Here is a 72,089-nt window from a genome sequence, read left to right as displayed (position 1 = left end):
GTGTGACACGGGTGCGGTGCCCTATTAGAAGAGTCCGTGTGACATAGTTTAAAAATCAAGCAATAAGACATACACAAAAAAATAATTTCAACAATGTAAATAACCAAGTCAAATAATCCATGACATGGAAGTACAATAATGGAGACACAACCAGTATACACAGGAAAATACACCAAAATTAAAATATAAAATATAAGAAAGAAATATTATACAATATCTCTATTTTAACAGTCAGTGGTAGCAACAGGAAGAGTGCAATCAAGAGAGAGAGAAAGAGAGAACACAAACAGGCCAAAAAAATCAGCAGAGCTGGAGAGCATCAGAGGACAGCTATGGGAAGGAACAAAAAGTCATGAAAGGCAAAAAACCTATGTCACCTGGGTACGGGTGTGGGTAGGGAGGGTATGACACGGCAATTCCAAAAAATGTGGGTACAGGAACACGGCTAAATATACTGAAAAATATATATTGTATATCTAGTACTTAGTTGTCAAAAGTTGTATGTAGGCTCCGCCTAGGCCACCAAGGCAAGCTAGGCACAGGGCCACCACCTAGGCTTATGAGTTTAGGCGGTAGGCCCTTTTTCGACCTAGGTTGTCCCTCCCTAGGCCGCAAAGACATGGTAATCATTTTTTCTACATCACCGTTAAGACCCTCCAAATATCAAAGTTTTAGGTGTTTAATGCTCAATTCGAAGTCCTAGGCCTCGACTAGTCCCTTTAAGGGTCTTCCACCTAGGCTCCAACTAGTGCTTTTGACAACTAAGATCTAATATATATATATATATATATTATATATTGAAAATATAATATAATATAAGACACAGCAAATGTCATGTCTAGGTACCAGTACCTGTGTCAACACAGGTACAGCACCCTAAGTGCCGTGTCCCAGTAACATAGCAGAAAACTATACATACAAACATAAAAGCAAAATACCCATTCTTCAAAGGGGCTGAAAGACAGTTTGTGAAATGGCCCTTGATGACAAGTTGGAGACCAGTTAGAAAACTGAACAAGGCAGATTGCAATCCCTAAGAAAATGCCCAAAAGCAACACAAAAACTTCTTGGCTAAGGGTAGCTGTGGGCTCCTATTAGAACCAGATAGGCCAGAAGTTGTAGTTGGAGCAAAATGCAAAATAGCCAACTTGATTGGTGGTGCTCAGAGCGCCTATTGGCAGCAACAAGAAACAAAGGAGTAGTCCTAGCACTGAGGGGAGTTCCCTTGTCTTTTTTCTGGAGAGAAATGAAAGAAGGAAATTTGTAGAAGGTGGGAATGCTATTTCCGATGTTAATTTCCCGTTCTTACAATTCTATATCAATAGAAAAAAATAGAAAAGCATGTTGTATTAGAGTGAATGTCCCCATTTAGTTTATCATCCAACATGATTATATATAGACATAACTTACCAGAGCAAAAAGAATGGCAGGAAAACTGTGATTGACAGGTTATCAAACACCCTGATTTCTTTGCAAGAAAGCCCTCAAACAAAAGGTATTGAGTATAATTCCTTCTAGGTAAGTTTGGCTGCCAAATTTGATAACCCTATGATAGTTGCCAACTATTCAATCCTATTTTATCTGAAAAAACTCTTTGCACATTACAAGATGTTGCGGAAGGCTTTGAGAGTTAGCCATCATTCCATCTATGCTATATTAGCAGCCTATAAGTAATAATTATCCACCACCTGAACACACTGTATGATCCAACATCCTACCGTGGTTTCAGTTTCCTTTGGATAGAAAGGGGTATAACCATTTAAGTCTTGGGCGCAAGCCTGATTGGTTAAGGAAGAGTAGATTATGAGATACAGATTGTGAACTAGTTGTGTCAAGAAAATGATATGTTTATGTGCTTCGTTGTGCCTGTTGTTTCTTGATGCTGTCAATATTGGTCTGACACACACCACTCGCTGAGTTGGGCTTCCAGCAGACTGGGAATAGAAAGATTAGATTGCAAGAAAAGTGTGCAGATTGTGAACAAGTAGTCACAAGCAAATGATGCAAATTTTGTCTGTTGAAAAACAACAAGACGCGCATCAAAGCATCAATTAGAATTAATGAAATTCAATAGCCAATAAATTAAGCAATCAAGACTGGAAATTGTGAGGAAGCCATAACCGGATGAATTACAAAGATGGGTGTAAAAAATCACAAAACAATAAATGAGCAAATACTACATCAGCAAACAAAATAGATTTCACAGGTGAAATAAGATAATGCCAACAACCTAGTGTGCAATTCCTACAACTAAATCAATGACAACATCACTAAGACTACAGCTACGAGCATTCACGAGATCCGACTAATCCAAAGAAAATGTACAGCCAATCAATCAAATCCCATGTGAAAATTAAACAAAGAAAGTTCTAAAGCGGATCTGAACCATCACAGAAGGTTTTCCATTACTCGTGCACTTAACAGAGACCAACATCCTCTTTGGTTATTTCAATGCGAGTAATAATGATGATGAATGACACAGACGTCGGCTACGATTCAAAGAGGGTTTTTTTCCTTCATTCCGTCTTACGGTTGGGACTTTCCCATGAACTCGAGGATTTTTTCCCGGTTTCGATTCTTCTATAATCCACATCATTGCTGATTCTACTCTAACAAAAGATTCATTTTTATATGGAAAACATAAGCCTCGATGATTATGAGCTTACACATGGACAACTCCTTCAAACAATAACGATAATATTAATTCCAACAAATGAGTAGGAAAAGAAACCCCCCAACTCCATTATAAGTTGAGAACCGAAAGGGGATTCCTCGCACACCGATTGAAGAAACACAATGGGAAAACGGAGCCCCTCATTCAGGTACCCATTTTAATCAATGAACATATCGAAAAATAAACGAAGGAAAAAGAGGAGACAAACCATCGCTCCAAACGAAAATCTAAATGAAAAAAATGCTTTGAAAACAAAGAAACTACCCATCTCATCTCAAATGAACAAACAAGGACGAAGCAAACGACACGCAGAAAAGAAGAAAAACGAGAGAAACACCAATCCCATATGATAATAAAAAATGAAAAGGAAGAAAATCCCTTCCCCTGTACCAATAGTCATAAGAAAAGGATTCTGTTCTTTAATTTCGCGGGGGAAGGAATCCAAGCGATTCCGCCGGAGAAACCGAATTCCCTACGCTACCATGCAATTCTGAAAGGAAAAAGGGGTCTGTACCTCGTCGGAAAATCCCTCGCTCCGCCACCCGCCGTGCAATGACTGCGGAGAGCTCGAGTAAGTGGTGGGGGGGGGACACCTCTCGCTGCCTCTCCCGCTTGAAGAAGGGAGCGACCTAGGGTTTTTCCCCCATTTTTATTTTACCATTTTGCCCTTGAGTTCGCACAGTATTTGCTACGGAAATCAAATTCGGCCTGACCGCCGCCCAAGGTAAGGGTGCAAACGGGTCGGTTTCGGGTTGGATCATATCAGATCCGAATCTGAAACAGAAATTCAAACGGAAGATCCGGTTCCAGACTCGAATCAGGTACGAGGAGGTTGGATTCAATCTGAATCCAAAATACATGTAGTAATACTGGATCTGAAAAAAAAACAGAACCAAACAAGCTATTTACATGTAAAAAATGCATACATGTGGGAATTTGATTTTGATTAACTATAGATCCAACTTAAAATGTTGATCCCAATTAGACCCACATCTAAAAGTGATCCAATTTAATATATTTGAATCCAACCTGAATCTACATTCGGATTTTACTTAAAAGATCTATATCTGAAAACATGTCGAACTTGGATGAGATATACAACCATATCTGATATCTTTGCAAACCTAGCCCAAGGTAGGGCTGGTATACGACCCAAACGAACCGAGCTTACTTGTTCAATCTTGGCTTGTTAAGGGGGTACCTTTGTTCGAGCCTGGCTTGTGACCTTGTCATGAGCCGAGCTTGCGCTCCTTAAGAGTAGATCATGAGCTGGTTCACTTTTAAAAAAACTTGCAATGTAAGTGTTATTTAAAGTTGGATAATATATATAATATATAATATGTTTATATAATATGTATATATATAATATGGGAAAATATTTGCTACTAAAGAAAAGAAACCAATGAGATAGAAATCATATGTGCAAGTTGTATCGACTCAATCTAACCACATAGATGTGTTCAGCATCGTTTGATTGCTAAGGAACAAGCCTTGGACAATGCATTTTTTTATTTAAAACTCGCATCTGTAATGCCCCAAAATCCAGGACTTGTGACTTTTTAAAAAAAGTTTGAAGACCATGTAATCATTCCTTTATCAGAGTTTTAAATAATAATTCAGCGAAAAATGATGCTTTTGAAATAACAAGTCAACGGACCTTGAGCGCATTACAGCGCAAACCTTTTTCACACAACAGTTTTGAAACTTCGTACATTCATTAAAACCAAAAGGATTCTGAAACATAGTTTTAATAATTTAAAGTTTATACAAAAGAGAAATTTTAAAGAAAACTTTTATGAAAAATTATAGAGATGTCCTCAGGAGCAAAACGTCAAGGAAAGAGTCACATCTTAATACCATCACGTCATAGTGTTATCGCTTGTCTCATAAACCTAAACATTACCTCTACTTATAAAATGAGTTAGCTTCATGAAAAATTGATAGGTGCACAAGCAAGACAATAAATAACAAAATTAAACAATGTATATTATTCTAACATGTTAAGTGATTTTAACAAGTAATAAGTTATAACTAGCATAAACAATTGATTATATAAGCAAATAAGCAGTTTATAATCATAAGATATAAGCAGTTGATTAATACAGATACACAGTTAACTAATACAAAAGGCTCAATCACAAGTATTGTGAATAAAGCAAACATATGCATTCATGATACGCAATTCAACAAGTTAACGTGAATAAATCTAGATTCGGCAAGTAACATAAACTAATCTAGATTCAACAGTAATGTGAGCATGATAACTTTTGTTTCGATATTAGCTGGCCTTGCAGGTACGCACAAGGCACGACATGTAGAAACAACTAAGACTAGTTTGGGGGTCTATTAGGCCATGTATTTTCTTTACCTCGAATAGTTAGTTGAGTTCGCTCCTAAAGAAACAACCACTAACTGAGAGAGAATTCCTCAAAGGCATTCGTAGACAACGGATGCATCAAACTTCTACAGAAATCTATAGAATCTACTACCTAGGATAATTTTTTATAGTCCCATCTTGTAACTCCGATGACTGGGGGACACCGAGTTATTTGCCCATGGGGTGGTTGTTAACAACCTATCCATCGAAGTTTTGTACCAATCCATTCTCTCCCTTAATGAAAACAATGGGTCAAATGAGTGTGTGAGGTGTTATTTAACTGAAGACTCATTCTATATGCTCCGATCTTTCAACCCACTCAAACATCTTGCCTTTGAAGGCGAACATTGTCATTTATGTGATTTTCATTTCATCATTTTGTCTTTACACATTGTGAGGTTACCATAAATATCTTATCCAATCATTATAGTGTTAACACGCCGTGTCTGTCTAAAAGTACGACTACGATGATAGGGGTATAGGTTTCTTAGAAAGAAACTCCAACTTTAATGTGTTTGTTAAAGAAATGATGTAATTATTTTATTTGACATGCTTTGGTCCTTTAAACCAACACGGGCACCTTGCCTATGAAGGCGAAACATCACTATGTAGCTGATTTCTACAAAGTGTTATTCGCATGCTTCGAGGTTACACGAACCTCTCACCCAATCACCATAGTATAAACATGTGCCTATCTAAAAGCACAACTACAATGAGAGGGGTGTTGGTTTCTCAGAAAAAAAACCCAATCTCAATGTTTTGTAAAAGAAACGATGCAACAAATATTTAGTTTGACAAGATCGAGTCTTTTATACCACTTGAACAACATTATGCAAATTGCACAATATGAGATCACCACAGATCTCTCATCCAGTATATCGCAGCATCAGCATGCTTCATGTCTTGCAATACTACTAATGATATAGGTTTCTCCACAAAAACCTTGCCCAAACTCATGCCCATGTGCCTAATCGGGGTTATCCGAGTTGTATCAGAATCTCAAACCGCAATTGTAAAACACTTCTCTCAAATGTGTCGACTTAAGAAAACTTAGTTTTTATTTAGCAACCTATAGGCTCTCAAACTTTACTTTGCAAAACTATATATTTGAAAAGCTGGATTCACGAAAAGAAATCATTTTCTTAAGAATTTTAACGCCCATGCGTAAACCTGCATCTTTTAAAAAAGAGCATAAATAGAATACGATGTAACCAAATATCCTATTTTGACGTGATTTATCCTTCAAACTGTGAGTATAACATTATGCAACTCACAAAAAAATGAGATCACCATAGATCTCTCATCCGTCTGTCACAATATTTGTATGATGCACATATCTCGCAATACTGGTTTCGATAAATGGGGTAAGGGTTTCTTAACAGAACTACACCCAAACACATGCTCGTGCCCTTAATCATGGTTTTTCGAGTTGTATCAGATACACGAACCGAAGTAATAAAAACACTTCTCCCAAATACATCGATTTGGGAGACTTGGTTGTGATCTCGCAACTGGAAGGACTGAAGTGTGAGCTAAAGTGCATAAGTGAGATTCACATCTTCTTTTAAAATAAAATGAGTGAAACGGGATACACTTAAGGCTGCACTTATATAAGTGAAAGTCATCAAAATACGAGCCCATGCACATTATAGTGCGATGACAAGGTGTAAGCAATACTCATTGTGCAAATCCGCACATTAAGCGCAAAAATACGTAAGGAGTGCATGATATGTGAAATTGTACCATGGCCAAATACATACACAAGCAAATAAATGCATTAGCAATGCATAAGGTACAAAACCGTGCCTCGGCTAAATAAATGTGTAAAGAAAATAGTTGATAGACTAAAGTGTCGTGGCAAAAGTAAATGAAATAAAGCAATGCTTGATACGCTAAAATGCATATCAAACTAAACAAATGCACAAGCAAATAAATGTGTAAAGTAAATATCCTGTGCACTAAAGCGCGGCGGCAAAGTCAAGTCAGGAAATAGTAAAGATAGAAAGTAAATGTGAAAGCAAGCCTGTGCACAAAAAGCACAATGGCAACAGAAAGCAATAAAAACAGTAAAGTAAATGCGAAAATAAAAGCCTGTGCACATCACGCACGACGGCAACAGAAAGCAGTAAAGACAAAAAACTAAATAGGACAAGGATCGCGAAACTGCATCCTTGAGTTAAAGGCAAAGTATATATATTGCTTTTTGTCCTTTGTTTTCTCTTTTAATTTTAATTTATTTATTTTAGTTCGTTCATTGTCTTTTTTGCACAACTTTCTTCTACCTTGGAGAGTCACAACATTATGAATGCCTTCGAGCGTAAGTGATGAACGTCTACGGCCGCGAGGCGCGAGCGGGATTCATTGTGCAAGCTAGAAAAAATTAAAAAGTGAGAATCATGTAAGCTTTTTAAAAAAAAAAAGGGGTTTAGACCCCAAAAGAGTGCAGGGTTGCATCCCTGCCTGTTGATCAACAGAGAAAAGGGGCAGGGGCATAGCCCCTGCCCACAGGTCTAACAAGAGAGGAAGAGGTAGGGGCGCAACCTCTGCTCGCAGCACTGTCCAAAAGAGAGAGAGGGGCAGGGACGCAGCCCCTACCCGTGTGTCAGCAAAGAGGGGGCGACAGTCGGGTCTTGCCAACAAGGTGGGTCTCTAGGTCGAGTAGGGGTATCAGGCAGAGTGGTGAGAGAGAGAGAGAGACCTGGGATCGTGCAGCTTCGGTGGAGGGCTGGAGGTCCCTACGAATGCATAGTGAGAGGGAGGTCGCAGGGGCTCCGACGAGTTGAGGAGGGGGGCTCTGCATAGAGGAGAGCGAGAGGAGGTAGCTGGGAGGGTGGTGTCGGGGAGAGGGAGGGCATCAGGGGAAAGAGCAAGAGCATGAGGGAGAGAGAGTCGAGGAGGGTAGAAGCGGGAGACGCTGGGGGGTCAGCGTTTTCCCCTTTAAAGAACCCCCCTGCGGAGGTGTTTATAAAGGCACAGAGGAGGGGGGAGTTACCCAGGTTTGGATCCAGGTCGGATTTCGATCCGACCTGGTCCATTTTTTTTGGAAAAAACATGGGTCTTAGAGCATCTGTAACATTTGATCTACCAAAAATTGGAAATTTATGAAGAAAAGAGTGATTTCTACTAATTAGTATATTGACTTCATTAATATCCAATATTTTTTATATATAATCTGCATATTATGTATATATATATATATATAACATGTATAATATATAATGGATTTATATTTGCTATAAACTTTTGTACCTACAAACGAGTTGAAATCTCATGAGGGAAGTTGTTTTGACATAATCTAACCTCATGGTTGCGTTCAACATGCTTGATTTAGTAGGAATCAGCTCTTCAGTCATGCTTTTTCGATGAAAAACATTTTTTTATGTGTTGAAAAAATCAATACATTCATAGTTGTTGAATTTTGAATTGTCAAAAAAATATGTATACATGCCAGATTCCAACGATAACCAACTTTCTCACTAAATAAAACATATAGATCACATTTTTAGTGTTAGATGTTTGAAAAAGAGAACAAAAAAGAGGTTTTAACAATTTGCTAAGTTGATTGTTAATGCAGGAGAAATAAAAAATGAGGCATTACTAGGGTCATAGGGTCCATTTGGATCCATCGTAATTATTTATGTTTTTCTTTAATAATTTTAGCCAGGTTTTTGGATCTTATTATATTTAATCAAGTTTCTTATCTATCTCATATCCATAATAGGATTGCGATTTTAAGGGCCCGTTTCCAACCAAGAGAAGCACAATATGATCCTTATTTTGTCTATAGGATTGCAAGAGCACAACTCAAAAGGCGATGCCCACGTGACACCAATTCCCTCTTGGGCTTATAGCGTAATACTAGTAATTTTTACTATAAATTTTTTAGAATTACTATGTAAGATGTGCATAAGTTTGGATCAAATTGTAATCCAATATGAAAGATCCGCTTTAAATTAAGAGATGGAGCTTTATAAGCTCCAGATTATCGATCCAAACTGGGTTTGGATCATCAAAGAATCCAGAAATCTTGTTTAACAAAGCAAGTCATATTCGTTGTGGGTCGGAGAAATATCTACGAGCCCCGAGGCCTAAAAAGACAAAATATGAACAGTAATAAATGCAGAGTCGCCAAGTGGTGGTTCTCACTCTGTATTTTCTTTTTTTTTTTCTTTCTACTCTCTCTCTCTCTCTTTGTTTTTCTCTCCTCTCTCTACTTTTACTCTCTACTCTATCTTTCTCTAACTTATTCTCTATCTCTACCCTATCATCTTCTTTTGTTTCTTTCTCTCTCCTCTTTCCTTCCACCGTCATTCTTTCTCTCTCTCATCTTTAAAATAATAAACTTACACTAGAGACAACAGTGGATCAGAGGAAAGTAGGGCCTTGCCTTTCCTCACCCTGTTTGGACTAAAGATGGAGGACATGAATCAGGGATAGAGGCGGGGATGAAGGTTAAAATGAAAACCCATGCAAAGATGGACTTATGCTTTCTCTTTCACCGCCCGGCCCCATCTTCGATCCCCGTTAGTAAAATAGCTAAAATACCTTTAGGGATGGGAGTGGGTCGGGGAGAAATGGGGCCTCACCCCATTTGGACTAGGGATGAAGGACATGAAATGAGGATGGAGGTTAAAATCAAAACTCGTGCGGGGATGAAGGCAGGGATGGAGGGCAAAATTTTGGGACGAGATGGGGGTGGCAACCTTATCCCCCGCCTCTACCCTGATCCACGATCCCTAATTGACACCCCTCTCTTAAAATATCTCTCCCTCTATCTTTATACTTAATCTTTATTCTCCCTAATCTCATTTTTATTTTTAAGTATATCACCTCTCTTCCTTAACTCATTGTCTTTCTCTTTCTTGTTTCACGGGACACACCCCATCAACACCCTCTCACCGAGCACCATCACATGACCTACTACCACCTCATTGCTACCCATCACTATCGGCCACCACCCTTAGATCGGCAACCACATGCCATCATGCGCAAAACCCCTGAGATCTTAATCCCAGCTGCCACACCCCCTACTATTGCCATCTCTTTCTATCACTAGACATCAACGTTGGAGCCAACTGCTCTTGCCAGAGCCTCTCCCGACCACCCACTTCCCTCCCTTCGACCTTCTCTCCACTCTCACTGTGTAATCCCTCTTCTTTTGTTCGACAATGAAAAAGAAAAAGAAGGGGGAGGGGAAGAAGAAAGGAAAAAAGAGAAGACAAAGAAGGAAAAAGTAGAGGAAAACGAGGGAAGAAAAAAAAAGAGAAAGAAGGAGAGGGAAGAAAAAAGAGAGAAAAAAATAGACTTTCTGAGCATGCTGACATCACTGCACACCTTCATCCTGCTGCCATAGTCACCTTAACATCTGTTCACAACCATCTTGGGATTCATGCTCAGTTACCTCAAGAACTATGCATCATCTTGAGATTCATGCACATTATCTCAAAAAGCTTGTCACTATTGTCTATATATGAGATTGTCTCATAATCTGCACCATGCTTCTCCATCGATCGATCGCGTGGTTGAAATGCCCCTGGAGTTTGTGTTGAGTTTGGGAAAACCCTCGAAGCAAAGGACATGACTAGAGGCATAATTCTTTAGTTCTTTGCCTCGTTTGTAGGATAATCACACGAAAAATTAGGCAATCCTTGTCCTGACCTTCGATGAGATATGTAAATCATGAAGGATGTTTTTTGGGATTTGTAATATATATAAAACTGAACTAACCAAAGTTGGAAAATTGGTGGACGGGAATTTATAATTGTAGAATCAGAGTAATCTGCAACTTTATAAAGTAATTTGTTTTGTCGGATGAATGTTAAAGTTAAAAGATACAATAGAATATAAAACTTCATGTTTTGCAGGAAAGAATATTAAAAGTGTATGTTGATGTGTATGTGCAAGTGTATTAAGACAAAGTACATACAAACATGTTGTTAATGTCGATATGCAACATATATGTATGAAATTGAGCATATGTATAAATACTTGTGTAACAATGCGTATGCATGTGTACTTGCAAACATTGTGTTTAATTGTGTGCATGTATAGGAACAACACGTGAATGATTGTTTGTTTGGGTGCATTTGCAATTGAATCATATGCCTAGATTTTGTAATACGATGCTTGCATACATAATTGATATATGTAAATATGAATATAATGTGTTTGGGATGATGGATTTAATGAGATAAAATATATTACATGCATTAGAATTTAACTGTATAGAATGTATTTTTTGCATTAGAATGAAATTGCAATAATTGTTATTTATGAATTGCATAGAAATGGGTTGATGTATATTTACAAATGCATTGTGATGTATGTTGTGAATTCAGAGGTATTGACCTCATGGGATCCTTGCGAAGCAAAGTTTCGTCATTCATGATTGACAATTGCGAATGTGACAAATGGTAAATCATGAATGTAATATGTGTGTATCAACAAATTGGGCTGCTAGAGCAACCTCCACCTTGGTCAATTAATGACTAAGTGGTCATCCATCAAATTTTTAAGATCATTATTTAATGACTCTAGTTTCTGATTTTTTTTATTCTCAAGCTTTTCTCACTTTTCATTCTTTTGACTCTCATTTGGCTTATAAGTTCATGCATGTGAGGTGTCACTTGGTCTTGCAAATCAGTGACTCACTTAAGATTAAAGCCTAGTTTTATCCTGAGGACTCGGTTGCACTAATTTCTAATTTGGATCTTTGAATATCTTGAAGTAAAGCAATTGAAGTTTTAAAGATAAGAGATCTTAAGAATGTGTTATGTTTTAGAATTTCAAATTACAAAATCCTATTTTTGACCATAGTGTTTCAACAAATTGGATGGCTGGAGCATCCTCCACTTTGGTTAGTTCAAGGTTGGGTGTTGGTCCATCTTTCATTGTTCGGTGGTGGTCCATCAAATGTCTGAGGTCTCCATTTTTTTAATGGATAAATAAAGTCCTTTTTCGGTGGTGGGCGAGATTTTTATTCAAATACTTATAGTAAAAGTCTGACTCAGGCTCACGCTAAAGCCCAAGTCTAACATGATAATATATCAGGTCGGGCTCAGATCCGTTGGATCCCCTACCTTTCATGGTTTGGTGGTGCTTCATCAAATTTCTAAAATCATTTGTGCGTCACTAGTGAATCATCTATAATTTTAGTCGATAAATCACACAAGATCGCATTTGGCATGTGTTGTCTTCTACATCCAAAACCCACTTTAAATGGGATTGTCAACATATAAATGAGAAGTTTTTGTTTTTGTTCCAAGGGGCTTTCTAGTGGTGTAGGGAAGCCTAATGCTCTTTCAATTTTTACAAATTATTTTCTTTTCATCAATTCTTTTCTTTTTTTTTCATCAACTAAAAATGTATTTTGATGGTAGAGAAAATGCCGGTGTTTTTTTTATGGTATTTTGTAACTTCCATTGCAAATTCAAGTTTGAGGAAGTTAAAGTCTCATCATTTTTGTGTACCCATTTCAATTTTGTGCATATTCTTTTGTTGTTAGGGTCTTATTTTGTTTTCTTCATAATCTTAAAACCCAATGACTCGACCATGATTGACTCGTGACTCCTCCAGGTCAACCCAATGAGTCAACCGATGTTAACTTTATATTTTATATAAATTATATAAATATATATATTATGTATATTTTATATTATATTACTAATATATTGTATATAATATGCATTATATGATATTTTTATAATATATTTAATGTATAATTTTATTAATATATGTATAATCATCTTTCTATGTACAACATACATAAATTTTATATTATATTTCACATAATATATATAATTATATATGTATGACTCAGTTGAGTAGTGAGCTGACTTGGCTGAGTCATGCTAAAACTCAGTTGACTCAACACATGACTTAGCCCGAGTTTTGTACATATTTGGGTCATTCACTGGTTTGACCAGTAAATGATCGAGTCATTGGATTGACCCATTTTTTCTATGGCTCTCTCCATTTTGTTCCTGCTTGTGAAACTTTTTTGGCTTTCCTTCTTGTAGGTATCACTTTGGTGGTTGGGTCTTGAATTTTTTTCCCTTTTTCTGGTCTTTAGAAGTAGGATTTAGGATAGGAGATAGAATTAATGATTGATATTTCAAATAAATGGATTCTCTTTGCTTAAATGGTAATATAGTTGATATAAACATGATTTATCATGGTTCGGCCGTATGGGCGAACCGTTAAATTTCTAGGGTACGTTCATGTCCTTCAACTCGATGGCAGGATTTATGACTCTTGACCTGTTCAATATCCAGTCATCATTGTAAGTGTGATCCAACTTAATTGTGATTTCTTTTGGTGTTATCATTGCTTAAAAAATCGTAGTGTGATGTATGAACTTAGAAATATGCTAGGGACACTATATGGGGAGTTTAATATAAATTCATTTATTTTTTTTTTTGCTATTTTTGGCATTAATGGCTTGGCATTCAAGATGCAATGACATAATAGACACGTTGAACAACCTTGTTAGGGTTGTGCAGCAGCATACCACTACGATGCACATTATGGGCAACAACCTGATGCAAGTTGCCCAAGATAGACAGTGTCTACTGGTAGTAGGTGGTGGTACCACCTACAAGAAGTTTATGAACATGGATCCACCTGCTTTCACAGAAAAGAGGGGTCCAGATTTGGTTGAGAATTGGGTGCATGAGATCGAGCATATCTTTATATTTAATTGAAATGACTCTAAATGAAACTCAAATTAGGTTCAAATGTAGATGAATGTCTCTACTAAAATTTTGGCTATATTAATTATTTATTATATTTTTTTCTAAACAAATCTAGAATTCTTGAAAATAAATTTTTAAAAGGGAATTTCTACTAAGGTCAATAGAAACCCTTAATATAAAATATGTGATTTGACTAAAGTATTTGTGAAGTTATGATCATAAAAAGATTCACAAAACTTGTTTTTGTGCGCTTTGTGAAAACCATAAAAAAATAGGCGTGAATATACATTTAAGTGACAATTAAAGAAAATAGAAAAAATGTTTGCATAGTTTTTCACAATTTTGATATAAAATATGCGATTTCTATTAAGGTATTTATGATTTTACGATTAACAAAGAAGACACATAAATAACATAATTTTTATGCACATCTTGATGATCGCAAAAATATACGTATGAATATACATTTAAGTTAGGTTTTACCTTAGCCGATCGGCAAAATAATATATCATGTGAACTTTATGAGGTTCTTTTATGCAAAAGGTAAAAAGGTCTTAAAAAGTTACTTATTTGAGGTTTTGGAAAATGGGTGGATTTCAAAAAATTTAAGGCATTTAAAAAAACATGTCATATTTGTTGTATAGGACAATCATTTTTTAATAATTAAAAGGCAACCATCACCCAATGAAATAAAGAGAGATCATTATCACTATTCTGATTCCAAATCCCAAGGCAACTTGTGGGAATGATTGAAAATCACAGGCTGCCTGAAATCTTATATTCAGTTGAATATGAGATTTTGGTATCTTTTAGAATCACTTTCTCAGGTTCAGTGGGAGCGAATCCAACGTCCCCCTTAGTCTTGTATAAATCAGTAAAGAAACTAAGCTCTTTACTGAGGAAAAAATAGGGTCAAATTTTGATTTGGATCCTAATTAGATCCCACCTAAAATACTGATCAAAATATGAAAAAGACCAATATGAATCTGATGCAAATCCACAATAAAAACTTATAGTAAAGATTCTAATTCAAAATTAATGTGTCATACACCAATCAAAATTTGTCTGTATATCCAATCCATGTATTGTATAGAAAGAGGTGGACATGGGGCCTGCTTAGCCTGGCCCGACCTGCTAATGGACCGAGCCAGGGACTCGGGTTTGAAGAGAAGCCCATAGCCAATGTGAAGTTGGTCGGGTCCGGCCTGACCCAATCTTAAAATGCATAAATGATTGACAGTAATTATGGGTTAATGAGAGAATAACAAGTTTTCATGCAATAATTAACAAATAGCAAGTTTTCATACAACTAATTAGGTAAATAATAATAGTTATCCAAGTTACTGTGTAATAGTTAATTTTACAAATTTTATATTATTAAAAAATTAATAAATAACCCAGGCTCATGATCAGGTTGGCCCGGTTGCCTAAGAGCTGACCCACATATATAACGAGCCAGGTTTCAACCCAGTACCTAACAGGCCTGGACTTAAAATCATGGACCAAACCCGGACCATGGATGGCCGGGTTGGCCCATCAGGCTGCCAGGCCGTTTGCTCCTCTCACCCTTCTTTAAAGGAGGGCCCCATGGCTAGTGGTTTCAAAGGTTCGGATTTACCCTGACCAAACCCTATAGGGTCCGGATATTGGGACAAATAAGAAGACTCGATTAAGATATGGGTCGGGACCTGAAGGTCCAATTAATACATAGTTTCGGGTACACTTTGTGAAATTTTATACCAGACTCGGGTTCAACCCGAGTTTCAATTAAGATCCCCAATTTTTTAATGTAAAAATCATAAAAAATATTATTTTATTGGGTTTGATCCTGATATGGTTCATGCAGTTCTTATCAGGTCTGAGTATGGTTTCTCTTATAGTAGACCCAATTAGACCCTGGTCTGGACCTAATACCATACCCAAAAATCTGGTTCAAGTCTAATTCCACATCGGTTCGAACCATCCGAACCAAACTTGACTCTTTGACACCCTTACCCATGACCATGACTCTCCCTCACTTTAAAAGGGTTTGGCTAGTAATTTTCTTATCTGTTTTGTGTGACCTGTGATTTGTAAAGTATTTGGACCCAATCATTGGATCTGCTCTGAGAAGAGCAGGGGGTAGTGGATATGCGCGGCATCCACTCACTTTGCAAAAGCGCTGTGGACAGAGTATTGAATTTGCTCATTTCAGAGAGAGAGAGATGCTTTCTATGATAGAGATTTCTATGATAGAGATATACTTTATCTTTTCGTAAAAGGCACGTATAATCTTCTGCTTTTTGCTTTCAGCAAGTGACGACTGTGATGATAAAAGAGAAAGACATGCATTCAATGATAGAGATGAGCACTACTTTTTAGCAGTTTTCAATATTTATGGCATCTATTGTCTCATGCCTACTTTTTTCTTATATGATGGTCATGATTGTATATGATCTCTTTAGTTTGATTATAGCAACCATCATCCAACTAGCTTAATGGATTCTTAACGCAGTAGGTTCACACTCTTCACATGGGAGGGCTAACTAGGACACCATTGATCCAATGTTAGAATAGAACGAAATTTGCAGTGAGTTCTCCTTGGAGACTGTTGTTGAAAACAGTCTTAGTGACACTAAACTACAGCTAAATTTACCGATAAAACTTGGCTAACATTAATTAGCCCATAAGTTGGGTCCTTAGTCCATGGACAAACACCATCTCATCCCTGCTCATTCTTTGGATCAACTAGACCAGGATCCAACAGGGTCCAGGAACAGATAGTTTGAGCGCTGATCCAAATTAATCCAAACTTCACTGGATCAAGTCAAACTCAAAAAACCAGGCTCTAAGAGTTGGTCCAACTTGGATCCAAACTTGCATACACTTCACCTGTATTTGACCCAAGTCGTTTCAACTCAGTCCTAAAATATGTTGTCTGGATCAGGTTACCTATGGTTGTAGTACCCTAATAGCACATGCCCCCAAGTCCGTCCAAGTGGGTCCGAGAGGCTTATCTGCAGTGGATCAGGACCCTAGCGCCAGAGATACCCAGCCTGGTTTTTGCATTCTTTATCATACAGGAATTATCCCAGCATCCAACAAAAGGTCCAACTATTGTGAAGGGACTGGTTGTGCTTGGGTCTACCATGATAGATTATGGCCTCCTTCAGGTCCTGGAGGAGTGATCCAATTGGGTGTAGTCAGATTGTCATTGGAGCAGGACCCAGAACCTCGGCTTTATGTGCAACAGTAAGCCAGGGTAGTTATTGGCCCTACATTAGTAAGTTTTTTGCCAAATTTAACCATATATAGTAAAAGACTAGATCATCGCATACATTTATCAAGACTAAAGGTAAAAAAAAGAAAGTATACGTCACATACATTTATCAAGAATAAGGGTAAAAAAAAAAGAGCGAAACATATACATATTGATAATTTTAAAAAATTTAAAAATAATTTTATTTTATGATTATTAAAAAAGAGGAGAAAGACGTTAGAGAGAAAGAAATTCTTTATTTTATGGCCATTAGAGGCATTGGAGAGAGAGGGGCAGGGGTTATAAATAGTGCAACTCATTAATGTTTGAAACATTAAAATGTGTACACTTCTTTTTTTTTTGAACCAAACTTGCATGTATTGTTTGTATTTTGGATGAATGCCACGTGGTTTTGTTGATTTTTGAGCTTTTTAAAATGCAAATCGGATGGCCACGATGTCGGCATAAGCAAAAACGCTCATGTTCAGCATGACCTGATCTGCTTCCGGATGAGAGCGGGGCCGGGGGACAAGGTTTCCACCCTCGCTCCGTCTCAAAATTCGGACCTCCATCCCCGTTTCATATCCTCCATCTCCAGTCCAAATGAGAAACCGTTTCCCCAATCCACTGCCATCCCTTAATGGTATGCCTATCCTACACCCACAGCTTGCCTGTCTCTCTTTTTAGATAAAAAGGTGACCCGTGATTTTTTTAATGCCCTAATAAGCAATTGAATGGCAGGTAAATGTATCCATCATCGATAGTTGGGAGTTTTCTTTTCTTTTTTCTTCTTCATTTTGAACTTTGTCATTAAACTATTTTCTATATCGCTTTGAATTATTGGTGCTTGTCACAATCTGATCATTGTTTATGTTTGTAAGGGGTGTGCCCCGGTTTTACACATCCTGATAACACTTGGGGGGCATAGTGACAATAATTCTAGCGATAATATTGCAAGAAATTGAAATTGCCTGACTGTTTAAAATGGTAATTTCTCGCGAGATTTATGAAAAAAATATAAATACTGCAATTTAAATGCTATATTTACGATTTAAATGACTATTTATCATGAAAAAACCTTGTATTTTTTAAAATAATTTTTATTAATATTTTCTTATAAAAAATATTTTTTTTATTGTAGAGATTTTGCTAAAAAAAATGAGAGATTTATGAAAAATTTTCAAATTCTTGCGAGTTTTTGGAAAACGAGATTTTTCCGTTTTTAACGTTTATCTGATTTCAAAAGCTTATTGAACCGGGCGCAGATCAGGTGATGCTGAACATGAGCGTTTTTGCTCATGCGGACATCGCGGCCGTCTGTTTTCATTTTGGATGAATGCCACGTAGTTTTGTTGACTTTTGAACTTTTTAAAATGCAAATCGGACGGCCATGATGTCAGCATGAGCAAAAACGCTCATGTTCAGGTCATCTTCCTATTCAACCCATTATTTTGGCGTCATGAAAGCTCCCGTTAAACTTCCTCATTTAGTATTTGAGAGGTGGGCCCAGCTAAGTAGTGGACATCCCAAGAGCTATTGCACCCCACCCTTACCTTTTTTTCTTGTCTTAATAAATTGTGCCCACTGCCGGTTCTAAGGTACTACCTCCACATAGACCTCACAACATGGCCGGAGAAACCATGCCGGAAGAGCCAGGCCTAACCTCTCCGGGTCCGGGAGGCCCTCCAACCATGGCCGGAGAAACCATGCCGGAAGAGCCAGGCCTAACCTCTCCGGGTCCGGGAGGCCCTCCAACCATGGCCGGAGGGGATCCGAGAGGCCCTCTAACCATGGCTGGAGAAACCATGCCGGAGGAGCCAGGCCTAACCTCTGCTGGGTCTGGACGCGGAGATGTCGAGCAGCTGGGTATCGATTCCATGTTGCAGAGATTCTCAGGTGAGTTCGGCGTTTGGCAACTCCGGCACTTTGTGCTTACTAGCCTAGCTTGGTCTCTTGAAGCGTTTCACACCATGGTCATGATCTTCGCCGATAAAGAACCGGATTGGCGATGCACGGCACCTTCAGGCTGTGGACCGACTATTTGCAGCTCCAAACCAGGTTCATGGGAGTGGATCCATGGTGCACGTCAATCAACCATGTCCGAGTGGGGGCTGGTATGTTCCCAGAGATATAAGGTTGGCTTGGTTCAGTCTGTTTTTTTTGCCGGAGCTTTAGTTGGTAAGTTTTTTTTTTTTTGAGACAACAGATAGTTGGTAATTAAGTTTGGTCAGGTGATATTGAAAATCACCACCATCGGTGATCTTTTCAATATCCACCGCACATCGTGCCAACAGTTTTTTTTTGCCGGAGCTTCATAATTACGTCAATCAACCAGGTGTCTGTGCTAGAATATTTGGAACTGCACAGACACATGGCAAAAATATTTTTTTATACAGTTAGGCACTGCATAGTCGTCAGTGAGGCATTTTTCATTACAAAAAGAACACGATGGTGCTCTTCACAAGAAAACAAGGTTTTAAATGGGTTGGTACGCAAAGTGATGCAAAAGTTGGACAAGAAGGAAAAAATCCAACTCCAACCGCAATTGGCAATAGTTAATTTATGGTCTACAATAATTATCGCCCACAATAATATCAACAACGATAAATATATTGTCGCACCAGGCATCAGCATTTTAAGATCGTTTATATTACTATTGCGGATGACAATTATATATCATCATCTTTAATCTCAACAATAATTATTGTCGCTACAAAATGATAGGCTCTAGGAGATCATCGGGAATATCATCCTTAAAGTGACAATAAATATCATCACTAATATTAATTAAATACGATGATAAATATAGTCAACAATATTAATTAAAACTGGTAATAAATATCATCGATAATATTAATTAAATATGACAACAAATATTATCAACAATATTAATTAAAACCAACGATAAATATCGTCAATGATAGATTAAAAACAACAATAATTATCATCGTATTAATTTTAGAAAATCATATATGTCAAATATTAGATTATTGGCAATGATTACTTATTGTCATAATTATAAAAGATATTTAACGATGATTAATTATCATCATAATTATAAAATTGATGATAATATTGTCGGCAATACATCTTTTCAATTATCTTTCATATTTTCTTATTTATATTACCGACCAGATAAGAGAGATAAGAGTGACGATAAAATATCATTCATTAGCAATAGATATTTTTACTAAGACATTATATATCATCCCGATTAAATTATTATTGACAATGATAATTTATCATCGTTATTTTTTTGGTCATGACCTCTTTTCTTCTTGTAGTCAACTTAAAATCATATGAGAAAATTGTTATGTGACAAGGATAAGAGTACTTGCGCATGACACGCAAAATCTTGAACATGACATGTATATATATTTATATATCAAAGGTATTTTATATTAATATAAAATATTGTATAATATTTATTTAAAATTCAAAAACAGTTTGTGTTTTGTAATAAATATATATATTTGTATATATAGATAGTTAAAATAAAGTGTTTTTATTAATATAAAATATTGTGTATTGTTTATTGAAAATTTAAAATGTTTTCTGTGTTTTATAATAAATATTAATAAAATCATTATATAGCAATATAATATATTTAATATAATATAAAGTATTTTATACTCATTACTTTTTAGAAAATATTGCCCACCTACAAGGGTATTTTTGTGATATGAAAGTCTCTCTCTCTAAACCGGTAAGACCCATCACACAAAAACAAACAAGAAACCTTTTCAAAGGCTGTTTCAAATATGTCACCCCATGTGTGGCCCGTCAAAATGTGTCAGAATTTTTGTGTCAATACCTGTCATTCGTGACAATGACCTGTTTAAACGAACGTGTTCCTGTGACTTAGGTAAATAGGAGAGAAAAGTGGATCCGAATCAGCTGTTGGATTTCTCACTATCAATTAAGAAACAATCAAGCAAAAAGCAGGAGAGTCTACGTGTCTCAACGGATCGGGTTTGTTAGGTGGTACCAGATTTGGACATGGTTTTTGGGTATGGTATTGGGTCTGGACTCGGATCTAATCGAGTCTTTTATAAAAAAAAACATACCTGAACCCGATAAAAACAACATGAACCAGACCTGGCAAAACCATATTTTTTATCATTTTACGTTGAAAATTTGTGGGTCTTAATCGGAACTCGGGTCGGGTTCAGGTATGGTATACAATTTCACAAACTATACCCGGTCCATGTATTAATCGGAACTTCCGGTCTTAATTATTTATCATATTATACCTGGGCCCTATAGGGTTTGGTTTGGGGTCTGGGTAAACCAAGCCCATTGACACCCTTACAAGAGACGTGCTCATGTAAGCAAAAAAAGCTAAAAAAACAGTAATGGTAGGGCCAGTCCAAGACGGAACTACAAAGGAATTATTCTTTTCATATTATCTTCCAACATTATCTTAGATTATTCACTTTTTGGTGCCAAATATTCAAAGTATATTTGGCCGATAAACTTAAATTGAGAGTTAGCTCATGATTAATCATGAGGCCATGGATGGAAAATATTAGTACAAGATTACCACTTTTTCATCTTGTGCAACTGGTATGGATTTTTTTTTTTTGTGATAATCAAAGGAAAAACCCCATCACCTACCACACATTGGCCGGCCTCCAGTTGGTAAAACCCCTAAGACGGGCCTTGCCCATCGGAGAGTACACCCAGATTTGAGCTTACGGTACAGGATGCTATCCATGGGTTTCGAACTTGTGATGGCCCTGTCAACTTGGTGACATTTACAAGTCCCATCTACCAGATAACTTAAATGAACTGGTATGAATGGGTGGTGCCATAAACCTTTTTATTCTACCACTGAGGTGGTATCCCATGTGGTAAGCGGGGTCCTGTGCCAAGCTGAAGGCTCAGGTTCGAATCCATCTGCCACAGATATCTGGTAGGGGTCTGCTTAACCCCAGCTTGCCTTTCAAAAAAAATGTATAACTTTTTCTTCTGTTTTTTTGTTTTATAATGGGAAAAACCTGCTCGTTTATTATCCTGTCAACTTAGTCATGTTCACAAGTTGACCCTACCTGATGAGCGGAGCCCTCTCGGCAATGCTATAAAACTTAGTTAGTTGGTTTATAAGGTTATATCTAAATGGGCCATTCAAGAAGGGTCTTACCCTAATGAATAAGTCATTGGTCCTCTTTGAGAGTGACATGGGTTCAAATTCCACCGTTTTCCTTTTTCAAAAAAAAAAAAGATTAGTCCTTTTCTATTCTGTAATTTGTCGTTTTTTCTTTCACATGACTACATCAGTAATCACTGGATTGTTCGATTATGTGGATGACAAAGTACACTAAAAGTAAAATCAACCGATATCTGACTTAGCAGAAACAAGATGTTGAAAAAGATGATGTAGAGAGCTAAAGCTCTTAACATATTCAGAAACTACGATAACACCAACAAATCCAATAGATTTTTCTTGGAGGGAATTAATTAAAGGAGGGCTTATATGAACTATTCAGATAGGTGTGACTGTTTCAGCCTGTTTTTGAAGATGATTGAACTAAGGTTGCATAAGGTCTGTAATTGAAATTTTATCCTTTATCTATCCGAACAAAGCCTAGAAGAGGAGTACAACAGTACTTTTTGACAGACATTAATTATGAAACTTAAAATTCTAGTCGAGGCAAAGAATATTTGTTGTATTAGATCCTATGGTGATCAGCATCTGTCGAAATTTCACAAAATGTGATGGCTTAGCACAACAAAATCAAAGATTCAACTTGTAATTTCTGCAAAAAAAATATGCAATAAAAGATATTAGAGGAATGAGTTCAGATATAACGATAAATAGAGAATGCTAACTCAAAAATAGAAGGTAGAGTGATTCTTCAAGATTATCTCCATAGATAAGGGAAACCATGTCAACAATTGTTTCAAGAAACATGGTGAGGATACAAATCGTTTTTGCTGGGTTGTGGTATAATCACATCCATAAACTCCAATTAAACTGACCTCTAAAGAAAACAACTGAGAGTAGTCACTGGACATAAAGCAGTGTTAGCCTGCAATAAGACTCAACCATTGAAACAACAGCAGCATTTATGTGGCACCCTGAGGTGCACCAGAGTGTGAATTATGGAAAATGACTTGATCTCTAACAATTTTCTTCTAAAACCAATTCTTTGAGATTATGGCCTTCAGTCTACGTTGCAGTTACAGGATTCTTTTACACACAATATCTTGGTGGACATGATTCTGTAATAGTTCAAATGATCCTCTCGTAGCATAGTGGGGTCTTTGAAACACCTGGAAAACACATCACTCTAATGACCATGCTTCACAATAAAGCAATTTCACTTTAAATATATCTTATTGCTGTTTCATAATACTGAACAAGTGCTCACTGTTATCTGATACAGCTCTTCTTTTTCTGTTTCAGGTGCTGGAATATTTGGCCATCTCGCAGATTCGTTCTTAGGGAGGAAAGGAACACTAACCACTGTCTGCATACTAAATGGCATCATGGGACTCGCAACAGCTGCCTCACCAACCTACTGGGTGTACTTCATACTTCGCTTCCTAACTGGAATTAGCTCAGGTGGTGTAGGACTGTCTGCATTTGTATTAGCAACTGAGCCTGTAGGCCCTGGCAAGCGTGGAACTGCTGGTATGTCAACCTTCTACTTCTTCTCTGGAGGCATTGCTATACTGTCTGGCATAGCCTACATCTTCCGTTCATGGCGCATGCTCTACATCATAACCTCCATCCCTTCCCTCCTCTACGTCGTCACAGTCATCCCCTTCCTCCATGAATCCCCACGTTGGTACCTTGTCAGAGGTCGGACTTCCGATGCCATGAAAATCATGCAAAAAATCACTGATTGCAACCGAAAGAAAATCCCTCCTGGAATCTCTCTCTCCCTTGATAATAGCAGCAACAATGACCAGAATAACACAGAAGCCTGTTCAAATCATGCTGCTTCTGGCTCCTTAATTGATGTCCTTAGATCACCAATCACAAGGTTAAGGTTGGTCTTAATGGTGATCATCAACTTTGCTTGTGCCCTAGTTTACTACGGGCTCAGTCTAAACGTCGTTAATCTACAGACCAATGTCTATTTGAATGTCTTCCTCAATGCTGCTGCTGAAATGCCTGCATTTGCAATAACAGCAATACTATTGGGGACTATAGGGAGGAGATACATGACCTTAATGACAATGTGCTTTAGTGGAATATTTTGCATTGTGGGGAGCTTGGTCCTAAAGGAAGGATACTATTATAGGATAGCAAGAATGATTTTTGGGGTGATGGGAATTTTTGGCATGGCAGGAACATACAATCTGTTATTCATATACACAGCAGAGTTGTTCCCAACTGTGGTAAGGAATGCTGCACTAGGATGTACTACGCAAGCTGTACAGGTTGGGGCAATCCTGGCACCGTTAGTGGTTGTGTCAGGCAGGACTGTTGCATTTGCGGTGTTTGGGGCATGCGCAACAGCAGGAGGGCTACTGGCATTTTTCTTGCCAGAAACTATGAACCAGCCACTATATGATACAATGGCTGGAATTGAACTCAGTGTGGCAGGGCAAATATGACTTCATGGGCAAAATTGTTGGTGGTGAGGGAGGAAACCAGCAATGGAACAGACACACCATTCACCTTCTTTCCCTAGACAAGGAAATGAAAGTGACAAAGGAAAAGCTGAAAATAGCTCTCCTCCAGTTCATGTTTGTACCTTTAAAATGTTTTCATGCAAAGCAGCCTCTTGCTAGACTATGAACTGTTTATTCTAGGACCATTGGCTGGAGATTATGACAGCCAGGGGTTAATAAACATAACAAAGAAAGTAAGTGGCAATAAGATCTCTCTCTCTCTCTCTCTCTCTCTCTCTCTCTCTCTCTTAGTTTCCCTCTCGTTCATGCTTTATAGAATGTGGTCACACACACACACACACACACACACACACACACACACACACACACACACACACACACACACACACACACACACACACACAGTCCCCTGAGTACATCACGAGATATAAGATACATCCATATCCATTCATTGGCGTTAGATGCAGGTAGCTAGCATTTGTGGGCACTGGTTTTGATGAAGCACTTTGTCTAAATTATTTGATGTAGGACTACCCTTGTATTCACATCAATCTCACACTCAATTTCTAATTTTGTTATCCTTGCAAGAAATGCATGAAAAAGGAGCAAGGGAGTCGACAAAAACCTGAGCTAAATTCTTATCATATGCATTTTCTTTTGATCATAATGAGAACAAACCGATGGCCACCATAATACATAGTGAAAAAAAGTGAAAATAGACAAGTTCAACTTAATAATATGTATCTGTAGTCTTACTTGCCTAAGCACAACAGGCCAACATTCCCTACTTGGTGTGGTAATAACCAGACGGGCATCCGATTGGTGCATCCAAAATACCACTTTCATATCTGCAACTAAAAGATTTATTACTGTATATGGTTTCTTGAACATGATCAAAATGTAATCCCTTATCACCACAATAGAGAATAAATAAACCTTACCAAAATATTCAATTATAATTGTATGTGCATGACAATTACTATCTTAAACGTCAGAGTTAGTGGTTCATTTAGATAACTGGAGGACAGTTTACAGCACCATAGTAAGATGACAAGAAAGCGACTGAACCCCTTTGCTCAAGCTGATTTTCTTTTCGATTTCTGTATCACATACCCAATAAACATCGATAGGAAGCTGAGAAGTGATGTACCAACAAAAATGTGTATGATCAGTGCATATTCTTTTGTCAGGAAGTATTTGTGGACGAAGTGATCAGTATCAACAAATGGCTGCAGGAAATAAGAAGAAAATGAGACATAAGGGAATAAAAAGTACAAGAAGAAATAGATGACTTAGTGAGGAATATGAACTAAGACTCAAAATCAACAACTAGGGTAGCAACCAACCAGAATGATAACCGAAAATGTGTAGTAAGTGAAGATGGATAAATCGATGAGGGACAAAATAAACTCTATTGCCTTGTCAGTTCCATCTGTTCTAATACCTCATTCCTCTTGAGATAACAATGCCCCTGATTCCTGATGAGAAAACCAGGTATTTTAATTCAGAAGATAATTGAAAGATCTCTATATTCAACAGATGACACATGCAACTGATAACACAGATGGAAAGCCATTTGTCCATCCACTAGCATTAATATGTCATCCAGCATATCTCTCTCTCTCTCTCTCTCTCTCTCTCTCTCTCTCTCTCTCTCTCTCTCTCTCTCTCTCTCCCTCTCTCTCTGTGTAACTCACTATGTGATATTTGGACATCAAGTAGTGTTACTGGATTACACTAGAAGATGTAGATTCAACCAAAAAACTCAGGATCATAGTTTGCAGCAGCAAATATATTCAAGCTTCAATGGGATTCTTGGACCATGAATAGATCCACATTTCCACATGGGAACTTTGAAAAACACCCACAACGGGGCATCAAAACACACGAAACCAGAGTAACAAAAACACCCGGATTGCCAATAAATCCCATCCTTTTCCTTCCCTCGACGAATTATTTCGGTTTTAGCCCAAATGAAGGGCAAAAGAACCCAGGAAATTGAAAACACAATCATGATTCATTGCAAATGTCTAAAAAAATCAACCATCCTAAAACAAAATGTCGACTCCCCACAAGAATCAAACTATATTGGTCAACAAAATCATCACCAGTTTACGATTTGGAGCCTGAAAAAAGTTCATCAAAATTCTAAAAAAGCAAGAATTAATAGATGTCACAAACAGAGTATGACGAAAGATAAGAGGGGATGAAATTACCGGTAACAAATCAACGCGAGGTCGACGTTGATCTTGCCAGCCTTGCCAATTAATTACTATTTCCAGCAACGGAAAATGACGCAATCTGTACGCCTCTCATTTTCCTGAAGGGTGTTTTCCACCTGCATGCTTAAACATGTGAGTTATTGACAAATCCACTGCCTATTTATGTCACAAAGACACGATTACATATACATACGTGTAGGGGTGTCAACGGGTCGGGTTTGGTTCGGATCCTAATAAAACCAGACTTGGACCAGATTTTCAGGTATGGTATCGCATCCGGACCCTGTGTAGTTATACACTGCCGGTCCCAAGCCCGGATAAAGGAGGAGGGTTGCGGTAGGCCTGTGACAGCCGGCATAAAAACTTTGTCATATCCTATGAAAATGAACCAATATGAGAATTTCGTTGGGGCGTTCCCTACTGAGCGACGCGCTGTACTCTCTAGGCCCGGAGGCAGTGATAAATGTGCAAGGGTTGCTAGGTCGTCGCCCAGAAGCGACGCGTCACACCGGCGCCCGGGTGTGGTGTCAAATAGGCAAGGGTTCCCTCACTTTGTTGGACGGGTGGGGGTAAAGAAGTTAGTCCAAGACTATAAAATTAGGTTAGCCACTTGGAACATAGGGTCTTTAACTGGTAAGTTGGTAGAGTTAGTAGATGTTATGTGTAGGAGAAAGATTGATATTTTATGTCTTCAAGAGACCAAATGGGTAGGTGAGAAAGCTAAAGTGATAGAACCTTGGGGATATAAGATTTGGTATACAGGAATAAATAGGAATAGGAATGGAGTAGGGATTGTTATGAGTCGTCAGTTTATAGATAATGTAGTTGAGGTCCGTAGGAAGGGTGATAGAATTTTACTTATTAAATTAGTATTAGGTACGGATATTATTAATATTATTAGTGTTTATGCACCTCAAGTAGGTTTAGATGATTCCATTAAGCATCAATTTTGGGAAGATTTAGATGAAGTAGTACAAGAGACATCTTATGGAGAAAAGCTTTTCATCGGCGGTGACCTTAATAGACATGTAGGCATTAGTAGGGATGGATTTGAGAATATCCATGGAGGCTATGGTATAGGAGAAAGAAATGAAAGTGGAGAAAGGATTTTAGATTTTTGTTTGTCCTATGATATGATCTTAGCAAACACTTGGTTTAGGAAGAGGGAGTCTCACCTAGTAACATTTAAAAGTGGGGTTAATACGAGTCAGATAGATTTTTTCCTACTTAGAAAGAGAGATAGGGGTTGTTGCATCGATTGTAAGGTTATACCAGGAGAAAGTGTAGCTACACAACATAGAGTCTTAATTTTAGATCTTAGAATTAGACAATGCTGCAAAAGGGATAGACATAGGATAGATCCTAGAATTAAGTGGTGGGCACTTAAAGGAGCTAAACAAGGAATGTTTGTAGAGCAGGTAGTTAAGGAAGTTGATTGGTGTCTCGAGGAGGATTCAGAATCAATGTGGAATAAGATAGCGGGTGGTATGAGAAAAGTAGCTAAGGAGGTATTGGGTGAGTCTAAAGGCGGTGCACCACTAGGTAAGGATACATCATGGTGGAACGAGGATGTCAAATTAGCTATTAAGGTTAAAAGAGAGTGTTATAGAAATCTAAGTAAGAGTCGTGATAATGAGAATTTGGAGAAGTATATGATAGCAAAGAAGGAAGCTAAAAAAGTTGTTCGAAACGCGAGGGCTAAGGTATATAAGGAGGTTTATGACAAGTTGGATACCAAAGAAGGCGAGAAGGATATTTATAGGCTTGCAAAGATGAGAGATAGGAAATCGAAGGATTTGGGTATGGTTAGATGTATCAAAGATGAAACGCAAAGGGTTTTAGTCAAAGATGAGGAGATTAAGGAGAGATGGAAAGATTATTTTGATAAGCTATTTAATGATAGTCATGCTCAAGATCTTGGAGACTTCTCCATTCCTTTTCATGAGATAAATCGTGACTTCATGCGCAAGATTCAAAAGAAAGAAATTGCAGAGACTTTGAAGAAAATAAAATCAAGAAGGGCAGTTGGCCAAGATGGTATACCTATCGAGGCTTGGAAATGCTTGGGAGAGAAAGGTTTAGAATGGTTGACAAATCTTTTTAACAAGATTTGGCGAACAAATAAGATGCCTAATGAGTGGAGGAAGAATACTTTGGTGCCTTTATATAAGAATAAGGGTGATATACAAGATTGCACAAACTATCGTGGTATAAAACTCATGAGTCATACTATGAAACTTTGGGAGAGGGTGATTGAGTCTAGGTTGAGGAAGGTTGTCATGATATCGGAGAATCAATTTGGTTTTATGCCTGGAAGATCAACTATGGAAGCTATACATCTTCTTAGACAACTTATTGAAAGATATAGAGAGAGGAACAAAGATTTGCATATGGTTTTTATTGATTTAGAGAAGGCATACGATAGAGTACCTAGGGACGTTTTCTGGTGGACAATGATGAAGAAAGGTGTTTCTCTCAAGTACATTAGTATAATTAAAGATATGTATGAAGGAGTAGTAACCAATGTCCGCACTTGTGGAGGGGTGACAACCAATTTTTCGATAACGGTTGGGTTACATCAAGGATCTGCTTTAAGCCCTTCCCTATTTGCGATAGTGATGGATGAGCTTACGAGATCAATTCAAGAAAATGTACCGTGGTGTATGTTGTTTGCTGATGATATTGTTTTGATTGATGAGTCTAGAGCTGGGGTTAATGCTAAGTTAGAATTATGGAGACAGACATTGGAAGCTAGAGGTTTTAAGTTGAGTAAGAGTAAGACTGAATATATGGAATGTCGGTTTAGTAAGCAACGAAGTAGTGATGGGAGTGTAGTGAAGCTTGGTGAGCAAGATATACCGGTGAATGATTATTTCAAATATTTGGGATCCATCATTCAAAAGTATGGAGAAATTGATGGAGATGTAAATCATAGGATAAAGGTTGGGTGGATGAAATGGAAAAGTGCTACTGGAGTGCTGTGCGATCGTAGAATGCCATTGCGGTTGAAGGGAAAGTTTTATAGGACGACTATTAGACCCGCTTTACTATATGGTACGGAATGTTGGGCTGCCAAGAGACATCATATTCAAAAAATGAGTGTAGCTGAGATGCGGATGCTTAGATGGATGTGTGGAAATACAATAAAAGATAAGATTCGGAACGAAGAGATACGTAAGAAGGTAGATGTTGCACCCATTGAAAATAAGATGCGAGAGAATCGTTTACGGTGGTTTGGACATATTCGGCGAAGGCCTAATGATGTTCCAGTTAGAAGGTTGGAGAAATGGGAAAATATATTAGTTAAAAGAGGTCGGGGTAGGCCTAGGAAGACTTGGATGGAGATGATAGGAAAGGATATGAATGCTTTGAACCTCATCGAGGACATGGCGTTGGATAGAAATGATTGGAGGAAAAGGATTCATGTGGAAGACCTAAAATGAATTTCTTTTTTGGTTCATATCGTTGACCCCAATTGTTTTCGGATGAAGGCGTAGTTGTTGTTGTTGTTGTATCGCATCCGGACCCGGGTTTAATCTGGTCCTCTATAAGAAAAACCAAACCCGGACTATACCCGGTAAAACCATATTTTTTATCATTTTTGCATTGAAAAATTGCGGGCCTTAATCGAAACTCGAGTCAGGTCCACGTCTGGTATAAAATTTCACAAACTATACTAGGGTCCATGTATTTGAACCTTAGAGTTCGGACCCGGGTCTTAATAAGGTCTTCTTATTTATCACCATACCCAGACCCTGTGGGGTTTGGTTCGGGTCAGGTCCTGGTAAACCATGCCCATTGACACCCCTACATACATGGTTCTTAAACATGACACTGATTTTGTAAAATTAAAAAAAAAAAGAGGCATGATCTCTCTCTCACATAAGTATATATATTATTTATTTATTTATATAATTTGAGACAGTATAATTAAAAAAAGGTGAAAAATCCACAACCAATGATAATTAGATGACTCGCATTTTTCAATGTTTAAGTGTTTCATGGATCAAACCTTGCATATGTGTCCTTATAATTTATGTGAGAAATATGCTTTACACTAAGACTTTATGACATCTAGACATATGCAGTTAGAAAAATCATCGGCTCACAATGCAGTATTGTGTCTCATTCATTTTTAATGCTTTAAAAAAAACACATCTAAATATCGAAAACTTATAATTTAAAACATGTCACTTACTAAATAAATGATGAATAATCCAATAATCGATAAAAAAAACTCTATCTGTAGAGAATGAACATTGATAATTATCGGTTGTAGATTTCAGAGCTTCCTTTGGTTGGACAGTCGACTCTCTCTCTCTCTCTCTCTCTCTCTCTCTATATATATATATATATATATATATATATATATATATATATATATATATATATATACAAGAAAAACAAAAACAAAAAACAAAAATACAGTGGCAATTAAGAGGGAGAGATGCTCTCTCTCTCTCTCTCTCTCTCTCTCTCTCTATATATATATATATATATATATATATATATATATATATATATATATATATAAGAAAAACAAAAATATGTTTTTTCTCAATTTACATGCTTTTGGCTCTAGTTTAGCTTGCAAGTTTGTCGGTGGAAGAAAATGTCTGGTCTTGCTCTCATGGGGATTCAGTAGCACATTTCCGCTTAGCATCTTTGAAAATCCCAAAGTGGAGTGATTGAAATTCTAAAAATAACAATTCTAAGAATGTGTGTCTAGCTTTTGGGATCTCGAATTACAAAATCCTGTTTTTGATCATAGTGTTCCGAATCTCAATCTTATCTGTGCGATGTATATCTGAATCTGAGATCTGAATAAGATCTGATATGGAACTGTTGAATCTTGATCCGAAACAAGTGGTAATAGTATCAGATCTTGTATAACTAAGCCATTTACTGAACAAAAAATGGGCTCATATTTTTAACTGGATCCTAATTAGATCCAACCCAAAATATTGATTGAAATATGAAAAACCAATTTGAATCTGATCCAAATCCACAATAAAAACTTATTTGTAAAGATCTGAATTCAAAATTAATCTATACATGGGTCCAGAATCCAGATGGGGTTATGCTTTGGTAGTCTTTAAAAACAAATTCCTCCCAACAATAGGCGGTTTCTATGTATGTATATATCGACTTGTGACCTAGGGATGTAGGGTTGGGATTCTGGTAGGATGCATTCAATATCGAATCCAACTAATCGGTCTTTGGCTAATCAAACTTGGATTTGGATGGAAAAAAATTAAACCAATACTGAATCCCCAAAACTACATGAAATCAGATTTGGATCTCCATCGAATTAGGATACCTGTCAGATCCGCTCATGAAATCGTAAATGGAATCCGAATCCAAATCCAATTACTAATCGGATTCAATTTTCTTAACCTATCCCACTAATTGGATTCAAAATCGAGCATCAGATTTATACGATCCGTTGACATCACAAATTTTTGCAAACCTTTGAAAGATTAAAATTTAACTACAGGGATTTGCAAGATATTTTGTATCTTGACATTCACACAAAATGCATTAATTTATTATGAACCTCATCCGAAAGATTAAAATTTATCTGAGGAGATTCATATGATATTTTATGTAGACCTCTTGACTTTCACACAAATTCAGAAATATCTTGCTGAGCTTCAAAATTTTAAAATCCAAGGCATGATATTTTGTGTGGATCAACCTCCTACCTCCTGACATTTGCATAAATTCACAAATTTCTTATAAAACTCTCTAAAAAATTAAAATTTAATTAAGAAGATTTGCATGATATATTCAAGTTTCTGATATTCATATAAATTCACAATTTTTTTGTGAACTTTCTAAAGATTAAAATCCAATTAAAAAGATTTAGGTACCATAACAACGGTTTCTTCCCATTGTCCAAAAAAAAAATGGCTAACATTAATAAAGGCCGATTTACCCTAGATTAACCCTATTGCATATGTATGAGTTTATTATGTGATTGAGCCAACGACAAGGAGGTAGGTGCTAAAAGACTTTCACTCAATGCTTGATTAATTAACATTATCACCCTTCTTATGAAAGATTTAATTACGAAGGTTTATTTGTTACTTAGTTGTGGACACACTTGGATATGATGATTCATTACATAGTTGGCATCCTTCTTGCTGCCTGCATTTAGAATAATGGGGCTGGTAAATGAACCAAGTAGCTTGTGACTCAACTCGGTCTGTCTCGTCATGAACTCGTTCATGATTGGATCATATAGCAAGTGAGTTGAGCCACGAGCAGCTGGTTTAGCTTAAACAAGTTGAACCCAAACACAAGGTGTTGAGTTTGACTCGGAGTGAGCTTGTATAGATAAAATGTATACATATATTTTATGCGAAATATATATAATTAAAGAGAAAAAATACGTAAAATGTATATACAAATAGAAAGATGCTTAGAAAATATATACACAAAATATGAACTATTGACTGCAACATATAAAATACATATATTTTTTAGTATAATATATAAAAATTTATATCTTTTATTTATAAATAACATTTAATGATTTTACACGAGTCAGCTCGTGTTCAGCACCTCTCGTTTAAGGATGAGCCGAACCCGAGCTCGGCTATGCTAAGCAGGAGCACAATCCATTGGTATATAAACCAAGCCTTAACATGCCATGTTTGGATCGTTTCGCTTGTTTACCAGCCCTAATTTTAGATTACCAAGTGCTTATAAATCCCAAGTTAACAAACCTTGTTTTTTTTTCAATAAAGTGACAATATTGGATAGGGATAAAAATATTTAAGCAATATATTATTATGGAATCTCTTTAAGTTGGACTTATCTTGGTAGTTTGTACACATACAAAGTTTTTCAATATCATAGACCTAGTTGTGCCTTCCTAACTTATATGGTAAATGTCCCAGTGGCGTAAAACTCCAAGGGCTTACCCCTCGCCTTCAAGGAGTCACCACGCTTCTGCTCGAGTAGGGATGAAGCTCATGGGATTTGAACCTAGACCACCCGGTGGCCTAGCAGCCTAAGGCGCATCCCACTACACCAAACCCCTTGGATTAGAAAAGTATATCTCTCTGGAACCTAATAACTTTTTACTCAAGCTTAACCGTGAGTTATATATAACAAAATTGCTAAAAATATCCTATTATATAAAACGCACTTTTTAAAATAAAGGATAAAAAATATATTTTATATAAAACTTAACAATGAAATTAACTACAGGTCTTCGTTTTCAGTGCAAAGTTATGTCCTAAGCCCGTGGGCAAACACCCTGCTCATTCTTTGGATTAACCAGACCAAAATCCAACAGGTTCCAGCAACGGATAGCTCGTGCACTGATCCAAATCCGAACTTCACTGAATCAAGTCAAACTAAAACAAACAGGCGCTTAGAGTTGGTCCAACTTGGATGCAAAGTCCAAACTCGGTCCTACAATATGTTGTCTGGATCAGGTTACCTATGGATGTACCCTAATAGCACATTCCCCTAAATCCATCCACGTGGGTCCGAGAGGCTCATCTGCAGTGGATCAACGACATCCCATGGCGCCCCTCACTTATTTCCCTCTCAGAGGAACATGACAAACATTTATTGTCCATGACTCAAAGCAGATCCAGTGTTCCGGCTGAACACCTAACAAGTTGTTTCGCCCAACCACATGCTGCCTTATATGCGCCTCTCACCCTTCTTTAAAGGAGGGCCACATGGCTAGTAGTTTCAAAGGGTCGGATTTACCCGGACCAAACCCTATAGGGTACCATCTTTGATCCCCGTTAGTAAAATAACTAAAATACCTTTAGGGATGGGAGTGGGCCCGGGAGAAACGGGGCCTCATCCCGCCTCACCCCATTTGGACTAGGGATGAAGGACATGAAACGAGTAGAGGTTAAAATCAAAACTCGTGCGGGGATGGAGGGCAAAATTTCGGGACGAGATGGGGGTGGTGACCTTATCCCCCGCCTCTGCTCCGATCCACGGTCCCTAATTAACACCCCTCTCTTAAAATATCTCTCCCTTTATCTTTATACTTAATCTTTATTCTCCCTAATCTCATTTTTATTTTTAAGTATATCACCTCTCTTCCTTACCTCATTGTCTTTCCCTTTCTTGTTTCATGGGACACACCCCATCACATGACCCACCACCACCTCATTGCTACCCATCACTATCGGCCACCACCCTTAGATCAGCCAACCACATGCCATCATGCGCCAAACCCCTACCATCTTAATCCCAGCTGCCACACCCCCTACTATTGCCATCTCTTTCTGTCACTAGACATCGACGTTGGAGCCAACTGCTGCCGCCAGATCCTCTACTGACCACCCACCTCCCTCCAACCTTCTTTCCACTCTCACTGTGTATTTCCTCTTCTTTTGTTCAACAGTGAAAAAGAAGGAGGAGGGGAAGAAGAAAGGAAAAAAGAGGAGGGACAGAAGGAAGAAGAAGAGGAAAAAGAGGGAAGAAAAGAAAAGGAAAAGAAGGAAGGAGAGGGAAGAAAAAAAAGAGACTTTCTGAGCATGCTGACATCACCGCACACCTTCATCATGCTGCCATAGTCACCTTAACATATGTGCACAACCGCCTTGGGATTCATGCTCAGTTACCTCGAGAACTGTGCATCATCTCGAGATTCATGCATATTGTCTCAAAAAGCTTGTCACTATTGTCTATACATGAGATTGTTTCGTAATCTGCACCATGCTTATTTCATAGTCTCCATCGATCGATCGCGTGGTTGAAATGCCCCTAGAGTTTGTGTTGAGTTTGGGAAAACCCTCAAAGCAAAGGACATGACTAGAGAGGCATAATTCTTTAGTTCTTTGACTCGTTTGTAGGTTAATCACACGAAAAATTAGCAATCCTTGTCCCGACCTTCGATGAGATATGTAAATCTCGAAGGATGCTTTTTGGAATTTGTAATATATATAAATCTGAACTAACCGAAGTTGAGAAATTGGTGGACGGGAATTTATAATTGTAGAACCAGGGTAATTTGCAACTTTATAAAGTAATTTGTTTTGCAGGATGGATGTTAAAGTTAAAAGATACAATAGAATATAAAACTTCATGTTTTGCAGGAAAGAATATTAAAAGTGTGTGTTGATGTGTGTGTGCAAGTGTATAAAGGCAAAGTACCTACAAACATGTCCTTAATGTCGATATGCAACATATACGCATGAAATCCAACATATGTATAAATACTTGTGTAACAATGGGTATGCATATGTACTTGCAAGCATTGTGTTTAATTGTGTGCATGTATAGGAACAACACGTGAATGATTGTTTGTTTGCGTGCATTTGTAATTGAATCATATGCCTAAATTTTGTGATACGATGCTTGCATACGTAATTGACATATGTAAATATGAATATAATATGTTTGGGATGATGGATTTTATGGGATAAAATATATTACATGCATTAGAATTTAACTGCATAGAATGTATTTTTTGCATTAGAATGAAATTGTAATAATTGTTATTTATGAATTGCATAGAAATGGGTTGATGTATATTTACAAATGTATTGTGATGTATGTTGTGAATTCAGAGGTATTGACCTCATGGGATCCTTGCGAAGGCAAAGTTTCGTCATTCATGATTGACAATTGTGAATGTGAGAAATGGTAAATCATGAATGTAATATGTGTGTATCAACAAATGGGGTTGCTAGAGCAACCTCCACCTTGGTCAGTTAATGGCTAAGTGGTGCTCCGTCAAATTTTAAGATCATTTTTTAATGACTCCAGTTTTTTATTTTTTTTATTTTCAAGCTTTTCTCACTTTTCATTCTTTTGACTCTCATTTGGCTTATAAGTTCATGCATGTGAGGTGTCACTTGGTCTTGCAAATCAGTGACTCTCTTAAGATTAATGCCTAGTTTTATTCTGAGGACTCTGTTGCACTAATTTCTAATTTGGATCTTTGAATATCTCGAAGTAAAGCAATTGAAGTTTTAAAGATAGAGATCTTAAGAATGTGCTATGTTTTAGAATCTCGAATTACAAAATCCTATTTTTGACCATAGTGTTTCAACAAATCGGATGGTTGGAGCATCTTCCACTTTGGTTAGTTCAAGGTTGGGTGTTGGTCTATCTTTCATTGTTCGGTGGTGCTCCATCAAATGTCTGAGGTCTCCATTTTTTTAATGGATAAATAAAGTCTTTTTTCGATGGTGGGTCAAATTTTTATTCAAATACTTATAATAAAAGTCCGACTCAGGCTCACGCTAAAGCCCAAGTCTAACCTGATAATATATCAGATCAGGCCCAGATTTGTTGGATCCCTACCTTTCATGGTTTGGTGGTGCTCCATCAAATTTCTAAAATCATTTGTGCCTCACTAGTGAATCATCTATAATTTTAGTCGATAAATCACACAAGATCACATTTTGCATGTGTTGTCTTCTCCATCCAAAACCCATTTTAAATAGAATTTTCAGCATATAAATGAGAAGTTTTTGTTTTTGTTCCAAGGGGCTTTCTAGTGGTGTAGGGAAGCCTAATGCTCTTTCAATTTTTACAAATTATTTTCTTTTCATCAATTTTTTCTTTTTTTTTCATCAACTAAAAATGTATTTTGATGGTAGAGAAAATGCCAGTGTTTTTTTATGGTATTTTGCAACTTCCATTGCAAATTCAAGTTTGAGGAAGTTAAAGTCTCATCATTTTTGTATACCCATTTCAATTTTGTGCATATTCTTTTGTTGTTAGGGTCTTATTTTGTTTTCTTCATAATCTTAAAACCCAGTGACTCGTCCATGATTGAATCATGACTCCTCCAGGTCAACCCAATGACTCAGCCGATGTTAACTTTATATTTTATATAATATATATATATATATTATGTATATTTTATATTATATTACTAATATATTGTATATAATATGCATTATATGATATTTTTATAATATATTTAATGTGTAATTTTATTAATATATGTATAATCATCTTTCTATCTACAACATACATAAATTTTATATTATATTTCACATAATATATATAATTATGTATGTATGACTGAGCTGAGTAGTGAGTTGACTTGGCTGAGTCATGCTAAAACTCAGTTGACTCAACACATGACTCGACCGAGTTTTGTACATATTTGGGTCATTCATTGGTTTGACCAGTAAATGATCGAGTCACTGGATTGACCCATTTTTTCTATGTCTCTCTCCATTTTGTTCCTGCTTGTGAAACTTTTTTGGCTTTCCTTATTGTAGGTATCACTTTGGTGGTTGGGTCTTAAAATTTTTTCCCTTTTTTTGGTTTTTAGGAGTAGGATTTAGGATAGGCGCTAGGATTAATGATAGGTATTTCAAACAAATGGCTTCACTTTGCTTAAATGGTAACATAGTTGATATAAACATGATTTATCATGGTCCGGCCGTATGGATGAGCCGTTAAATATTTAGGGTACGTTCATGTCCTTCAAGTAGACAGAAGGATTTAGGACTCTTGACCTGTTCAATATCCAGTCATCATTGTAAGTGTGATCCAACTTATTTGTGATTTCTTTTGGTGTTATTATTGCCTAAAAAATTGTAGTGTGATGTGTGAACTTAGAAATATGCTAGGGACACTATATGGGGAGTTTAATATAAATTCATTTGTTTTTTTTGTTATTTTAAGCATTAATGGCTTGGCATTCAAGATGCAATGACATAATGGACACGTTGAACAACCTTGCTAAGGTTGCCCAGCAGCAGACCACTACGATGCACGTTATGGGCAACAACCTGATGCAAGTTGCCCAAGATGGACAGTTTCTACCAGTAGTAGGTGGCGGTACCACCTACAAGAAGTTCATGAACATGAATCCACCTGCTTTCAGAGAAAAGAAGGGTCCAGGTTTGGTTGAGAATTGGGTGCATGAGATCGAGCGAATCTTTATATTTAAGTGAAATGTCTCTAAATGAAACTCAAATTAGGTTCAAATGTAGGTGAATGTCTCTACTAAAATTTTGGCTATATTAATTATTTATTATATTTTTTTTCTAAACAAATCTAGAATTCTTTAGAAATAATTTTTGAAAAGGGAATTTCTACTAGGGTCCATAGAAACCCTTAATATAAAATATGTGATTTTATTAAAGTATTTGTGAAGTTATGATCATAAAAAGATTCACAAAACTTGTTTATGGGCGCTTCGTGAAAACCATAAAAAAATAGGTGTGAGCATACATTTAAGTGAATATTAAAGAAAACGGAAAAAATGTTTGCATAGTTTTTCGCGATTTTGATATAAAATATGCTATTTTACTAAGGTATTTATGATTAACAAAGAAGACACATAAATAACATAATTTTTATGCACATCTTGATGATCGCAAAAAAATATGTGCGAATATACATTTAAGTTAGGTTTTACTTTAGTCGACCGGCAAAATAATATATGGCGTGAACTTTACTAGGTTTGCTTATGAAAAAGGTAAAAAGGTCTTAAAAAGTTACATATTTATGGTTTTGGAAAACCGGCAGATTTAAAAAAAATTAGGACATTTAAAAAAACATGTCATATTTGTTGTATATGACAATCATTTTTTTTAATAATTAAAAGGCATTCATCACCCAATGGAATAAAGAGAAATCGATTCCAAATCCCAAGGCAACTCGTGGGATTTTAAATCTCATGGGTTGTGAATGATTGAAAATCACAGGCTGCCTGAAATCTTATATTCAGTTGAACGACAGGCTGGGTCGGCCCATCAGGCTGCCAGGCCGTATGCTCATTCCAAATCGTATGTATAGACGGCTCTTTGTCTACCGGAAGGTGGAGCATCCATCCAAGTAACCCACTACGGTCGATTAGATGCTATCCATCTTAAGATGAACGACATCCCATGGCGCCCCTCACTTGTTTCTTTCTACTTGACAAACATTTATTGTATGCAGAAAAGGTCACCATCTAATCAATTACAGATAGTCACAGCCCAAATATGGGTCATATGTTTGTCCATGACTCAAAGCAGATCCAGTGTTCCGGCTGAACACCTAACAAGGTGTTTGGCCAAACCACATGCTGCCTTATATGCGCCTGTCACCCTTCTTTAAAGGAGGGCCCCATGGCTAGTAGACCAAACCCTATAGGGTACGTCCTGATATTGGGACAAATAAGAAGACTCGATTAAGACATGGGTCGGGACCTGAAGGTCCAATTAATACATAGTTTCGGGTACACTTTGTGAAATTTTATACCAGACGGGTTCAACCCGAGTTTCAATTAAGATCCACAATTTTTCAGTGTAAAAATCATAAAAAAATAGTATTTTATTGGGTTTGATCCTGATATGGTTCATGCAGTTCTTATCAGGTCTGAGTATGGTTTCTCTTATAATAGACCCAATTAGACCTTGGTCTGGACCTAATACCATACCCAAAAATCTGGTTCAAGTCTAATTCCACATCGGTTCGAACCATCCGAACCAAACTTGACACCCTTACCCATGAATTTTTTTGTCAAACGAACAATAACAACAACAAAAGTTGCCGCTATTGACCTTTAGTGGCTAATTTTATCGCCGATTGCTCGTTTGGCAAAAAAGCTCATTTTTTATGTTGGCCGTTCATTTCAAACTTGCCATGGATGGCCAACATGTTCAAGCACCTGCGCACTTCTCTCTCTCTCTCTCTCTCTCTCTCTCTCTCTCTCTCTCTCTCTCTCTCTCTCTCTCTCTCTCTCTACATATATATATATATATATATATATATATATATATATATATATAGAGAGAGAGAGAGAGAGAGAATGCATTGAACCAGGTTCTCATTGGATTAAAATTTCACAAACTATACCCGGGTCAATGTATTAATTGGACCTTTGAGTCCGAACTTAGGTCTTAATTAGGTCTTCTTATTTATCACTATACCTGAATCCTATAGGGTTTGGTATGGGTTGGTTCCGGGTAAACCCGACTCATGTACAAGTAGATCACGAGCAGCTCATCTAACTTCCAAGCCCTAGATAGGGCCAACTTGTGAACCGAGACCTAACTAAACATCGATTATTTATTTAAGCAGGACTAGTGTTACATGTATTTTGCTCATTGTCTCGGAATCATAATAACCAATATCAGCCATGTTTTGAGACTTTCATGTTTTTATCTAAACATTTTGAAATTATTGGAATTTTATGGTTATGTTTATGCGATGTTGACTCGTTTTGATTATGTTTTTACATCTTTTAGTTTTTTAGTATGCTAGTAAAATTTCAAGATTTTTCTCGGACGAGTCACTAGACTATGAGAACTAATGTGTGAACGGCTATTTTCATGATTTTTTTGTTCTTTTCTCTTGAATCTAACCATACTTATGTGATCTATATGCTTGGTTTTATAAGAATCCGCTCTTTAATAATCCGATTTTGATGCATAAACGATAATTTTTTAAGGCTTTAAAATCAATGTCTCATAATCTTCATAAATATTCAATCATTAAAAAATCACATTTTTTCATGAAAAATACATGATCCAATGGTTTATTCCTAGCAAATTCAAGCACATCCACATGGTTGGATTTGCAAAACAAGTATCGAAATTATGCCCATATTTCTAGTTAGTATTTCTCAGACAACACTCTTATAACTTTTTTTTATCGCAAATTACTACCTCCTCAGTAAGAGACCCAAAATCTGGCCTTTATGTGCAACACTGAACCAGGGCAGTTATAGGCCCTACTGTAATACGATTTTTGCCAAATTTAACCATATTAAAAGATATCAGCCCTACTTTTTTGCCACATGAAAATTTGGTGATTTTATTATGAGATTTTCCAAAATCCAATGTTGTTGGTATCGGAATCAGACCTGTAGGTGAATCGGTCCGATACCTATTCTCAAGATAATCGTTCTGAATCGGCCAAAAACTAATTAAAAAATAGTATGTGTCAATCAGAACGTGACACGTTAAAGCCATTAAAATAATATTAAAAAATAATTTTAAGCTATTTTTACATTTATTTAAAAAAAAAAAAACGATTCAGGTCAGTATCATATCGATTTTCTGGTGATAAGATACGTATCGGTCAATTCAGGCCAATACGAATGATAGGATATTTTAATATCACCTATTTTGAAACTAATGTGTTTTTATTGCAATATTATTAATGTGATGTTTATTTTTATATATTTTATTTTTAATGTTTTATATATTTTCTTATGTATTTTTAATATCACCTTGAATTTTCCAAGAAAAACAAATTTTGAATTATCGCAAGCCTTTTGCAGCAAAAATCCCAATAACGGGATTTGTGACTATGATTTGGACCCAGTCTTGCTTTCATGTAGGCTCAGTCCAGAGTCCAGACTTGGTTAAATCAGGCCCACGCCTAACCGGACCAGTCTAGGACTGATACCCCTACACCCAACCTAGACAATACTCCATAGTGACAAAAATTAATTTAGAAAATATGTTTGTCAAAAGAATGTAATTTAGAAAATATGTAAAAAAATCAAATTTTTGCTGATAAAAACAAATATCACAATAAAATCATGGTATTTATTGCACCACTCTGTCCTATTAGTCCTCGAGCACCACGGTCATATCATGATTCCAATTTCATATGTTTACCATTTTTACCGTGAAAAGAACAGGTGCCATATAATTGCACAAATATTTGTGCATTAAGCACCTGATCACCGGACAGGCCCTTAAGTTGTGGGGGTCAAGGCCTGATGGAGGGCAATCAGATGCTTAATGCACAAATTTTGTGCCATGTGATTGCACCCGATCCGGACTACCATTTAACGAGAGTCCTGCAGAAAGAGAAACTGAAGTCCACAAGAACCACACAACGGTCCAGCCCTACGAAAAAAAAGGGAGATCCCAATCACCGTCCACGTGTCAAAATCTCATGCGAACAAACTATCCCTCATCAACTTGCCTTATTAAATTGTGTCCGCTGGTAAAAAAAGACATACCATCAAAAGACCACCACTGCCTATAAGGTTCCACATCCACACATAGACCTCCCAAGGCCCTCTAACCATGGCCGGAGAAACCATGCCGGAGCCAGGCCTAGCCTCACCCTTACTTCTCTATGCCGGGACCGGACCCGGAGATGTCGAGAAGCTGGGTATCGATGCCATGTTGCAGAGATTCTCAGGTGAATTCGGCGTTTGGCAACTCCGGCACTTTGTGCTCACTAGCTTAGCATGGGCTCTTGAAGCGTTTCACACCATGGTCATGATCTTCGCCGATAAAGAACCGGATTGGCGATGCATGGATTCAGGTCTTTCGGCCTGTGGACCGACTGTTTGCAACTCCGAACCAGGTTCATGGGAATGGATCGGTGGCGCAGGTCTCTCAACGGTGTCAGAATGGGGGCTGGTATGTTCAGAGAGATATAAGGTTGGCTTGGTTCAGTCCGGTTTCTTTGCCGGATGTTTACTTGGTAAGTTTTTATGCGCCACACACACAAACATGTGTTTTGAAGATCACGTTAGATTATTTTCAAAACAGAACATTTGGACTGCACACACTCGAGGCAATTTCTTTGATACAGTTAGGCATTGGTTTAGCAGGAAATCTCAGGGTGGTATTTTCCATGACAGGACAGGACAGAACAGAACAGTGTTCTTCACAAGAAAAGGGTTTGTGTAACCAAACTGGGCTTGAAATTGGTTCAAACATTGATGTTTAAGGTATATTTGTCTAGAGGCTATTTTCTTTTAGGGCTAGGCCAAAGAAAATTGTGTTGGGACGCTGCAGGTTCAAAACCCAATGGTGTAGTTGTATAAGTGGTAGGGTCCTCCTAACCCCAGCTTGCCTTAAAAAAAAAAAACATCACTAACAGAACATTGGCACGCCTTCTAATAAAATCCTCGAGGTCCCCCTTTACCCACAGCATAGTACACCCAACAAAGAACAACTCGCTGAATTTCTGACTGTGGTCGTCCCATGTCGGGTGAGGCCAGTTTTTTGCTATGATAAAGCCTAATATAGATAAAAGAGAATCACCCTTCAAAATGGTGCACACTGGCTTCTAGTGTAAACTAATCCAACACCATTAGGAGAATCTATATGCAATACTCACATGTTTATAGGATCATGGTTCATGGATGTCACTTCCTCTATCAAATCAATATATATATATATATATATAAGAGAGAGAGATGAGATGACTGTCAATGGGTTTGTGTAATCGAGGAATGAGAGAGAGAGAGATGACTGTCAAGGGGTTTGTGGAATCGAGGTCCATGTGAATATGCGATTTTCAATGCCTGGCGTCAATAGTATAAAATGCTTAAATTTAACTTTTTTTTGTTCTTATATTTAACTTTGTTTTAGAGGAGAATCCAATATGTATATACCTTTTATATTCTTCACGAGGTTTGTCCTTGGACATTCCCCAGTCTTCACTGCGCAGAACAATAAAGTGCTCTGCCACACAAGTAAAAAGAAAGTCTCCAATGCATGAAGGCATGATGGCTTCCATTCGTCATACATATACATATAAATCGTATATAAATTGATGCAAAAGGTTAGGGAAGAAGACAAATGATGTAGCCCCCACTCATGGGAAAATAGGTGAGAGAAAAAGTTAGAAGACCTCCATGAGAACTTTTCATATGGAAACAGTTGTCAATAATAAGATACTTTGGGCATCGTTGCAATATCGTATGATTCTTGAATTTTCTCAAGATCTTGCCATTGTAAATCACAATACTTTTTCATGGTTAGTGAAACATGAAAAAGTGCAAGTTGTGATGGTGATTGCCAACTGTAGTTATTCCTGCCTTGAATCTTGTAAAAGTTGTTCCAAAGATTGGTTGTCACCAATAATCACAGCTTGAACTTTCTCAGCTGTGAGTGTTCATCCCTCATAACTTACTGTCCCATTTTACTAATTTTCTTCTGTTTGCTCAAAATGCTAGGAAAAAATTCTTATTCATGTGAAAATGAGCTATTTTCTCATGAAACAGGCGTGCTGTACTTGAAGAAATAAAAATACAAGTCTAGGACAGAAGGTCATGGTACTCTATTCGAATTAGATGTTAGATTTGTCTCTATCAATTGAGACAAAACAGCAGCAAGTCCAAAGTAGGTGACACGTGCTCATGTACATAAAAAAACAATTAGTAATGTAAGCTCAATGCAAGTCGAAACTACAACACGGCCTTTTTCTACTCTTTGTTTATTATCTACCACCATTATCCTAGATTAATCACCTTTTGGTGACAAATATTCAAAGTTAAATTGGACAACAAACTTAAATGGATAGTTAGCTCATGACTGATCATGAAGCCAGGGAAGGAAAACATCAGTATCCAGTAAGTAATCTGGTTGCCCCAAAGGGGTTTGGCATAGTGGGATGAGACCTGGGCCGCTAAGTTCAAATCCCATGGGTGCCACCCCTTGTTCTAGCAGAAGCGACTCCCTGGGGACAATGGGTAAGCCCATGGCGTTTTACGCTGTCAGGACAGCGACTTAAATGCGACAGGTAGAGCCAGCCAGCATGACTAGGTCTCTGATAAACCTCAGGTCCCTCTTGCCCATCAGGGAGTAAAGCCAACTTTGACCCCAGCAAAAGATATACACCTATGGTTTCAAACTCATGATCTCCTATTAACTTAGTGATGTTCAGAAGTTGTCCCTACCAGATGAGCGAACCCTTCATAGGTGGTGCTATAAAACTTAACCTCGCTGTTAACGTTAAGGCTATGCCATCTTAAGGTGCTGCTAAATGGAAAGATCTTATCAATGTCTATCATAGATCAAACTGCCGAATACCTTCGGCTAAGATCACCAGCTGGAGATAAGCAGACTCGATCAGGTTAGTTGGTTTAGGAGGCTGTATCTGAGTGCGGCATTCTAGAAATCAATCTGCTCTTTCTGAATGAATAAGAAAGGAAAAATTATGGAGTGATTAATCCCTTTCTATTCTGAAACTTGTTTAGAGCATTTCTTTCACATGACTACATGACTAGATTGTTTGATAGGACGGATGACAAAGTATACGAAAAGGAAGATCAACCGATATCTGTCCTAGCAGAAACAAGATGTTGAAAAAGATGCTGTAGCGCTAAAGGTCTAAACAAATTCAGAAATGATGATAACACCAAGAAATCTAATAGATTTTAATTGGAGGAAATTAAATAAATGTGGGCATATATGAACTATTTAGATAGCAGAGGTGTGACTGTTTCAGCTTGTTCTTGAAGATGATTGAACTAAGGTTGCATAAGGTCTGTAATTGAAATTCAATCTTTCAGCTATTCAATCAAAGCCTAGAAGAGATTATAACTACTTTTTGACAGACATTAATTATCAACTTAAAATTCTAGTCCAGAGGCAAATAATTTTGGTTGTACTAATTGATCCTATGGTGATTAGCATCTGTCAAAATTTCACAAAATGTGATGTCTTGGAACAACAAAAACCAAATGATTCAACTCTTGAATGTAATTTCTGCAAAAAAATATGCAATAAAAGAGATTTGAGGAATGAGTTCAGATATGACAATAAGTAGAGAATGCCAAGTAAAAAAAGGGGAAACCATGTCAAGATTTGTTTCGAGAAACATGATGAGGATACAAATAGTTTTCGCTAGATTGTGATATAATCACATCCATAAACTCCCATTAAATTGACCTCTAAAGAAAATAACTGAGGGTAGTCTCTCGACATAGTGTTAACCTGAAATAAGACTCAACCCATGAAACACCAGGATTTATGTGGCAGCCTGAGATGCACCACATCGTGAATTATGGAAAATGACGAGTTATTCTCTAACAATTTTCCTCTAAAACCAATTCTTTGAGATTATAGCCTTCAGTTTATGTCGCAGTTACAGGATTCTTTTACACGCGATATCTTAGTGGACATGATTCTATAACAGTTCAAATGATCCTCTCGTAGCATAGTGGGGTCTTTGAAACACCTGTCAAACACACCACTCTAATGACCATGCTTCACACTGAAGCAATTTCACATTCAAAACTACCTTGTTGCTGCTTAATAATACTGAACAAAGTGCTCTTTGTTATCTGATACAGCTCTTGTTTTTTTCTGTTTCAGGCGCCGGAATATTCGGCCATCTCTCGGATTCGTTCCTAGGGCGGAAAGGAACGCTAACCACTGTCTGCATACTAAATGCCATCATGGGACTCCTAACAGCTGCCTCACCAACCTACTGGGTATACTTCACACTTCGCTTCCTAACTGGAATTAGCACAGGTGGTGTAGGACTATCTGCATTTGTATTAGCAACTGAGCCTGTAGGCCCTGGCAAGCGTGGAACTGCTGGCATGTCAACCTTCTACTTCTTCTCTGGAGGCATTGCTATACTGTCTGGCATAGCCTACATCTTCCGTTCATGGCGCATGCTCTACATCATCACCTCCATCCCTTCCCTGCTCTTCATCCTCACTGTCATCCCGTTCATCCATGAATCCCCACGTTGGTACCTTGTCCGAGGCCGGACCTCCGATGCCATGAAAATCATGCAAGAAATCACTGATCGCAATAGAAAGTATCTCCCTCCTGGAATCTCTCTCTCCCTTGATGATAATAGCGGCAACAATGACCAGAAAAACACAGAAACATGTTCAAATGTTGCCGCTTCTGGATCGTTAATTGACGTCGTTAGATCACCAATCACTAGATTTAGGTTGGCCTTAATGGTGATCGTCAACTTTGCTTGTGCCATAGTTTACTATGGAATCAGCCTAAACGTCGTTAATCTACAGACCAATGTCTATGTGAATGTCTTCCTCAATGCCGTTGCCGAAATGCCTGCATTTACAATAACAGCACTACTCTTGGGGACTATAGGGAGGAGATACTTGACCATAATGACAATGTGCTTTAGTGGGCTATTTTGCTTCGGGGGTTGCTTGGTGCTAAAAGAAGGATACTATTATACGGTAGCAAGAATGATTTGTGGGGTGATGGGAATTTTCGGCATGGCAGGAACGTACAACCTGTTATTCATATACACAGCAGAGTTGTTCCCAACAGTGGTGAGGAATGCTGCACTAGGATGTGCTACGCAAGCTGGGCAGATTGGGGCAATCCTGGCACCATTGGTGGTTGTGTCAGGCAGGAGTGTTGCATTTGCGGTGTTCGGGACGTGCGCAACAACAGGAGGGCTACTGGCATTTTACTTGCCAGAAACTTTGAACCAGCCACTGTATGATACAATGGCTGGAATTGAAGGAAGTGTGGGAGGGAAAACATGACTTTTATGGGCAGAATTGTAGGTGGTGAGGGAGGAAACTAGCAATAAAATAGATACACCATTCACTTCCTATCTTTTCCTCTGGTTTATGTAAATTCTTGACAACAAAGTTACCAAGGAAAAGCAGAAAATAGTTCCCTTGCAGTTTCATGCTTGGGCCTTTAAAATGTTTACATGCAAAGCAGCCTGTTACATGGCTCTTGGTAGACTTTGAACTGTTTATTCTAGGACCACTGGCTGAAGCTTATGATGGCCAGGGGGTAGACACAACAAAGAAAGCAGCAATTAAGCACCTCTCTCTCTCTCATGCACAGTATCCTAGTTTCCTAGAGTACATGATAAGATACATCCAAGTTCGTTCATTGGCATTACATGCAGGAAGTAGGAACCCGGCACTGGTTATGATGAAGCACTTCATCTAAATTTTGGTGGAACACTAACCTTGTCCCTTATTCACATGAATCTCACCCCCATTTTCTAATTTGGTTAGCTTTGTAAAAAATGAATGAAAATGGAGCGAGGGAATTGACCAAAACCTGAGGTTCCAAAGAGTACATTGCCCCTATTCACATGAATCTCACTCTCAATCTCTACTTGGGTTAGCTTCGTAAGAAATGCATGAAAATAGAGTAAGGGAATCGACCAAAACCTGAGGTAAATTCTTATCATATGAATTTTCTTTGGATCATACTGAGAACCAACCGATGGCTACCACCATAAGTAGTGAAAAAAGAGGTTCAACTTAATAGTATCTGGAGTCTTGCCTGAGCATAACAGGACAATAATATTCCCTAGTTGGTGTTATAATAGGAACAGATGGAGCATTCAGTTGGTGCCTCTGAAATACCACTTTCATATCTGCAACTAAAAGCCCCAAGGGGGGTTGGCGTTGTGGGGTGGGGCCTTGGCTACTAGATAGGCAGTCAAGGTTCGATTCTCATGGGCATTGCCCCTCTGCGCAAGCCAATGTGTAGCATAGGCCCAGGGCCAGGGGTCCTAGCCTCGGAGTTTTATGTTGCCGGCACGACGACCGTAGGTATGGCAGGCTGAGCCAGCACAATCAGGTTTTCGTGCTGGGTGCGATTTCTTCGGGTTAATTATAAATTCAAAAAAAAAATATCTGCAACTAAAATATTTATTACTGTATCTCCTTTCTTAGACATGATTAAGATGTGATCTTTTATCACCAAAAATAGAGAATAAGTAAACCTTAAGCATCAGCGTAAGTGGTTCATTTAGGAAATTGAAGAACAGTGTACAGCCATGGTATATTGACAAGAAAGAGATTGCATCACTTAGCTAAAGCTGATTTTCTTTTCGATTTCAGTATCACATACCCAAATAAACATTGATAGGAAGCTAAGAAGTGAAACACCAATAAAAATGGGTATGATCAGTGCATATTCTTTTGACAGGAACTATTTGTGGATGAAGTGATCACTATCCACAAAAGGCTGCAAGAAATAAGAAGGAAACGTAAGGGAAGTAGAAGAATAAGAAGAAATAGACAACTTAGTGAGGAATACGAACGACGAATAAAAAGTGAACATCTAGGACAGTGACTAACCAGAATGATAACTCAAAATGTGTAGTAAGTGAAGATGGATAAACTGACAAACTGATGAGTGACAGGATCATCCCTACAGCCTTGTCTGCCAGTTCCATCCGTTCCAATGCCTCCTTCCTCTTGAGATGGCAATGCACCCGCTTCCTAATAAGAAAAATCAGAATTTTTTAATTCAGAAAATAATTGCAAGAATTGAAACCTCTGATAACTATGAATAAATATCTAGTTTCATGATATTGAACATGAATCCAACTTGCATATTAACATAGTACAAAGAGGAGCTCACAAATATTCATACCAAAATTAACAAAAAAGAATACCACATTGGCTCATCACAGAATTCCATAGGACAAGGGGAAAACAAATCAAGCATGTTTTTCTCCACATTCATAGCTTCATATTAGATAATGCTTATTCCATTCGCTGCAATAACTCTATCCTCAATTGGTGACACACACAACTTCTAGGACAGAGGCTGGTTATAGAAAGCCATCTGTTCCTACCACTAACAAACATTAGTATGCCGTCCAGAATAATTCTCTCTCTCTCTCTCTCTCTCTCTCTCTCTCTCTCTCTCTCTCTCTCTCTCTGATCTGTGATTAAAAATAAATAATATGTAATTTATGACACAAAAATAAAAAATTATTATGTGCGGTTTATTATATATAGTAATAAACATAACTTCAAAAATTATATATATATATATTAAATATATTTTTAAAATATTGAAAAATAACATTTTCACTATTTGAAATTAAAAAATAGTGTGTTATTTGCAAAATCTCACAATGAACTTGATGAAACGTAAATAACACATTGGAATCATGATATTTTATATTCTAAACATAAAACTTTTAGAAAATATAGATAATTGCATAAGAGTTAATTAGATGAACTAAAATTGTGTCATTTTGGTAAAATACCTATTTATTATCATTATTTTAATATTAAATATTATCATTTAATTCATCCTCTCAATTTTGAATGCTAATAAATTCTCATCCAACAAGTACCAACACCAAATGCAATTTTTGAAAGTAGAAATATTTTTAAATCTAGCTTTGAAAAATTGAAATGTTTTAATGTTTTGAATTAATGTTTTGAATTTTAGCAAAAAATGTTTAATCATTTTACCAAAACATGCTTTTAATTAATGCTTATAGTTAATGAAGTTTTAACATAGTAACTAAAGACTCAGCCGTTGTAATTTGGTCCTTATTTTTTTTAACTTGGTTAGGTCCCGATCCGAGACAACTCGGGCTATTAGTTTGGCAACTGTGATTGTAAGAATCTGAATTCAAAATTAATGTCAGACTCGGATCAAATATCTGGTTGTATCCACATATTCGATCAGGGCTGCCTGATGCAGGAACAGGTCCAGTCATGAGTCCATATAAAGATGGTGTCATGCTTTATAAAGCTGCAACGGTTCCTCCAATTAAAATTACTATTAACTAAGGGGTACATTCGGGTGCCTCAACTAGACGGAATTTGAAATCATTCTGATTTAAAACAGATTTCAGGCTTTTTAGGTTTCAAGCTATTCTGTGAGAATAAACCGAACATTATTGAGGAAGAAAGAGGATATGTATTACTCACAAGTGGTCTGATCATCTGGTAGGTTTTGTCACTAAGTTGAGAGGACGTCACAAGTTGAAAACCGACAGGTGTCGTATCTTGCTACAAGGTCAAGGTGTACTTCTTAAAGGTTTTACCAACCGGAGGCCAGCTAATGTGTTGTCAGGAAGGGTTCCTAAGATTATCCCCAAAAAAGGGATATCTATTATTATTATTATTATTACTGTTCATTTTTAGTTTTAGCGTGAGTTTCTGGTTTGCTGTAATATTTTATTCAAGATACCGAATATTTATTTTAATGAAAAAATTATCAGATGCCCTTCATCTAGAGCATCATCGGCTCTGAAAAAAAAACGTGAGATCCATCTACAAAACACGGAGTCGATCTAAAGCATTTGGGTCATCGCATGGATGAAGGGCATTCAGACATTACCGTCAGAGCTCGCCCATCCAAGCAATAGGCATCTCTCTCGGGTGGATTAGATGCCGTCCATCTTAAGATGAACGGCTTCCCATGGCGCCCATGACTTGATTGGATCTCTCCCTCCCTCAATCAGGAAGGAGACGTGGCAAAAAGTTATTGGCTGCAGAAAAGGAAACCATGTGGGGGCGGTAGCCTAATGAATTGTCATATTCCCAACGCCAGCCTGTAAGGAGTTAAAGCCTTCTGTTCTGACTTTTGTTAGGTAGAGACGTGCTTTGAATGGTTCCTCCCCACTTTTTCTAAGCAGCCAATCAAAACCCTCAAGCATCTCACCATCTGGACCGTTCATATTGAGAATCCTTGTTTCCCCATACTCTCTCTCCATCTGGACCGTCCATATTGGGGATATCTCTCTCTCTCTCTCTCTCTCCCCCCCCCCCCCCAATTGGTATTAGGGTATATTCCTATGTACCCAATAGCGTGAACCTCATGATCAAACCAGCCTCCATGGAAATTTCATTTTTCACAGAATGGTTTTTGGTAGGGTCTTTGCAGTGACCTACCCTAGGCAGTGCGTCTGATTTAACCCTAGGCCTCTCCGGTTTCAGATACCCCCTCCCCCCACCAAAACAATCCTCTGAGATCACGGAGAAGAGATTTCCTACCCCCACAAACCCTTGTACAAATCTACAAGCCCATCTTAGACCAGAAGAGAGGGCTTGAGGTTGGCAACCCACCATGGTAGAACCTGCACATCAAATCTGCACCATCTAAAACCCCATAACGAGTGGTGGGAGATGGGAGATCACACCAGAAGACTCAGCCATGGAGATCAGCAAGAATCAGAGCAACAATGAGTATGATTTTCTTGGATTATGAATGTATGGCATTGAGCGTAATGGCATCAGTTGTTTGAGCAAGAGAATGAGAGAAAAAAAAGAGCCTTTGGAAAAACTAGGCCTTGTCATTTCATCCAACTTTCCCACTGAAGAGTTTCATTTTTTCCCAAATAACCCTCCCCAAACTCTCTCTCTCTCTCTCTCTCTCTCTCTCTCTCTCTCTTCATAATGGTTCTGAACTACAATATCATGTAGTGGTAAACAATCTTGTTTTGGAATTTAACCACCAAATGTTAGATCTAACCTTATAGATATGGTTGGCGTGGTGTCTTACCGCGCTAATAGGTTTAATCTTGGCCAATGGCTTTCGTCAAGTTTCGGCATCATCTCGCTTGATGAACGATTCAGCTGAAATGAGATTAGGAAAAAAAAGAATAGATGGTGATATGAATTAATAGGAAAAAGCCAAACAAATTATTCTTACAACTTTGAAAGTCTAACCAAAAAATGAAGCTTTTAGATCTCTGCTTTGGCATGGGCACCAGCCAGTGTTTTCTGAATGACCATCTTCTGTTTGCTTGTTGCCATACACGATCGCATGTTCTTCCCTCTCATGCCACTCTAAAACACTTGGATGGGTGGTTGTGCCACCAAAGCCTAGAATGAATGGTCTCTCTGCAGCAACCCTTTTCTGTCAATCAAATCTAGGTAAGACGATCAGACGATGTTTAGAACTTGAGATTCCAGTGAAATAGCAAGAAGAAATTCCCAGAAACTTATATATGGATGGTTAGCTCAGGCAACTTATTGGGCACTATGAATTTTAATTGTGTGACCAGCCATCTGGGTATATCATAGACATGTCAACAAATGTTTTGCTTCCTCCCCCCTCCTTTTTATCCTCGAGAGCATGCTACCCTTGTTGTCATTGATCTTCACCTTCTTTTTTCCTTTTTCTTAGGTGGAGGGTGATTTTCTGTTTGTTTTTTTGTTATTACGCAATCGGAAAGGAGACCAGCAGTGCTGGAAAGTCCTGCCGAGCTATGGACGCCATGCCCATGGCGTGAAATCCTGAGGCCACCCTCCTCGCCCACCAGAGTGTGAGGGTGGGGGGTGGGTGAGAAAGTCTTTTTTTGGGTAGGGGAAAGTTTGGAAAAACGAGACTAATCAGTAATTATTTTGCATTGAAGCAACGTTTTCTTTTTCCTTTGCATTAGTGGCTGCAAGAAAATTTTGAGTTTTAGAGATCATGATATATTTGTTACTGTGAGTGCAGGTTGGACCTGTATCGATTCCACAACTCGGACAGAGCCTGACCAATGGTAGTTTGCTTGGGCCAGCAAGGACTGGAGAACTGATCTGTTTGGAACCAATTGGAACCAAACCCAGTTGGTTCATTCAGCTAGCCGGCATAGACTGCAAGAATCAGGCTGACTACCGCCCCCACACACATCAATCCACAACCTGGTTGCTGGGTCTGTTGGGAATCCATGCAGATCCACCTGCATCAAGCAAATAGATGTAGAAGCTCCAATCCCCACTGAGCTGCAGGCTGAGTCAGTTGAAGTTTAGAGAAACCCAGCAGCGAGGACTCCTTTACCATTTGAGAATTAGAACTCAAAAGACAGAACAATGAGGTCAGAAGAATGGTGAATGGTGCTATTCTTAAATTCTAACAAGTAATGATACATGATGAATACAAAGTACAAAAATAAGAGAGAAAACTGTACATGGAATTAAAAGAGGAAATACACATGTTTTGAAATGATTACCCAACTCCCGCACAAACGAGAAGCTGTGGAGTTTGAATGGAAAAATAATCATTCCAAAACAAGGGTGTCCCCTCCCACCCCTGTCATAGGTCCCATGGAGCCTGGCATACAGTTGGTCTGGTCCTTAACCACTGCATCATCTCCCTGTCCAACGCCGAATTGTTGACAACAGCATCCATCATGGGACTCCCAAATAACCACTGATTACTCTTGAAAACCCATATCTGGTCCTTGGGCCATGGTGTCTGCGGCTGCTTTTCCTGTTAAATACAATGAAAAATCACTTACCAATATACCATCACCACAAAAGAATGCCTGGAGAAACTTGCAACACCAAACTTAACAAATGGGTGTCAAGCTTGTTCAAATAGGTCTATAAAAGAATCTAAAAATCAACAGCTCATATTTCATCAAATATTTCAATAAATGATTATTTTCTAATCAAAGTAGTTCCATCTAAAGTATGTTTCTAGCAAACAAGCATTAATAAACACCTCTGCAGGTTAAGATTATACAAAAATTGCTTTGCAACACCAAAAACTAATTGGTCCATTCTCTAGACTTAAGCTAGCAAACGGTCATCATGATTAAATTACAAATATATCATGGAATTTTTTAATGCTTTTGGTTACTTTAAAGGGGCGCTTAAATGCACCGACAATTAGTAAGCAAAGAATAGAGTGCCACAAAAAGGTCCGGGCAAAATAGGGTGTGCGAGCAAACAAGTAATAGTACGTGTTATTTTTTGGATCGTAAGGTGTGCGAGCCCACAAATTCTGGGCATTCAAACATGCCCTAAGAGTTAAAAGGTTGCCTTTACTTTTAACTAAATTACCCAAATTCTGTTCGTGGCTTTTTGTTACGCTTTTCCTTTCACCTCCAAAATAAAGAGTATGGATCACCCATGGATGCTGTTCATCTGTGGTGATGAACATCATCAAACAACACACACACACACACACACACACACACACACACACACACACACACACACAGAGAGAGAGAGAGAGAGAGAGAATATATACTTCTCCCTAGTAAAGGAGGCATGGTCCCAATAACATACATACGACATATAATGGTATATCCTATTCCTAGGCTTATGCCATTTAATCTGAAATATGAGTTTCTGACTTTTCTTAACGAGGGACCTAACCATCTTTCCAGCTAATAGAGCTTAGCTAATGAGGGCCCCGCGTGGTTGGTAGGAGCTGTCCGTGCACGTCTTCTTGTGGTGGGACGTTGACTAATAACGGGTGGGGGTCTGCCTAACCCCAGCTTGCCTTTCAAAAGCTAAGGTAGAGCTTACCATAATAACCATGAATGTGTCATGTGCATGGTGTGTGTGTGTGTGTGTGTGTGTGTGTGTGTGTGTGTGTGTGTGTGAGAGAGAGAGAGAGAGAGCCCTTACCATTATAGACATCATCAATCTTAATGTCCTTTGACCATAAGCATGCTTTCGAGAAAGTTTCTGAGCCCTTGCATAAAAGGATGAAGGGTGAGGAAGCAATAGACATCCTCTCCTTTCTCTTGCCAAGTGAGAATCAGGGTCAGAGAAAGTCTGGTTATGCCAATAAATCAGCTGACCTAAACAATAACTTTCACCATAAGTTTTACAGTACTCCTGAAATTCTGAGCCCAACTTGTCTGTGTACTTCGGACCCAAGTCAAGAGGGCTTATGTAAACAGGCTGCGAAGTCACACTCTTATACTCCTGCATCCCAAGTACAACGTTGTTAGAAACACTCATAAATAAACAATTTTTAATGGACTATTCTTCCGGAACAAGTTTTGCAAGAAGGCGCACATACCTGGACTGTAAAGAAACAATTTGTGTATGCATACATGTGAATCAAGTCAGCTGCAGCATCATGCCTGCATTTGTACGATGATGGCAAATTTCTCATCTCATCCCGCAACCTGAATCACATAATGTTTTTCAACAAAAGGGATTGCAAAACTCTAGCAAAGATGCTAGCTGCATTTATGACAGAAATAAATATAAGAATAAGCTTACCATAGCAAGGACTTCCGCAACTCCCTCTTGACATCATCAGAACCAGTTGGATCATGAGCCCGAATTTGGGACTTTAGGTCATTTAGTAAGTCTTCATCCAGATGAAGAGCCATGGACTCCAGTAACTCCTCAACTAGCGAACCCTCCCCTTTCCAGAGAAGAGACACTAGAGCTTCGGGACTGACTTTCTGCAGGGGTGGTGGAGCTTTCCTAGGATTCTCAAACACGGACCGGAGGACATACCTCACCTGCAGCGACACAAGTCAAATCATGTAACAAACTGCTGAAAAAAATTGTTTCACAGTAACTAAGAATAAACAAATTAAATCTTAGACTAGGAACCTCCAAAAAAGCATAGCCAAAAAATGAAAAAATACACATGAAAAGGTGGGTTGCACATGCCAAACTACCAAGTTAATTCAAACCCTAGCAGAAGATGAAAGAGTTGAAACCATCAAGCATGCCACATTAGATCTCTTCCATTTTGACTTTTCAGCTCATCCATGATAGTTGACATAACGATCAAAGGATCAACAAGGACATAACAGCAGTCCACTAATCAATAGGTAGGGAATAACTATGCACCTTGTCAAGAGTAACAGCCAAATTCTGAAGCCTCTGGTTGTAGACACCCTCTGCCTGCCTCAAGCCAAGAAACACAAATAAAAAAGACAAGCCAAAAAAACCAGAAAAAGAAATAGAGATTTGCAGCAACTGTTACCTGAATGTCAGCATCACTCTTCTCAACCTCAAGGCAAATATCAGAGAAGAACTTTCTTTTCTCTTCTAAATTATGTTTAAGAATCTCCTCGGGAAGTTTGGTTCTTTCAAAATTTATATACCTCACCTTCATCCAATACCAAACAAATGAATGGCACGAAGGAAATAAATAAGCTGATTAATATAAGAAATGCAGAAAAGAAAAGGTCGTACAAGGTGAGCTGAATATGCAATTAACCAATCAGGCAATCCAGAAAGCAAGCAAGTGCCCAAGCCAGCTTTTCCTAAGTCATCATAATCCTCTTTAGAAACAGAATTGACCTCACAGGCCTCTAGCATCAACTTATGCCGATCTAGAATGCCATGACACTCCTTCATTACCTATACGCAGAAACATTAGACAACATATGGCCAAATGGACCAAGGAAAAATCCTGAAGGACATGAAGATCCAGAGAAGCCAAAAAGGCATTGCAATAAAAATATTCAACAAATATATACCATAAAGAGAAGATATTGAAAATTGAAGCTGAAATGAAATGCTGGAAGTACACATCATCCCTGGAGTCTAAACAGCAGATGCATGTGCTTTGAAATAGGAGAATCATTAGTACCTTTTGGAAAGCTCCTTCACCTGTCAAATTCAAATAGCTACCTCTGCAAACCTGACTGCCACATAAGCAAACAGATGCTTCATACTCTTCCTTGCTCTGCATGAAACATCAATATTAGGATATAGCAAAGCACATCTTTCACAAAGGCTGATAAACGTCAGAAAGGAAACACACCTCAGTCACAGAGTTATAATCAAATGTGATCTCTTCACCATATGCAACTGGCCTCACTGTATAAATTCCAATCTGGTACTGGCCATCTACAGCAGTTACTCTGTTTTCCATGAAATGGATCAGTGAAAAAAACACAGTAAAAGGACCAGGAGGAAACCATGAAGAAGCAAAATTGTGAAAAGCATAATAACAACAATTAGGAAGGGATATTCCACATCAATAATAAAACTAAACAGAAATGGCAAAGATGTAGCAAGAACCCATCATTTAAGAATTTAGCTGGGCACTACGTGTACCAGTGAAAAGACAAAATCTCAAGCTTACTTTGCTTCACAATTCGGCCGGCAGGAGTGACAGATTCGGCTTGCATAATTTGCTTTATGCATAGCATCAACAACAACAAGATCATAACCATCACGGTCGCCCTATAAAACAAACAGAAATAATCATTAAGGATAAAGAAATCTTGATTGTGAAAGGCAAGAACATGATCAAGAAAAGGGACCTTAGGTCTCTCCAGATATATATTGTAGAACTCAGGTGCCGGGTCTTCACTATTCTTCTGCAAGAACCTGATGCCATCTTGCTTTTCAAACCATTTCCAAGCAGGGTACACCTAATACCATCAGAAAGGACATGAGTTCATGGCACAAACAGAAAAAAAAAAGGATTTCGCAAATGCAAGCAACAACATCACTGAAAAGACTGAAAACAGAGAACTTAAGTGGTTCTGATATTCATCAAGAATACAAAATGATCACATCAACTTGTAAAGTGTATTACTGAAAACTGAGCATCACTTTGTGGAACAAAACAGCCAAAGAAAACAAAGGAAGGGCATTGACCATAACATAATCCAAGCAAACCCATTGTGCATCTATTTTTATGAGTGAAAGATATTATGAGTAAGAAACAAGCAAATGAATTCCTGCCTTGCATAGTTCTTTTATGTAAATTCTATAGGTGCCGATACATGGTACAACATGGTCGTTTTCCGCAAGAAGGGAGTGAGGGTATGTCTGGGCTGTGTATGTCACTTGCATGCTCGCATATGTGCATGCATAATACACAATTTATCACATAACATTAATAATATATCTTTACACATGCACGTGCATGCAAATGGAAAACACATATTTTTTATAAGAAAAAGTAGAAAGCATAAAATACATGATTATAAGATTTTATGACACTGGATGCCTTATAGAGTGTTTATTAGAAACCAAATTGAAGAAAGAAACTTCAGCTTGACCCTATGGGAAGCCTTTCTGCAAAATGAGGATAATACAGGAATTTAGCTGCAACATGATGTTAACTCGACTGGTACTATTCCTGATAATTTTTATATGGGAAAAAGCTACTCGGCACCAATTGTCTAAAATAAAAAGTTTTCAGGGATTTCACAATGCCCTGACCTTTCTAAGATTAGAAGGGAATTGATAAAAGAGCAGTTCTATAAAAATATGCTCTTCAGTGGCTAACTAGTAATAGTTGTTGTATCAAATGTTGCACTGACCATACATCATCTCCCTCCAAGAAATATTCACCTATGCATTCTTGATGGATCAATTTAGCATTCATCCTCAAAACAGAGGTTTATTCTGACACTAGAAAATAGGATTAACCACCAAATTTCCATACACACACACAATAAAAAAGTGTCATAAAGAATGCACAGATACATGATTGAGATAGGCCTCACTATGTTGTATGCAAGTAGGCTAAGAAAAGATCCATGATCTGAATCCCTTGACATTGTAGTATTTTAATCAATCTTATTCAAGGATTCTTGAAGGAAAAGTTCCATACTGAGTGCTTTTTAGAAAGAACCAAATTATTCCTTTGAGGTATTTGGTTGTGAATGTTATGTAAATATTGATGATTTTTTTTCATGAAAAACTCTCATAATATGCTAAACTGTGGAGATTCTTTAGATATGTTGATCATCATAAAGGCACAGGTGTTCAATCCTAGAACTGGGAAAACATTTATTTCCAAGCATTGCAAGTTGGGCAAAATACTCATGGTTTTAACCCCATATATATATATATATATATATATATATATATATATATATATATATATATATATATATATATATATATATATATATATATCAACAAAATCTGTTGCACGGCTGATTGATGGCATTCTTGTAATATAGCTGAATGATATGTCCATTGTTGAACTATAGGGGCACGTGTGATACCACCCACTATATAGAGTCCTAATATAAATAGCTAATGATGTGGACATCCAGCCCAATCAAATAAGCTGGACAGTTGCTCAGCACCTCTCCTTTTCTCTTCTCTCTATCTTCTATTCTTCTTTATTCAGAAACCCAAAATATGGGCACCTGCATCCTTACCACAGCACATCTTCCAAGCATGCAATGATTAGTTGACAAGTTAAATAAAAATCAAATGAGGCTAGCCACTAAAATCCATCTGCACAGAGGGGCAAGCTCCACTTAGCCGATAGGATAATGTCATTTCAGAGGGAGTTGGAAGAATTGGTTCAATTCAAACCAAAGAGAAACTTCTTGATAATGGATATTAACAGACTTGGCCATGTTTCAAATCTAAGTTCTATTAATAATGGAGTAATAGGTGAAGCAGTATGAGTAAATTTATTGAAAAGTGGAGAGAGGGGGGGAATGTTTGTGGAATGCATACAACATGTCTGCAAAAAACTTCTGACTTCACTCTCTTATATGATTTGCCTCAGGTAAGAATTCATACAACAAGGGAGCAACTAAACGCACATAAATGAGCACCACAAGGAACAACAATTTTTCCACATCCAAAGCATCAACAGTTGCATCTCAAGAAAGAACATCACAATGAGAATATCCAAAGCATCACACACACACACACACACACACATATATATATAGAGAGAGAGAGAGACATATAAAGAGAGATTAGTTAGATCCCTACAGAACCCTTCAAAAATCATGTTTGCAAGTACCTTTTGCTTGATCCAAACTGGTAGAAGTGTTTATCACAGTTTAATTGAAAATATAAGATTTTCATGTCAAAATCAAAAGCACATTTACTAATAAACCAACCATGTAAATGCATCTAAGAGGTCAGATTGAGCAGATGAAATTCGCATAGTATGGTACACACATACACATACCTCTCCCAAGAACTCCACAACAAAATCATCTTCACCAAAGCCTTCTATCTTGTTGCAAACAACCCCTAATCCCTAATCACAATATAAATGAGAATTAAGAAAAAGACAAAAGCAAAAGCAAAAGACAATTTGAAATAGTCATTTGCAAAGCTATATCAGAATTCACATAATTATCTTAAGGAGAATCATCATTCAACTACAAATTACCTTCCTATATGCAACATAATTATCATCAGGCCGACTCTGAATGGACTTTAAGAGAACTTGGCAGATTTCTAGAATGTGTTTGTTACCACCTTCTTCAGCGTTCTTATGAATTTCTTCAATAACAGGTTTCAACTGGTACTCCATCGGGGCATTTCCACTACCGGTAAAGCACCTGATTTGCTTATTCAGAGCAGGAAGAAGTACCTGAAAACAACCAGCCATTAATTCCCTATGCAGTTCATGAACAAATTGATTGATGACAAGACCATCATGAAGTACCACAAACTCACCTCTTCAATGAAAGAACATTGCTCTTGAAGAGGGCAATCCAGTTCTGGTATGGAATCAAGGAGGAGGTTGTGTGTGTAAGGATCAATCCCATAGACCTCCTGTTCTAGAACTTCGTCTCCAAGCTTTTTTCTCGGTCTATAATCCTTTACTTCTGGAATTTCTAGTGACTCCTCAACACCTTCTTTTTGTGCAGCAAGTTTTTCACCATAGTCGTCAGGCAAAGCAACTTGCATTTTCCGCCGCACATATTCCTCATCCGCAACAACAACATAATGATCAATCACTTCATACTTCCTAGTGATTGGAGGAACAAGGCTAGCTTTTGTCATGCGAGCCCCCCATTCACGTTCCTCAGCCATAGAATCAAAAGATTCATATTCCACTGTATAACCATCTTTCAAATTGCCACGTTCACCGTCAGAATGCAAGTCCATCTCCACATCTGTCTCTTGAGCAGTATCCTCTCCATCACCCTTACTGTTCTCTGAAAAGTCAGACTCATCTGTTGTTTCACTATCTGAATCTAAAGACCTCTTATTTAATCTAGACAAGCGCCTCCTATTTTCCCTGTCAGATGCATAGTCCCCAAAATCAGTAACACCATTCCCAAAGGATGAGCCATTCCTCTTAATAAATCCTCTTATCTCACTGCTAGCTTTAAACTCGTTCTTCTTGTTCTTGGAAGAAATTGTGCCAACTACTGGAGCTGAGCCATCTTTTAAAGTCCTTGCTGTCTCATCAATCTCATGTGACGGTTTAGAATTCTCCTCCAAGCTTGTAACAAGTTTCATAAATTGCCTGATGATGCGAGTCATATCACCAGTATCACTCCGCGTATTTACTCTGCAAATTCACAGAGTAAAGCAAGAGTGAAAATTTGTAGCAATATATAATTAGAAACAACGAAAATAAGGTTGGAAGTGGAAACTAAATATAAGCAACAATAACATGATGTAACAAAGAACACCAAAATAGCGACTATACTTTATAGCATCGCGGCACATTCGGCTAATATCATCCATAACTGACTCCAAGCCATGCGAAAGATAATATCCATTCTGCATCCTTTCTTCAATTTCAGCCACCTAACAAATAAAAAATCATAAGGACATTAGAAAAAAAAACTGACAATAAACACAAATATTCCTGCATGGAACAAAAAATCATAACTTGGAGTGTTACCTTAGGAAGAAAGAATTCAAAAGTATTTTCTCTCATTATCTCCTTCAGACCAAGCACAAGAATATTCTCCTTTTTCTTGTATCTCCTCGCAGACAATGGCAAAGATTTCCCTGGAAACAAACCCTTCATATGGGCATTCCTTGGGAGAATTGATGGAAACTTTCTCGAACCAACTGATTTGGAATTCTTAAATTTATTATGATATAAATTATGAGATGGATCTTTCCCAGGAACACCACGCCAAGGATCTCTGGTACTTACTTTATCATCCAAGTAACCATCTAAGCCTCTTAGTGCCCTGGAAATCAAAGAGTTTTTTGCATTTATCTGTTTAAGATTTTGACCCCTATCTGAATCTTCTGCAGCATTTATGTCATCAATAGCAAGAAAACTACGACTCTTTCTCCATTTAATGTTGTGAAACTTTTGGGGCAAATCATTGAACTGGCTACATCCTCTTATATCTATGGAAGAAACAGAAGGAAAAGACTGGAGAGTTTCTTCAAGTGCAGCAGCCCTAATACTTGTACAGCCCATTAAAATAAGGGATATGATTTTTTCCTTGTTATAACCACCCTACAAGAGAGAAAATAATTATATAAGAGAAAGGTGGTCTGGAAGAAAAGGACAAGGGAAAACATATAAAAAAAATGAAAAAACATACCATGACATTCTGGAATATAGAATCAGTACAATCAGGACCCATTTGTGACAAATCAACCTGCCTGCAGATATCCTTATAGAATTTGATCGCCAGGTTCCAGTGCTTGCAAGTAGCAGCAGAAAATGCAAGAGACTTCACGTCAGCTCTCATAAAGTGGAAGACTCTCGCTAAAATACGAGTATTTAGCAGACCCCAACTTTCATCCCCAACATGGGGGCTGTTGCTGCTTTCTTGACCAAAACCAGCATCTTTACATATACTTTCAAAAGAGACTTCATCTCTTTGTTCCACTGATAAATCATCTTCATCATCATTGTCTTCTTCACTTCCACCAACAAACAACCTGGGCCTTTTTCCAGCCTGGGCATACATGGAAAAATCATTAGAAGAAGGAAAGGAGCTTTTAGCATTTGAGGAAACCCATGAAACCAAATTGGCTGAAGAACTTTTTTCGACTGCTTTCTTTGGTTGTTTTGCATTCAACCATGGATCCAGGACTTCATTTATGGCCGTGGCAAATTCCCGACTCTTATAAGATTTCATCACTAGCTCATGCAGCCTACCACGTGTGTAACCAACAAATTGTGGATGCAAATTATGGAAGGTGATAGCAGTGGCCACAATGTTTTCCACAGGCCCAGTTTCAGAAGTACAACTGGAACCTTGAGCCTCTGCCATTACCTGTGGATCAGGACGATTTTCTTGAACCTGCCTATGAGAGCCCTGAAAACTACCAGTGGGTCCAGAACTCGACTTCAGATAAGAGGTGACCACTACATCAGAACCAGGTTTTGCAATCATTACCGGAACCCATATGTTATCTCTTTTCCTGTACACACTACTGCTGCTTGGAAGGGTACCATTGGCAACTAAAGCCTGCAAAACAGAGAATGAGAAAGGGCCTTTTTCATGTCCAGCACCATTCAGGTAGTACCACTCTCCCAGATTCAGATTTAAATCATCTACTGTAAGAACACGGCTTCTTGTTGCATTTACATCAGCTCTGCACTTCACTAATCCCTGTGAATCTTGTAGCTGAGTCCTGGAATAAGATGCATCTTCAATAGATGAGTTTTTACTGTCACATATATCGGACTGCTGACTCTGTGCCTGACCAGACCGTGAACCCTGCCACTCATTTCCTTGGTGCAGCTTAGAACGTAGCTCTCTAATAACAGAGGGATGGTTCTTGACCATAGAAGCATTATTTCTTACCACAGGTTGTGCCAATCCTCTACAAACCTTTGCAACTATAGGCTTGATTTGAGCTGCTCTGTTTACAGATATACCTCTGTTAACTTCAACATTAATGTTCTTCACCACTTTTGAGAAATCATTTGAAGCATGAATATTGCCACCAGCACCATGAGATGAAGTTGAAGAATCAGAAACTGCAGGATTTGCAGCTTGACCCTCAGATAAAGCATCTGGCTGCTGAACATGATCATTCTTTTCTTCATGCCAAAAGTAAGCCCAAGGGGGTACCTCAAGCTTCCGCAAATGTGGAGCAGGTCTATGCCAACGAGGATCCGCATAGCCAGACTTGGACATTTGACAAAGTGGGTAACCATCATTCAAAACAACTCTTCTCTTAAACAATCGATCATGAACAGCATCATCATTTCTTTTCCAATCACCACCATGACATGACCATCTCCCTGCAAACAAGCTCTTCTCGATAGGTGCAGCAAATCTAGGATCATGAATGTGGGGACTATCCCTCATCAAACTTTCGTGACCTCTACAATAGCCCTCATCCCTGGCATGCCTGGACCACTCACCATAGACATTCCAGGGGGTAAAACCTACAGTTTCAATCACAGATAAAGGTGTAAGTTCGAAGCAAATCTTAATCAGCAATAAAGCAAATAGAAAGCAGAAAGGCAATGATAGACCTTCAGAAGTACACTGATTCTCCCCCTCTGTTTCATCAGCTGTAATCTGCAATGCTTCTGCAAGACAATTTACTTCACATGAGAGCTGGAAACCAAAAATGGGGAGAAAAGTATCAAAATAATATTAACTGCACAAATGTGACGCACGCATCCTTGTGTGCACGAGCACGCACACACACACACACATCTCACACAAACACACATATGCACACACGCACATGGCATGCATACGTGCACACACGATTCTTTTTAAGAAAACGTAGAAACGCTTATACACATGTACACAATTTTTAATGAAAACGTAGAACTATCGATATTAGAAAGCCTTTGGATAAGATAAAATTAAGTGAGTTATTTAAACATAAAAAGCAACTTGAAAATTTTAAAAAAGGTGGGTTTACAGAAAAAATAAGAAATAAAATGGCCGAAACATCTTTTTGTTAATTTCTTCCTCCCTTTTCTGAGACAGTTTGGGGGCGTTCACTGGCGGAGAAAATGGCCTAAATTCAATGGTGTGAAAACTACAGGTGACGCACTGGCAACCTAGAACCCAAGCACAAACAAATACGCAATATATATATATAGAGAGAGAGAGAGAGTACAAAATCATTTACAATTTTCTTTTTTCAAATAATAAACTAAAAATACAAAATTTATAAATTTATATTTCTAGAATAAAATACGATAGCAAAAAACACATACAATTTTTATTCTTCTAAAATTTGCAAAAAATATAGACAAAAATAAGAAAATAGAAATCGTTGTAAATATTGGAATTTCACAAAAATGATAAAAGAAGGCAAAAATAATTAATTAAGAAAATAAACTCCTAGATAACTTTTATTAAAACGTGTTGAAATTTTAGGCCATAAAAAACATAAGACCGTGAAGTATAAACTAGCTCCTTTTAAAAAGCTAATAAACTAAGATGTCCTAAAATTAGAAAAGCACCACAAAAGCACTACAAACCCCTCAAAGAGAGCTTACCTGCAATAATCTCCACTTCTCTCCCAGGAAGTAAGGTAAGGCCCTTCAGGAGCTCTTCCACCCTGTCATCAATATGAAGATCCTCCAGGGGGGAGGCCAAATCATCCTCCACCACCGCGCACGCTTCCTGCAGCACAGGCTGACTTTCCTGTAGGGGTTCCAACTCTCCAGCTTCGATCAAAGCATTTCCTGACGCTTCGGGTGGGCTCACCAACTGAGTCACTGAATCTGATGCAATGGATGCCAAGTTCAGAGACACTAAAGGCGAAGCAGCATTTTCAACAGTCGCCCATCCATCACTCTGTGAGTGCTTAATCAAATGATCAGAAACCATAAGACCATCGTCCACCATCTTCTTAAGATCACACAATTTTGATGGTCCCCTTTCGACGCCAAGGTGATCGAGATAAAACCAATTGCCCGCAAATGCATGCGTATTATTCAATTCTGGATGTTCTTGAGCAACATAAGGTGGCGAGTCGCAGATATCCATATCCTCCTCCATTGAAACCAATCCCTCAGGGGGGCCACTAGCAGCTTCATCTGCAACAACTTGAGAAGCTGGCTTCTCGTCGCAATTCACACTCGAATTCTGCTTCGACTTCTCTTTGTGATCGTCGGAAGAAATCTTATCGGCGCTTTGCTGACCTGATGTGGGGCGCCGAGATAGACTCGAACGCCTCTCTTCGCGCTCAGGCCTGTTGTCTCGAATAGGGGAGCTGTATCGCCTGCTCCTCCTGCTGGACTCCCTGTAATCAGAATGGTGCAACCTGCTCCCTCTTGGAGATCTATCCGAGCGGCTAGGACTTCGAACAGAGCGATCATGGCGCCTGCCGGAATGGCTAGGGCTTCGAGCATGCCGATCATGGTGCCTGTCCGAATGGCTAGGACTCCGACCGTAGCGATCATGGCGCCTATCAGAATGGCTTGGGCTCCGAGCGTGCCGATCATGATTCCTATCGGAATGACTCGGGCTCCGAGCTTGGCGGTCATGGTAGCGAGAGTACTTGCTTGACCTGGAATCCCTGTAACTCCTGGAGTACCCAGGGCTCCTAGAATCCTCAGAGACTCTCCTGCTCTTCGAGGAAGAAGCTAAGCTTGTTCTCGAAGCTTCCTCCTGCTCGTAGCAATGCCTCCTGGACCTGTAATCCGGCTCCTCGCGCGAGGGCCGCTTCCGGTGATCACCAGAGCTCGAAGCGCTACGGTGGTGCCGCGGCAATTCCCTGGCCCTGTCCTCATCCTCGGGCACCCTGGACGACGTTGGCTCCCGTGACCTCTCCTCCTTCTTTCCTAGCTCCGCCTTCTTCTCGGGCTTCTCGGGGGATCGATCCGGGAACTGCAGGGTCGAGCGGAGGGTGCCGTAGGTCGGGGCGGGGGCGGGGGCGGGGGCGAAGCGCTCCATGATACGCTGCGACGAAGAAGAAACGCAGGCCACGCCTCCATCGCCCATGGGGGGAACCGTGAACCCCCCAACGAGCCCTAGACCTCCCCTTCCCGAGGGGCACCGGCGCTCATGCTGGCTCGATCGACCATCAAAACCCTAATTTTCCCCGCCGGGACTCGCAATGTAGGGTTTCAAGAACGCGCCCGAACCAAAGATTTCCCGAAACCTATACAAAACCAGAAGCCAAAAGAAAACTAGGGTTTCTGAGTCTCAGAAAGCGAACAAGATGAGGGAAATTACAAAAGATAGAAACTTGCAATACACACAACAACAACAACAAAGAGTAGGAAGACTATCGAACTCACCGGAAAATTCACCGGTCGCCGGCCGAATCGTACGGTTTGGCGGAGGGAAAGCAGCTCGTCTGTCCGCCAGAGGAATTCCTCCTCGAACGTTTTCTGGCCTCTCTCTCTCTCTGTTATCTTCTCTCTGAGGGAAAAAAGAGGGAAAATTTTTCGAGGGGAAAAAAGAAACTCGTTTGGAGGCGAGGACTCCTGCTATTTATTCCCAAACGGGAACCGAGAAAACCCCCGCAGAGGTCAGGCCACCGTATTCCTATACGGATTCGTACATCTGTGTCGTGATACGTATCTGGCATACCTACGGCTCGGTCAGGGAGCAGCTCGACTGGTTTGCCAATCAAATGTAATGACCGTTTTGACACTACAGCTTTCTGAATTTAACGATGGTATAAACCACGATGGCACCAAACAATGAGGAGTGTTTTAGTCATTGTGTGAGAGGAGGGGTCGACTGAGGCATCAGCTGCCGCTTCGCTGGACCCTTGCGTTCTGAGTTCAACTGCTATACGGTCTGCCCGAGGTTTGGTTATTGCCTTATTGCGGTTTATGAGGGGATGATTTTGGTGAAAAGATCAGGTGCAATCATCCTTCATCTTGGCGACAGGACCTGTCAGCTATGGACCCAAGACCTGATGGAGTGCCTAATGCACAAAATTTTGTGCAATCATATTGCACGATCAGGACTCATGTTTTTGGGATGAGGGAGGATATTTTCTTTTTTTTAATATTCAGTGGTTAGATGGCAAGGGAAAATCTTGTTTGGTTGTTTTTTTTTTTTCTAATTTCGACCTTTGGGACTATGGAGTTGTAATACACACCAACATTAACGATGTTGCTCAAATGGGAAGGCAAGAATCTTTCTCTCTCTATATATATATAAAACAACAGGGTTAATATTTGATGATATTGAAGGTACGAAATTATATGAAACTATTGAGCTGAAAATCATAGGTTTTAGATTTTTTATTTTTGTAGATTAAATCCTAGGATGTAATTTACAAGTTTTGCTTAGATGGAAAATGAGTTTTGAAGAATATGATTGTGATACATATGCAGGGTTTCTTTAAGGGTTTCAAAAAATAATAGCCCACAATGCACTAAAATTTCATGTTTCAAAAAATCTTATTTTTAGATTGAAATGACACGATCCAAGCTTTTATCATTAGCAAACAAACCATTGTGAACGCATATGTGTGATCAGATTGAGTAGATAAAGCCTGAACTCATGATTTTAGGTTCAATTATAATTATGTGCCTTTAATACTACCAAATATTAACCCATAACAATTATTTTGAGTCAATGATAACAACATATATGTGTTCACCATGGTCGCATGCTAGAGATGAACTCTTAAATTGTATTTTATCAGAGAAAAAAAATATGTTTTTTGTGAAAAAATTGTAATGTTTATAATAATAGATTTTCAATCACCCAAAGAACAAGTCTAATGTTGGAATTGTGAAATTTGAATGTCAATCTTCGTTTAAGGCACATAGCTCACATCCATTGGGTTAGATTTGTTAAAAAAAACTAAAATTAGCTTGCCAAGTTATTTCTATATACAAACAAGTGCCAAAAAGTGACACTTGAGGTAATTATTTTTCTTAATTTAAATTGATAAATATATTTATCATCACTTATTTACTAAAAGACATGCTTTCATGGGGTTCAATGCGATAAGTAAATGATTAGGTCACACTAATGTAACCAAGAAGCATCGAGTGTGATTCTAATGGAGGTCATCTTCTAGCTCGTTTATCAAAAAAAAACACTAGATCAAATTAGTTTTGCAACAAAACTTGGTTTTTGTGATAAAGTTATAGTGCAATATGAGATTTATTTTGTAGCCCACTAAAATACATTTGAATATAACATTTTTACTACAAAATAAACTATGAAGAATACATATGCCATGATAAAAAACAATTGCAACTATGTTTCATTGAAATACTTAAGAAAGTAGGAGATTGAATTGCCCCGTATATACAAATTCATGTATATAACATGATAATAAAGACCATATCACTTAACATTTAACATTGCATTATAGTTAATACAAGTATTATAATGTTCAAGAAGTATGATGATTGTGTTTGCATCATCTTGATTGAGGGATATCCAGTTAATTAATATCTTGACATAAAGCATCCATCTTAATGGATTTAATATAAGGGAAAAGAAAATATCATATGTCATCCCTATTACTTCACTTTTGTGTATCCCCGTTACCTATCTTTTTCGTCGATCATTACTTGCAAGCATTTGCAAGTCTACTTTGTTTTCATTCTTGACCCTATGTTGATTGCAAATAAAGCTTGATTTTCTTTTAAATTTTTACATGAACAAGTTTTTCTTTATATTTTATTTAGTTTATTTTAAGGTAACCTAATCATGTACATGTATGATTTATACAAATCAGCCATATGTAACACACATAAACACGTTTTACAATCTATATGGATGTGAAATTTTTATAAAATTTAGGCTAAAAAACATTCCTATGCTCCTAAACAATTTTGGTGTTGTGAAATCCAGCCAACTCTGATGGCAGGCTCCCAAACATAGCCTAAAACAAAATTGAATTGAATTATTCTTTAAATAAAAAATCATATAATATTAAAATGAAATATATTTGATCATGGTATCTCAAGAACATCTTAAACTTGATCTAACAACATTGACTAAGTTGATACATATTTTATTCTTTATCAAAACGATAATTGTTGATTTAAGCATGAACAAATATGAATCAATAATTTGAATCATTTTGTTTACCATAAATCATATCATACATTTAAAATCAGTATTTACATATGATTTTACAAAAATAAGTCACTTTATGCATTTTTATGTGAATTTATATTAACATATTTTTATATGCAATGATTTTAGATCACTTGACATGTTTTTTTTATTAACAAGTTGATTAGTTAATACTAATCATGATAGAAATCAATAGTTTTATCGTTGATTGTCTTATAGTAGATTATCATTGTACTTATACATTGAATTTTAGCTTAGCAATAATAGTAGGATGATGAAAACACATATCCTTGTACTAGTCAATTTTGCTTCGGAACCAAACCCACCTGAGCCACTCGTTTATGTGCCCTATGAGCATGCATATCTACAATTATTTGGCACATGTATTACAACCATTTCGTGTTTATATAATTACACAACTAAACTAAATTTTTAATTGATTAAACGTAACCTAGTTTACATATAAATTTCTAACTTTATACTTTTCACAAAGTTTACATTTAACTAAAATTGTATATCCAGCAAAATTCGAAATATCATATTTACATGCACATGTTGAAAGTATAAGCTATGATTTTTTTTTTCTAATGAATAATAAAAGTCAATAAATAAAGCATATAATTTTTTATATGATGAAAACATTTGTATAATCATTTATTATATTATGATATGATTTTGTGATCTCTAACAGATGTTGTGTATTTAAAAATATCATACTATATTGGTGACAACTTAAATAATATAAATTTTTAAAAATTGAAATCAATATAGTTATAAGTTTTGCTTCAAAATATATAAGTTAAAGCAATTAAGGGGTCTTTTTAAATTAAGACTATTTAAACCTAAAGGATGGTAACAACTAGGGGTGGCAATCGGGTCGGGTTGGCGGGTCAGCATACCTCAACACGAACCCGACCCGTTTATTAAACGGGTCGGCTGTGGCAAACATGAACCCGACCCATTTATTAAACGGGTAACCCGACACGACCCGCCAACCCGTTTAATAAATGGGTTAGGTGGGGTAAACGGGTTGGCGGGTCAGGTTCGGGTAAATGGGTTGATCTGCCTGCCTAACCCATTTATTAAACGGGTCAGCCGAGTTGGCATACCCCTAACACGAATCGACTCGTTTAATAAACGGGTTAGGCGGGTTGACCCATTTATGACACGAACCCGTTTATAGCCAAACTCGAACCCGGCCCATTTATTAAACGGGTAACCTGACACGACCCGCCAACCCGTTTAATAAACGGGTTGATCTGCCTGCCTAACACGTTTATTAAACGGGTCAGCCGAGTTGGCGGGTTGGCATACCCCTAACACGAACCGACTCGTTTAATAAACGGGTTAGGCGGGTTGACCCATTTATGACACGAACCCATTTATAGCCAAACTAGAACCCCCCTAAGAGGGGGGTTGGGGGGTCGTGTGAGGTTTTGCCACCCCTAGTAACAACACACAAAAATACTCAATTTTATAGATGTGAAATATGCCTTAATTGCATGTTATAATTAAAATACTCATGGATCTTTGAAAATGTTTA

At 37.9% G+C, this 72,089-nt stretch overlaps 4 protein-coding genes and 2 pseudogenes across 7 annotated transcripts in view; 2 read left to right on the top strand and 4 right to left on the bottom strand.

Annotated features, from left to right (window-relative positions):
• LOC149823027 (large ribosomal subunit protein eL13z-like) overlaps positions 1-3,296 on the bottom strand; it is a 6,631-nt gene extending 3,335 nt beyond the window's left edge. Inside the window, exon 1 of the mRNA XM_089980501.1 lies at positions 3,189-3,296. The gene's annotated coding sequence lies outside the window, so the exon portion shown is untranslated. The remainder of the gene's footprint in view (positions 1-3,188) is intronic.
• Positions 3,297-18,597: 15,301 nt separating this feature from the next.
• LOC149823026 (organic cation/carnitine transporter 4-like) lies at positions 18,598-24,810 on the top strand. Its single transcript, XM_089980493.1, has 2 exons — positions 18,598-19,160; positions 23,392-24,810. The coding sequence occupies exons 1-2, from the start codon at positions 18,608-18,610 to the stop codon at positions 24,549-24,551; spliced, it is 1,713 nt and encodes a 570-aa protein (XP_089836619.1). The 5' UTR covers positions 18,598-18,607; the 3' UTR covers positions 24,552-24,810.
• Positions 24,811-25,292: 482 nt separating this feature from the next.
• LOC149823025 (dolichol-phosphate mannose synthase subunit 2 pseudogene) lies at positions 25,293-34,880 on the bottom strand (annotated as a pseudogene). The gene is made up of 3 exons (XR_016425841.1): positions 34,876-34,880; positions 25,916-26,006; positions 25,293-25,798 (listed from the first exon to the last, which is right to left on the bottom strand). The product of XR_016425841.1 is annotated as a dolichol-phosphate mannose synthase subunit 2 pseudogene (transcript).
• Positions 34,881-42,709: 7,829 nt separating this feature from the next.
• Positions 42,710-48,246, top strand: LOC149823024 (organic cation/carnitine transporter 4-like). Its single transcript, XM_089980492.1, has 2 exons — positions 42,710-43,180; positions 46,807-48,246. The coding sequence occupies exons 1-2, from the start codon at positions 42,775-42,777 to the stop codon at positions 47,967-47,969; spliced, it is 1,569 nt and encodes a 522-aa protein (XP_089836618.1). The 5' UTR covers positions 42,710-42,774; the 3' UTR covers positions 47,970-48,246.
• A 1,013-nt stretch (positions 48,247-49,259) lies between these two features.
• LOC149823023 (dolichol-phosphate mannose synthase subunit 2 pseudogene) lies at positions 49,260-52,803 on the bottom strand (annotated as a pseudogene).
• LOC149823022 (histone-lysine N-methyltransferase ATXR3-like) lies at positions 52,608-67,908 on the bottom strand. 3 transcript variants are annotated; one of them, XR_016425863.1, is made up of 21 exons: positions 67,786-67,908; positions 66,037-67,646; positions 65,050-65,106; positions 63,155-64,959; positions 62,491-63,066; positions 62,293-62,393; positions 61,308-62,151; positions 61,018-61,221; positions 60,811-60,882; positions 58,175-58,285; positions 57,994-58,094; positions 57,670-57,769; positions 57,496-57,591; positions 57,096-57,263; positions 56,884-57,009; positions 56,748-56,801; positions 56,163-56,410; positions 55,957-56,065; positions 55,557-55,859; positions 52,878-54,408; positions 52,608-52,784 (listed from the first exon to the last, which is right to left on the bottom strand). XR_016425863.1 is itself a non-coding variant. In XM_089980491.1 (20 exons), exons 2-20 carry the CDS (start codon positions 67,484-67,486, stop codon positions 54,232-54,234), a joined length of 6,702 nt encoding a protein of 2,233 aa, XP_089836617.1. In that variant the 5' UTR covers positions 67,487-67,646; positions 67,786-67,908; the 3' UTR covers positions 52,804-54,231. The 3 variants fall into 3 exon arrangements, 1 of the variants encoding a protein (XP_089836617.1); XR_016425861.1 differs by lacking the exon at positions 52,608-52,784 and having other exon boundaries at positions 52,804-53,067; positions 53,660-54,408; XM_089980491.1 differs by lacking the exon at positions 52,608-52,784 and having other exon boundaries at positions 52,804-54,408.
• Between the last annotated feature and the right edge of the window lie 4,181 nt (positions 67,909-72,089).

The sequence above is a fragment of the Nuphar pumila genome, chromosome 11 (genome assembly GCF_984573655.1).
Source record: "Nuphar pumila chromosome 11, dmNupPumi1.hap1.1, whole genome shotgun sequence".
Classification (NCBI taxonomy): Eukaryota; Viridiplantae; Streptophyta; class Magnoliopsida; order Nymphaeales; family Nymphaeaceae; genus Nuphar; species Nuphar pumila.
Note: the sequence above shows the minus strand (reverse complement) of the source record. Positions and strands in the feature narration are given on the sequence as shown.

Coding starts and splice junctions, on each gene's coding strand:
- LOC149823024 (XM_089980492.1), top strand. CDS start 42,775: ATGGCCGGAGAAACCATGCCGGAGCCAGGCCTAGCCTCACCCTTACTT. Junction 43,181..46,806: donor CTTTGCCGGATGTTTACTTG/GTAAGTTTTTAT, acceptor TTTCTGTTTCAG/GCGCCGGAATATTCGGCCAT.
- LOC149823026 (XM_089980493.1), top strand. CDS start 18,608: ATGGCCGGAGAAACCATGCCGGAAGAGCCAGGCCTAACCTCTCCGGGT. Junction 19,161..23,391: donor TTTTGCCGGAGCTTTAGTTG/GTAAGTTTTTTT, acceptor TTTCTGTTTCAG/GTGCTGGAATATTTGGCCAT.
- LOC149823022 (XM_089980491.1), bottom strand. CDS start 67,486: ATGGGCGATGGAGGCGTGGCCTGCGTTTCTTCTTCGTCGCAGCGTATC. Junction 60,883..61,017: donor ATTATGTTGCATATAGGAAG/GTAATTTGTAGT, acceptor TATTGTGATTAG/GGATTAGGGGTTGTTTGCAA. Junction 56,066..56,162: donor TTGCGGAAGTCCTTGCTATG/GTAAGCTTATTC, acceptor TATGTGATTCAG/GTTGCGGGATGAGATGAGAA.